Below are 72,089 nucleotides of genomic sequence, written 5' to 3'. Positions count from 1 at the left end.
GTGAAGACTAAGCAGTATTATTCTGTAGTATTTCTTAATAAAATATCTATAAAATAACTATACTGTGATATTGTTATTGTGAAATAAAATTTCTCATGTATGAAGAATAATATGGTCATAATGCCCATCCCTACAGTCAGCTAGTTTTAAGATCAAGCTTGTCATAAAAGTAAAGGAGTTTTGGAAAGAGTAATCGGAGAACACTGTCATGTACACTCATTCTGCAGAGAGGACAGGAAACCACCATCCTTGGACTCTGAAGAATTATAGGCAAACCAGGAGTTTGGATCTACTGTGAAGTTTTTGTATGGACCTGGTGAGTACATTTGGCAAGTCCATGTCTCTGTCAGTAAGTTGATAATTAATATTAATGTTTTATCAAATAAATTAATATTCATTTGTGTGTGTGTATGTTTCTTCCCCCCTCATAATCCTGAAGTTTTGGGAATGAAAATCTGCCACATGATCTTCAGAGGAAATGAGTATTCATGTCATATCCAACATTAATACAGTTACGATACCCTTATGTGTGTGGAAATGTGAACACAGGCAACTCAAGGCACAACTCAGGTTCAAACGTACCTTCTTGAGTTTAAAAGCATAGCTCACTCAAAATGAAAACTCCCTCATCGTTTTTTTCACCCTCATATCTTTTCAAACTTGTATGACTTTCTTCTGTGAAACTAAATATTTTGAATAATGTTGGTAACCAAGCTACATTGGACCAAATTTTATGCAAAATAATTACCAATAACCATCTCAAAGCTGAGCGGACTCTGTGTTCATATAGCCAGAATATCTCGATGTCAAATGTTGTTTAAAGGAAAGGTACAAAAACAAAATCCTCCCTTTTTAAGGACTTTTCAGTGAATCAATGTCTTTTTCTTTCTTTCTTTTACAGATCCAGCTGATTATTGGAGATTTGGAAAAGGATTGCTCATTATCTGCTGTGTCTGTCCCTTCTGGTGCAGAATCATGGACCTGTTGTATGTTTTGATTTATATTTCTTATTACACTATATAGCTTGGATTCTGAATTAAAAGGTAAATGTTTTTCCACATGTATTATCAGAGCTATATGGAGCCCTCGGGGGTCATTTGAATATAGAAGAAAAGAACATAACTTATTTGGAAAATACAAAGTAAATACAAAACAGTAAATGGCACAATTTGTTATTTTGTTATAAGGTGAAATCATGACCTCATCATGATATTAGTAACCCTAACTTACAAGATAAATGCAATTTTTAGTTTTTCAATTCCTCCTGGGGGCTCTGAAGAATTTGTTTACATAAATTTACATCTGAATAATACAAGTTTTAGAATCAATAGTGAATCCGTGACAATCTTGTAAATGTATCAGTTTTGTACTTTTTTTTTCAGTTTGAAATTTTATTCAACTTTAAAAATTTGATGAAACTGTTCCACTGTTATCTGTATTTGAAATGTGTTATGTATTGTATTGTTTACAGACTGTATTTTGTCTTCCAAAATAAAACTGTAAATTTAACACTTTATTGAATGTTTTTTTATTGTAATAATCTGTAAAACAACAGTGTTTTTCTGCAGAATTTTTAGTACTGTCACTTTATTGAAGGTGTTTGATCATAATAATCTAGGAAAAATCAGTAAAATAACAGTTTTACACTGTTGAAAAATGGTAAATGACTGGCAGCTACGGCTGCCAAACAAAAAACTTAAAATTAAAGTAAAATATCTCAATTTAAACAAGGAAAAATCAGTAAAATAACAATTTAAAACTGTATAAAAAATGGTAAATGACTGGCAGCTATGGCTGCCAAACAAAAACCGTAAAATTAAAGTAAAATATCTTAATTTAAACAAGGAAAAAATCTGTAAAATAACAGTGTTTTTCACTAAAACTTTTAATGTAAATTTCTGTAAAATTATTGTTTTTGCACTTTATTTGAATTAAGATATTTTACCTTAATTTTATGGTTTTTGTTTGGCAGCCGTAGCTGCCAGTCATTTACCTTTTCTTTTACAGTGTGGATTGATATCTGTTTTTATGTTCGTGTGACAAAAAAAGTCACACCCAGGCCGCTTAGAAAATTGACAAAATTCATCCTCAAAAACAACACAGAACATGCTACAGAAATGAAGTGGCACACTTCCAACAATGCATAAAACATCCACAATGCAAAATGATCATGCTCAAACACACACATACAGGAATATTTGTTCAATTTGTTATTGCTGTTCAGTTCATAGCATTTTGATGTTCATGTTGTGTATTTTTTACTCAATATGTGATATAACTGTTCATTTCTGTTAATTTTTGTTCTGTTACAGTTAGTAAATGAAGTGTACATTAAATTTGTAGAATTATAAGAAAATCAGATGTTTGAAATAAAATGATAAACTCTAAAGACTCTGGTTTGATTCTAATCATAATGTAACATTGAAAAAAATATTTTTTTCAGTACAAAATTACTAAACTTTCCTCTTCTGCTTTACAATAAAACGGGTTGAAATAATGACTCAAATGCGGTGGGTTCACATTCACAATCACTTAACCACACAGGGCACTTTGTGATTATAATTTATTTAAACAAAATAAATTAAATATAGGCTAAATCTTGTATTTCATAAAGGTTTTTTTTATGCGTCTTGACTAGACGTGTACGGGACGTCAGTGGACGTCTATTCACACAACCGTTACTAGACGTGTAAAGGACATCAGTGGACGTCTATTCAAAACCTCTTAAAAACTACTTGGGGCACTTAAATTAATTATTGCAGTATTAACCATGCAAAGTGTAAGCAGCTTCTGCATATTTCACAATGATTTCATAGAGGGTCATGATGGACTATAAATGCATGTGTAAAGGATGTCGTCTCACAACGGATTCACAACAGGGAATATATTGAACTACACGTAGCTAAAAGGCTAAACTATTATACATGCAACCGGAGAGAACTGTAGACATGTACAAACGTATCTGAGTGCATTTTTAAGAAATGTTTTGTGTTACATACTTTTACCGATTTATGCCGTCCTACCGCGACTATTTTTGGCCAGGGACACGACGTTGCCGTTGGACCAATGTTTGCTGGGTAAGAGCTGTGATTCTAGGGAGCTTTTGTGTGTGTGCGTTGCATGATCTGTGCAGGCCCAATATTGAAGATGGACATTTTCTACACACGACACCAGACTTGAAGACACCTTTCTGCGACCTCCGAGGTCAACAATGATCTAATTCTAGTGATGGGGCGACAACTAGTCTACCTAGTTGTGAAATGCTCGGCTATCTATCCTTGTGTGGAAATTTACAGTGACTGTGCATTTTCTCTGCCAATCAGAATCATTCCACATGGCAATAATTACGTGGTTAGACCTTGAAAACAGTATAACTGTTCAGAAATTGTATGTACGATAGGCGGAGGCGGGGAGACTAGTAGAGGGAGTGCAGCCTACGAACTCCTTGTGAGACTTGAAGCTGGCTTATGCTGATGAAACTGCAAAACTATTTTTCAGTAAATTTTTCTTTAATTAATTACACTCCTGACTCTTGGTCTTCATTTTTCACTACTGGTCCTGGGTCCTAAGCTGTTACCCCAACAATACCATCACAAACCCATCAATAAAAATATTGTTAATTATGGCTACTTTAGCAAAGTTTCACCAAAGTTTTAAGATTGCATACAATGAAAAAGTCTCCATCTTGATTTGAATCAGCAGTAACAGACTAGGCGAAAATGACCGCCTTTTGGAAATATCCTCCAATCAGTGCATTAGTTCTCTTGTTGCCAGGCAGAACTCCTTGCATGGCCAATCGCATCAAAGCAAGACCAGAGTTAGCTATTTTAATTCATTATGATTTTGAGTTCATAAAACTAGAAATCTTAAGTTTATGTATTTTGTATTTATATTTTAAGCTATACTAACTTATATTTTTGAGTATCTTGACTAAACTAGTAATATTTAGTCAAGATTACTTGGTTGTTTAAGTAAAGACAACATTAGGGTTTACAGATATATATGTGATATAAAACATCATCATTACATTACATTACCCCTGTTAAAGCCGGGTGAGGCTCCCTCTCCGCTTTCTCCTGATCATCATCAGAGGAAGCTCTCACCAGAATATTGACTGTTGCTATTCAGACTACAATTCCCATAAGCCCTCATACCTGGGACTGATTGCGCACGCACCTGCAGTTCATCACACACACACACACACACACACACACACACACACACACGCACACGCACACGTACACACACACACACACACACACACACACACACACACACACACACACACACACACACACACACACACACACACACACAGGGGCGCCGCTAGCAATTTTGGGCCCTATGAAAGAAAATGATGTTGGGCCCTCTACCACACCAACCTAGCTATCCAAAATCTTTGTCTGCAATTTAATAATACTGACCAATTAAGCTCCGCTCGCTCAACCCAGAATGCCCCAATTGGCTGATGAAACATTGATTAAAATTAAGATACTATTTATCCAAAACAAAACTTAATGAAGTGGTCAATGAATCATGTCTGATCAACTCCATTCATCTTATGATGTGTCCTATCTCATGCTGTTCACTTTTCATAATCGACATAGATAGACAGATCGACAACATAGACATAAAAAACCCACATTATAATATTTAAACATAAATATAAAAATAAATACCTTAATGGCTGCAACAATTATAGCACTTAATGTCGGAGTGGGATATGAGTGAACATAGTTTTACCGGTGAGTGTGAGTGGTTCATGAGTGGAGCGTTTTGCTGGATTTTGCCGGAAATGCGCCATCATTTTTTTTATATTTTTAAAGGCCTTTGCACACTGAGTCCGAAATTCGCATGCGAAATTTTCGCACGTCAAAAAATAAATTCGACCTCACGTTATGTCAATTACGCTTGCACACTGCCTCCGAAACTTTCGTTCGTCAAAAAAAAAAATCGTGTAAACCGTGTGTGTGTGTGTGTGTGCGCGCGCGCGGATCCCTTTAGACATAGGCTGTCAGTCTCTGTTCAGGCTATTATTATTATTATTTAAATCATGTATAATTTATATACATTTAATTATTTATCTAAAGAATACAGGGTTAATACAATTTTTTGAATATTTTCCCCTACCGATCGAATGCGCCACAATCCAATCTAGTAGGTGGCGGTAATGCACCTTCAGATCAAAGCGTGGCTTAATAGACTTCAAGCACGAAAAAGACAGAGACAGCACAGCAACCGTGTTTTTTTAGAGGTAAGTACAAAAAGATTAATACAATTAATCTCAATTTTCATTTTGTGTTTTCATTTATCTTTATTTCTTACAACTTGTGTGCTTCTCCTGGGCGAGTCAGAGTGAACTGCAATGTTAATAGAGTCACGTGAATGCCCTCCGTACACAACCAACGCCAAGGATATTCTTTAATACATTGAATTTCAGTTTGTTTTTCACCAAACCAAACTCTATCATATTTTTTTATTAATCTTTATTTCTTAAGCTGGGCATACACGGTGCAATTTTCCTCCGATTTCGAGCCGAATTCTGACTCATGCAACTCTTACCCACTGAGCAAAGTTATGTCCAAAAGACGTCTTTTCAATGTCTTTGCCCCTAGAGGCGTACGTTGAAAAGACGTCCACTGAGGAGCCAGAATTAAAGTTTTTATGATGTCTGTTTTTGATGTGTTCTGCACATCCGATATAGACGTTCATGGAACCTCAAGGTTAAAAACTAGTTCAAATTGTGGACATATTTTCCATTTGTAATTGCAAAGCAACTCACAGACAGTGTGTGTTTGTCCAGAAATCATGAAAATAAAAGAAACTTAGCTCACACCTTTAGACACTTTAGACAATTTAGCATCTGTAATTCACACATCTTTGGATCGTGAGAATCGTGGGATTCAGTCCAGGATCTTCTTGCTGTGAGGAGACAGTGTTTCCCACTGAGACACTGGTGCTGCCCTTAATCACAGACATAAGAAACACTTTGACTATTTCTGTCAGACGTCTACAGAAGCTCTTACTGAGAATTAACAGAGGTTTAGATGTTGATATTTATGGTTAATTTGAAGTCACCATTGTGGTGGGAAGCGTTTGCTTTAGTTGGGCTCTTGGTCCCCGTATTTGTGATCGATTTCTTTGGATGTTATAACTGTGTGTGTGAAACAATAGTTGTGGCTGAGAAAGCAAAGATAAAGTGACTTCAGGTGTTGTCAGCTCCTTGTTGATGACTAAATCATCAGAAGTCTAGAATCTGATGTTGTGCTTTTGAGTATTGGGATATTGTTTGGCAAATAATCATTTATTTATAGCCTCAATAACCTTGTGAATCCACTGTATCGGCACCAATAGCAATAAAATAATCACTTATCCTGAAAGATGATAAAACAGAATGTGCACATTGTTTTGAGAAAATATTTAACATAGTCACACAGACATCAAGATTTTGCATATGATTCACCACAACGGTGACAATCAAAACAAAAAAAGCTTCATGCTGCAATGCATGATGGGTAGCTTCATAGTACTAAACTCAAACTTGATTGTCACCGTTATTGTGAAGCATAGGCATAATCTTGATGTCTGTGTGTGACATCCTTCAGGATAAATGATAATTTTAATGCTATTGGTGTCAATACAGCTGATTCACAAGTTTCTAGTGGCTATAAACAAATGACTATTGTTCCAAACGAGCACACAAAACTTAAAACACAACATTAGCTGCTTGCTTTCTGATGATTTAGTCATCAACAAGGAGTTGACAACACCTGATGTCACTTTAGCTTTGCTTTCTCAGCCACAACTATTGTGTTTCACACACACACACACACACAGTTACATCAGCCAAAAAAAGACAAACACATCTACGGGAACCAAGAGCCCAACTAAAGCAAACACTTCCCACCACAACGGTGACTTCAAATTAACCATAAATATCAACATCTAAACCTCTGTTAATTCTCAGTAAGAGCTTCTGTAGACGTCTGACAGAAATAGTCAAAGTGTGTCTTATGTCCGTGATTAAGGGCAGCACCAGTGTCTCAGTGGGAAACACTGTTTCCTCACAGCAAGAAGATCCTGGATTGAATCCCACGATTCTCTCACAATCCAAAGATGTGTGAATTACAGATGCTAAATTGTCTAAAGTGTCTAAAGGTGTGAGCTAAGTTTCTTTTATTTTCATGATTTCTGGACAAACACACACTGTCTGTGAGTTGCTTTGCAATTACAAATGGAAAATATGTCCAAAATTTGAACTAGTTTTTAACCTTGAGGTTCCATGAACGTCTACATCGGACGTGCAGAACATGTCAAAAACAGACGTCATAAAAACTTTCATTCTGGCTCCTCAGTGGACGTCTTTTCAACGTATGCCTCTAGGGGCAAATACATTGAAAAGACGTCTTTTGGACATAACTTTGCTCAGTGGGACATTTCAAGTTTCACTTCATTTTGTAGTACATTTGTAATGTATAATTAATCACATTTCCAAATATTTACTAACTTCTTGTTGTTTTAGGTGCATTACAAGTGAATTCTGATAAAAAGGAAGCATCAGAGTTCATCTTTGCTGGGACGGTGCACAAATGGCTCCGTTACACCCCTGAAAGGCTTGGGGGCATTGCTCGTGGTGGAAAACCCTGAGTTTAGAGTATTCAGAGTATTTCATTCTTTCTTCTACCTTTTTTCTTTCAGTAGTACTGTCCCATTTCTGTCTTTATTGACGAGTTTCCATTTGTATTTACTTCCGTTTTGCCAGGTTGTCATGTTTTTCACTTGTGTTATAAATTCAGATGTAATTGTTTTAAGTCAATGTGAGATTTCCTGTTGAAATTGTGGGGGCATAAATAAATACATTTGCATGCAAACTGAAGGATGTTGTTTACTTTGAGTGACTTTTTGATACAAAATCATATCAATTGCTGCCATACATGAAAATTAACTGGCATAGAATCCTGCTGTACATAAAGCAAGATTGATTTTATAGTGTTTCTATGTTGATTCAGTGTTAAATAAGTGATTTAATTTAAGTTGAAAAAATATAGATTTTAAGCCCATCTTGATCTATTTTTCATCGTTGAAATAACATTATTTCAAGATGCAAACCTGAAGAAAAATCAATGTTAAATATCAACATCGTTTCAATGATAATTTGATTAATGCATTAACATTGATTCAATGTTGATTCAGTGTAAAATAAGTGATTTAATTGTAGTTGAAAAAATATAGATTTTAAGCCCATCTTGATCTATTTTTCATCATTGAAATAACATTATTTCAGGGTGCAAACCTGTTAAATTTCAACATTGATTCAATGATATTTTAGTTGATGTGTCACAGGTCGGGGCGGGCCAACCCAGACTGCACCCACCCCTGAAAAACCCGGGAACCACCTCGAGGAACGTGTCAAGGACCAGACAGACAAGAGAATAAAATAATACAGTTTATTTATTTTAAAAGGTCAATGAATTGGATAAGTCCTAATTAAAATCTTCTTCTTGCCACCAGGACAGTTCAAGAGTCTACAGACCTCCCGGGACGGGAGGGGAGGGACGCTCGGGACGGACCGGAGGCTCGCCGGAGGGGAATCAGGGGGGAATCCCCGCGCCGTCCAGGTAGGTCACCGGGTAAGTATTCCTCTACGGGACTCAAGAGGGGAGGCCGTGGTCATACGAACCCCATTCAGACTGGAACCAGGTAAGTATGCCGATGCGAGGGCGAAGCGAGTCACTGGGGTTACTCCGGAGGGAGGTACTCAGAGGTGGGGGCAAGCGAGCCACTCTCTTCTTCTTCTGAGCAGGGTAAAGGCTTCCAAATAGGGCGTGTGGGGACCACCAGGCGGGGGGACACTTTGAGCGGGGCGCTCACGTCAGCTGAACACTGGGACAGACACAGCACAGTTTCGACGGTTCAACAGTATGTGAAGCTTTGCAACTGATATACCTTCTCTCCTTTGAACAGGATCAAGGCTTCCAATAAGGGCGTGTGGAGACCACCAGGCGGGGAGGACACTTTGGGCAGAACGCTCCACTTCAGCTGAGCACTGGAACAGTACAGCAAGGTCTCAACGGTTCAACAGTGTGTGAAGCTTGCAACTGATATACCTTTTCTTCTTCTGAACAGGGTAAAGGCTTCCAATAGGGCGTGTGGAGACCACCAGGCGGGGAGGACACTTTGAGCGGGACGCTCACTTCGGCTGAGCACTAGAACAGACACAGCACAGTTTCAACAGTACAGGATATAAGAAGCACTCAGCACTAGCGGGGCCGGGTCTTTTCAAGCCGGAAGTTGGGCAGTTGCTTTATCAAGACCCTTCGTTAGAGACAGCGGGTGGAAGACTGTAGGAGAGGAGTGCACGGCAGACTTCTATTACTTCTCCACACACAAATTTCACTTCACAGCACAAACCGTGTAAATCTTCACTTCAGGCACTGCAATTCCACTCGCACACCGTGCATTCGGGCCAGCACTCACCCACCGGTCTTTTCTCCCACCAGATCGGATCTCGTCCTCGATCAGGGCTTGACTTTGCTCCGGGAAAGCAGAAGAATGATGCAGCGATTACCACATTCGGCAAGGAGAGGACAGAAGTTGGAGACAGATCATTAATTCACTCGGTGTAATAGTTCACTCGTGCCAAACGTTTTCCAAACTCTCCACACCACTTCAGTGTTAGTGCATATAAACAACGGATCAAATACTCATCACTTGCGTCTTTCTCACTACGGACGATATTCCTCCAGTCTTCGCTGCCAAATACTTCACTCCTTCCTTCCTCTTCCACAACTCCAATCTTCCCCACTCCACAGCCCAGCCTCAATAAAAAGAGCAACCCGCTGACAAACACAGCATCATACGGGAGGAGAACCACACAACAGTCTGTTTTCTCTCTGTTTTTAAAGCCTCATCTCAATAGGTGTCCCTCTCACAGCGTTCTCTATAATTGCCCCACACCTGCTGTCGCTCAGGCAATCAGCCCCGCTGCCATGGCAACAGATTCACAGGGCATAGACCGGAGGTTCACTGGAAAATCCTGCAACAGTATTCACCAGGATCTTAGTCCCGTTCGGTTTGTTTTGTCACCCCGTGACACATGCATTAACATTGATTCAACGATGATTCAGTGTTGGTCTGCTATCTGGGACACACACGCACCACCATTGTGTAGTCTTGATTTGCTAAGGTGGTCAATTCTGAGCGTGTTTTACACTGTCATGAGTAAAAATCCAATAGAACGCATGCACGTTCGTCGGGTTCAGCTAACATGACCTAGTTGCCCCTCAGCTTGGCCTAAGCTAACTAATAACTTCAACAGTTAGCAGTTAGCATCATTTATTTGAAGACTTTAACTACAGCTTGTGTGTATGCTGTGTAAAGTGATCTAAACCATTTTCCTTTAACCCCATTTTCGGTTTCTGATTTCTCACCTTCTCTTTCCTTACCTTACCTATTTTAGGTGTATCCCTTCCTGAACTCCGTTCAACTGAATTTGCAGTTACAGTAATTAAATCTAAATTTAATTACATGTAAACTGTTCAATTGTTTGTAAACTGGTCTTGAACATGCTGCAGCTGTGACCAACTATGGAGTGATGTTTAAAGAAAAGCTAATGGTAATCACAAGTGCTATTGACGTTTCCCAATTTCAGGGAACTTTGCTGTTTTAATAACTTAAGCTTTTTTTTTTATTTATTCTAATAATAGTATAGTCAGCAATTCACTTGTTTACAGTGGTGGAATGTAACAAAGTACAAATACTTTGTTACTTTACTTAAGTACATTTTTCACATATCTGTTCTTTACTTAAATAGAATCAATAGTGCATACTTTTTACTTCGTTACATTTTGCAGCAATAATTATACTTTCTACTCTAATACATTTCTACAACGTTTCATTAATTTTTTTTATCAGTTTCAGGGCTCGACATTAAAGGGATAGTTCACCCAAAAATACAAACACTGATGACTGACTAACGAGGGGCACAGGTAATACAGATGAGGATAACTAAACACAGCTGAACAGAACTAGACTAACGAGGGTAACCAAAGAAACCGAGAAAGTGACGGGAAACATAGACAAAGGAACATGTGACCAAAGCAAACAACACGACAGAAACAGATATGTAACATAACGCCCCCCTCCCGGTAGGCGCGTCCTCGCGCCGTAGAAGTCCAAATAGGGAGGGAGGGTGGGCACCCTGGAGTCCTGGGGGCGGGAGCACTGGGGTCTGACTGGCTGGGGGGCCTCCAGGGTGGAGCCGTGGGCGGCCATGGCGGGTCAGGAGCTGTGGGCGGCGCAGGAGACCTGGGCGGGTCTGGAGCCGTGGGCGGAGCAGGAGAACCGGGCGGGTCTGGAGCCGTGGGCGGAGCAGGAGTCTTTGGGCGCCTAGGCTGAACCAGAGCCCAACCCACATGTGTGCCACCCACAGGTACATGGCCCCCCCCAAAAAAATTTCTTTGGGGAATTCAGGGGTGGAGTGGCAGCCTCGTGGAAGGCTGGAGCGGCCTCGTGGAAGGCTGGAGCGGCCTCGTGGAAGGCTGGAGCGGCCTCGTGGAAGGCTGGAGCGGCCTCGTGGAAGGCTGGAGCGGCCTCGTGGAAGGCTGGAGCGGCCTCCAGGAGACACGGAGCGGTCACAGGTGAGTCTGGAGTGGAATACAGGAGAGTCTGGAGCGGTATCCAGGAGACACTGACCGGGCACAGGAAAGTCTGGAGCGAAATCCAGGAAACCCGGAGCGTGCACAGGAGAGTCTGGAGCGGAATCCAGGAAACACGGAGCGGGCACAGGAAAGTCTGGAGCGGAATCCAGGAAACCCGGAGCGGGCACAGGAGAGTCTGGAGCGGAATCCAGGAAACACGGAGCGGGCACAGGAAAGTCTGGAGCGGAATCCAGGAAACCCAGAGCGGGCACAGGAGAGTCTGGAGCGGAATCCAGGAGACACGGAGCGTTCACAGGTGAATCTGGAGCGGAATCCAGGAGACACAGAGCGGGCACAGGAAAGTCTGGAGCGGAATCCAGAAAACCCGGAGCGGGTACAGGAGAGTCTGGAGCGAAATCCAGGAGACACGGAGCGGTAGGATCGCTCCCAAAGTCTATCCACCACCGCTCCAGTGAATCTGCCGTGGTAGCGGCCGTCACGACCTGAGACGGGGGCTTTGCGGCAGCCCTCCTCTTCCGCCTGGGCTAAGGGGCAGCCCCACTGGAGGGATATGCGGAGGAAACTGGCTGAGGGTGAACTGACCAGACAGCGTGCTTTTCTGAGGGGACTGGACGAGGAAGACGCATTCTTAGGAACCTCTTCTACAATCTCGAACTCTGAACAATTTAGGGACAATATCAGATTGATTGTCTCGACTAGGGAAAAGGAACAGCAGGTTCCAGGAAACGAATGGTGTCCTCGTCCAGGCCCATCAGAAAAAACGCATTAAGCGGTGCATCTGGCCAGTTTACCAGATAAGCAAGCTCAGAGAATTCCTCCACATACCTCTCCAGTGGGCGACCGTTCTGCCTAATCCCCTAGAGGCGATCCTCCACCGAACTGCCTTCCTCTGGGGACAGTGGAGAGAGCAGGAACAGGAAAATGCCCATCTTTAAATAAGTCCTTTCACTGTATTGGTCTGGTCTTCTGTTACGGATGTCTGGTGCAGCAGAGAAGAGGCGATTCGGGATTTCCACAAAGATAGGCTTTATTTAATTACACATTAACCAGAACACCAAACAGCACTAACATAATGTAGACCAGACAAAGCAAGAGGGAACAAGAGGGAACTAAATACAAACACTGATGACTGACTAACGAGGGGCAGAGGTGATACAGATGAGGATAACTAAACACAGCTGAACAGAACTAGACTAACGAGGGTAACCAAGGAAACTTAGAAAGTGGCGGAGAAAATAGACAAAGGAACATGTGACCAAAGCAAACAACACGACAGAAACACAAATATGTAACAGTATGTTTGTCATAATTCTTAACAACAACATTTCAGTTTATTATACATACTAAAGCCATTTAGAAGTATCAAGAACATTTATTAACTATATACACATAATATATGTACACAAAACAGTATAACAGTTACATGAACAACAACTTACAATGCAACATAAGGCTCAATCAAGATGAAATCCTCCAAAATGGCAAAGAACTGACATAGATGTTGTTCAAATTATGTTTTTGTTACATGATCGACTATTTTAGTTAATACAGTAAGCATCTGCTCCATCTGCCTCTCTGCCCTCTGGAACCGCTCTTCCTCTTTTGCATCTGCCTCCATCTGATGCCGGTCTTGTTTCTCTGCCATTTCCTTTATGACTTCCAGAGAAGTCAACCCACTTTGCCTCTTTCTTTTTGGGGGGCTTTTCCCCTTCCCCCCACCAGCCCTGTTTGATGGCCTGGGAATTTCCTCTGCTGTTGAAGAACCTACACTGTGATCCGCCCCTGATGGTCCTGGTGTGACTACAGCCTGCACTTCTGCTGCCTCTGATACAGCAGGACTACAGGCAGGCTGCACACCATCAGCAACTACAGCACCTGAGGGACCTGACATATCTGGTAGGGAAATCTGTGCACTGGGACCAGATGAAAAGGTGGCCACAGGCCTCACACTTGGTCTTTGGCCAATAGCCTCATGCATGGCCTCAAAAAAAGGCCATGATGCTGCTGTCACCTCCCCTTCATCTGTTCCAGATCCTGTCTTGGGCAGGCATAATTCCTACAACAGTATTAATAAAATATTAACATATATACAGTTCTATGAATTACAGCCTGCACTGGTTTATTTGTTGCCAAATGTATAATATTTATTGAGTACTATTTATAGTGAGTGTATTTATATACCTTGAATTTTCTTTTAAGGTTTTCCCTTTTTTTTTTTTGCTTGCTGTGGAGCATGTGTACAGGCCTTGAAGTTCACTCCATGATGATATATTTCCGTTATAATACTTGATATGTAGATAAAATAATTTATCTTCCTGGAGTTTATCTAGCGGTTTCTGAACGATGTTGTGCTCGCTACCCTGTTGACAACACAAGGACTATTAATTAGCATCACACGCACAATAACCGGAATTTAAAACTGTGAAGAAACAAATAATCAGTGAACTTTTGGACCGATATACATAGTAGACAAGGTTTTGCGCACGTTACCGGAAAGGTCACGCCTCTCACCATAACGGGGATGCATGCGCTCAATGATCTCTAAGCACAGCGTCCCTGGGAAAGCCAAACAAAGGTGACTTGACTCCGGGATGAAAATAACAGCGTCTCGACAACAAACAAACTATACGAACGCAACCGAACGCAACACTTCCTATTCTCCACGCGGGAGCAACAAGACCACGCGCCCTTTTTCGCGTGTTCTTGTGGGCGGAGGTTAGTCGACATACTGCTCTACTGACGTAATTAAAGCAGGAAATACCAGGATGTAGTCCTAACCAGCCGTTTGCTGTAGGCTTTGAAAGGGAACTTCTGTTAAATAAAATATCTCGCTTGGCATTGAACTTTGAGCTTTATAATTTTACAGGTATTATAAATGCTCTAACAGCAACATTACACACTAACTAAAGTTTGAAAAATGGGATCACGAAGAACAGGACCTTTAAGCGCATCATTCTGCACCCGGGAAGCACATAAGCGCTTTGTTGCCGCTCTGTTTTGAAACGTTTCATATATTTTCATAGTTTTTTGCACTTAAAGATTATTAAAAAATATATCTTGTTCTCACGTATCTATCATATATTTGTTGTCCCTTTAGTAGAGCTGCACATTACGTTTACAATAAACTATACATCTTGTAATTTTATATTATTTGTGTAGGCCCATATAATTATTTACATTCATATATAAATATAAATAAAAAATTAAATATAAATTGTTTTTCATAAATGTATTTAATAAGAACACAAAGTAATTTGTACATTTTCATTAACATGTTAAGATTTTATAAAATTAGTCCAAAGATTTTTTTAAAGTGTTAATTTAAAAGGGATTAAATTCATAATTATTTAATGATTGAAGCACAAAAAAAATGTATAACAAAGCCCTAAAACTGACAATTAATTGGCAAAATCGCAAGCCGCGGGTCAGCTTAGCCAAGCAGGATTTGACCACCTCCGCCTCATTTTGAGCCAGGCAAAAAAACCTGCTCGGGGAGAGTATTTATGTTAAGTGAAGTCAAGAAAGACCGTCTTTATTACATTTTTTCTTAAAACATGTTTTTTTTTTCAGGAAGTATTTTTTAATTTCAATTTAAAATGTCAGGAGATACATTGTTGACTTTCTGTTAAAAATGCACTTCCAATAAAGTGAGTGTTGGCAAAAACGGTTGTCATTTCTAAATTTAGAGAGGGGAGATCAGTCCCTATGATTTTCTGGGCCAGCCTCTGTAGTGCCATCCTGTCATGTAATGTGCTGTTGCCAAATAACACAGCTATGCAGCAAGTTAGCACACTCTCTATGTAAATGTGGAGAAAATGTGGAGAAGCTGTGGTGACATGCCGAATTTCCTCAATCTCTGGAGGAAGTACATTCTCTGGTTAGCATTTTTTTCCAGCTGCTCTGTGTTCTCTGTCCACTTAAGGTCCTCACAGATGTGGACACCAATGAATCCACTCTCTCTACCTCAGAGTCTACAATCCGTAGTGGTTGAAAGAAACGCTCACCCCTCCTCGTGTCCACAACCATCTCCTTGGTCTTGCTAATGTTCGGTGTGAGATTGTTAGCCTCACACCATGTGACCAGTTCTGACTCCTCTTTCCAGTAAGCTGTCACATCCATCATGATGAGACTAATGACCGCGGTCAGCGAAGTTTATGATGACATTGTTTTGCTGCAGCGACACAGTCATGCATGAAAAGAGTGTAGCCAACAGCATAGGGTTGAGTACACAGCCTTGAGGAGTGCCTGGGTTCATTATGAGGGTGTGGAGGAGTGTTCTCCGAGGTGAACATGTTGGGATCTGCCAGAAAGAAAGCTCAGTGTCCAGTTACAGCACCAGAGGCAGCCCCAGGTTATCAGAATCAGAATCAGAAAGAATCAGAAAGAGCTTTATTGCCAAGTGTGCTTGCACACACAAGGAATTTTTCTTGGTGCTAAAGCTTCCAGTGCACATATACAATACAAACACAACAAGACATAGTAATACAAATTCTAAGAGTAAAAATATGAAAAATAGTATAAAAAATATAAGGTCACAGTTACGTTTAGTCAGAATAAACATTTGCAGATTATGAACATTTACAGATTAGGAACATATTTACAGTATTTGAGTAGTATGAATAAATAAATATAAATAATCTCCTGAGTTTATGCAGCTTGGTTATGAGTTTTGATGGAATAATGGAGAGATAAATAAAAGTGTTCAGTGTTTGGATGAACACTGAAACGTCTTGTCAATAATTTTTTATGTAGGCTAGTGCAGTGATTTTAATAAAGAGTTTGTTTGATTTTTTTTTTACCTGAATGTTTTACAAAGTTATCAATATAGACGTTAATAATATCATGGCAATTTCCCTTGTAAATATAAATGTACCTATAAAATATTTAATTTTTAATTAGTTACATATTGCTGTTATGTAAAAAAAAAAAAAAAAAAAAAAAAGTTGAATTATCTGGTAATCACAAATGAATGGGAAGATCATTCATTGGTCATTGGGAACCCTAATAAAGGCTATTTCTGAGATGATATTAGCTTTATAGTGCAATATATAATGTTAGGCTACCTTATGTTTTGCTTTTCGTCAGCTTCAAAGCAACAGTGAGCATTGTCTTTTGTTTAGCCATAATTGGCACAAGAACACAAAATATTTTCGCTCTGTCATGGCGACATCATGTGGTGAATTTGCGAGTGTGACGTGCGATTGATTGGAACGCATTGAGGTCGGAAGTGGGACATACCTAAATTTCACAGCTGAAATTCCCAGCTCCGACTTCGTCTGGAACGCGGCATAAATATGTTAGGAAACGAATGATACAGTCTGAGTGTCATAAGTGCTAACTGCTAAAACTAACTCGTCAAACTCTACCCCCCTGAATGGATCGGCGAGGTTCGATCGCTCTGGTTGTGATTAATACAACCTGGATCCAACATAGCTTCATCTGCACTCTCTCTCTCCATCCATAAGTACAACACACACGACTCGTTTCATATTTCTCTCTGGAAGCTCGCTGTGTAAATCATGGCTGATGAAGAATTGGAAGCCATTAGACGGCAACGTATGGCCGAACTGCAGGCGAAACATGGGGTAAGAGAAACAGAGAAAGAAACGGCCAAAATATCGCTTTTTATAGCTGTAAATTGAACAGCACATGTCAGGCCCTGAGTCAAATTTGGCTAAGTTACGTTATTCATATTTATTGTTGCCTGGCCCGCTCTAAAATGTATCTTTCTCTAATGTCTGTTATTGTTCTGAATGTGTTTAATATCTGCATATCGCAAATTGTAGCTATTGAGCTAATCAAATGTGAAATGTTAATTCATAAATACAGGCTAATAATAAAATGTATTTTATATATTCATGTATATATTAATGTGCTCCAGAGCTATATACTGATCATAAGTTCAGTAAAGAGTTTTTTAAAATTTATTTCAGTAACGTTTGTGGAGTAAACGTAAGCTAGTTAGCAGAGGCCATTTACGCTAGTTACACAAGCAGTCCTCTGAAATATTCATCCAAAAAATGCATTAGTTTAGAATTAAAGATGCAAAACAGATATTTTTGCAATGTTAAGGGATATACTTGAGGAAAATAATGACCAGAAGCATCAAAAACACCTTTGAAATGTCTTCAAAACATTACGTATACAAAACATAAACATGTCAGTCCTAGTATTCATAGACGATTAACAGTCAAATTCCTTAAATGGTTTCGTTTCGAAATTCATAGGTTGCATATAGATTAAAAGTTCTAATTAGAATAGAATTATGAAAAGTTGATCTGTGTGAACTTTACATATCTCCTTTTAGGACAATTCCAGTGACCAGCAGGGGCAGCAGGAGGCCAAACAGAGGTACAACAAACATTAATTACAAACAAAAGTTTCTGCTGTAAATAACATTTTTTATTAAAAGTTATTGATCTTTGAAAAAGTACTTTTTTTATTTTTTTTTATTTAAAGTAACATTCAGTACTTTTACATTACTGTCACTCAAGATCTGAAGGTGTCTTAAATATGTTTATATAGTTAAAGTTAGAGTTAAAGCACCTTTTTAATAAAATAAAATTTAACGCTCAATTTATATAAGGGATAAGCCACAGCTAGCTTTAAACAACGACATGAAGGCTAAGAACCACCCCACGCAAAGCGTAGTGCATTCAAATAGTTGTTAAAAGATTAGTTCACTTCAGAAATCAGAATTAAAATTTCCTTATAATTTACTCACCCCCATGTCATCCAAGATGTTTGTCTTTCTTTCTTCAGCCGAAAAGAAATTAAGTTTTTTGAGTAAAATATTCCAGGATTTTTCTCCATATAGTGGACTTCAATGGGGTCCAACGGGTTGAAGGTCCAAATTGCAGTATCAATGCTTCTTCAAAGGGCTCTACATCAGTGGTTCTCAAACTTTTTATACCAAGTACCACCTCAGAAAATATTTGGCTCTCCAAGTACCACCATAATGACCAACATTAAAGGGGTGGTAAAACACATTCTTTTGAAGGCTTGATTGTGTTTGTGGGGTGCACTGTAACGTGTTCATGCTTCGTTTTTAAAAAAAAATATTATTTTTCATATATTTGACCTTTTATTCTACACTGCTCTGTCCCTCCTTGTAAAACGGTCTGATGGTTTCCGGGTTCTATGAAGCCAGTCCCTCAAAAATACGCGATGGGCTCAGATTGGTTAGCTGGCCCAGTGTGTTGTGATTCGCTAACGGATTCGGAAACGCCACGCCCCTTACCGGTAGACTGTGCTTTGGTCAGTATTAGAAACAATGGCGTCAATAAAACCATACCAATCTGAGCCCGAATCAGACCCAGAACATTTTAGTGAAGATGATCGACCAGAACCTGTTCAACCTGTTCAGTCCTCAAGAGTAAAGACTGCGGATCTATAGTGATCGCTACTGAATGGCACTTTTGTATTTTTAGAACGATTATAGCCAAATATCTGTGGCAAGAACTATTAACCCAAAACGAACACTAAACACTGGCTTTACTAGTAGCCAAATCACACACAGAACCATGTTTGGCATGCCTGTAGATAAACAATACATAAAAGCTCTAATCAAAGAATCATTTACACTAATGCCAAGTTCGCTGTTGAGATCTTAACGTTAGGTGTTTGTAAAGTTAGGTGTTCGTCGGATAACGTTAAGTATGAATGAGCATTTAACAGACTGGTTTGCAGAGCGTTGTCATCTGTTTACTTCCTTGCTACAACGTACAATTAACCTATTACAGGAAAACACATCGATGAAAAATAAATCAGACTTACAGGTTGTGGCCCGTAAACAGCTTCTGTTTGTAAATCCATCTTTCAGGACAAGCCGTGGTGCAAATCCTGCATTGAACTCGCGAAGATTGTGGAAGTTTTCCTCCGTGAAATGTGCAGCGGGAGCCGCGTGCGCGTCGTGCATCCACGCACTGGCAGTGTTTGTCTCGCGCAGCTGACGTTGTGCGAATCCGGCATTGAACTCGCGAAGATTGTGGATGTTTTCCTCTGTGAAATGTGCAGCGGGAGCCACGAGCCCGTCGTGCATGATTCACACGGGCAGTGTTTGTCTCGCTGAACCGCTCATGAATTGCTACGGGCGAATATTGTCCATTATGTCACATTTTCCAGTCTTCTCCTCCGACCCTGTCTGTCTCGTGCTTTATGATGGGCAGCATATATCTGAGATCTGTCTCAAACACACATGCATATAACATGCTGTATGTTAAACGCCCATCCCCAGACCTGCAATCCGGATGAAAATAACAGTTTTTCGTCGGCATTGCAGCAACACCACTCCTGCCTATACCACAACAACAGCGATACAAAATGGCCTCACCCCCCCTTATTTAATATTCACGGAGGAGGGGTTTATGTAAATATTGAGGCTGGTGATGTCATCAACCCTGGAGGAATGTCTGTAGTCGCCTACTGGCCGTTTGCTGTAGTCCTTAGAAATGGATTTCTTTAAAATCAAATATCTCCCTTTGCTTTAAACTTTGAACGTTGTAACTTTGCAGATGTTGTTTATGCTCAAGCAGCAACATTACACGCTAGCTAAAGTTAGAACAGTGAAATCGTGATTTACCACCCCTTTAAAATACAGTAGCGCAGTAGGCCTAACTATTCAGCTACAGCTCTGCACAGTTCAAAAACATGGCAGTTTATTCCTAAAATAAATATTTATTGTTGTCAGCCACTTTAACATTGTAAATACACAGTTTGTACATTAACACTGCACTAATAATTAATTAATACAATTAATAAAATAATTAAATAATGATTAAATTAAAATGTGTTGTATCTAAATTTGATATATATATAAAAAAAAAAAATAAATAAAACTAGCAGGATAGCAGCAGTAAGCACACAAGACAACTGGGCAGTGGCACGTACTGCAACGATAGCAGCAGATGTTGGTGGGACGAGCGGATGAAGTCCTTTCTCGGTCCGGCAGTCGATTATCAGTGAATCCCAGTTATCTCCGTTGACCGTTTGTTAAACTATCCGGTGAAAACCGATCATTGCAGAGGCAGGTGTTGGTGGTGTTCAAGGTAGCTGTTCACAAAATTAATCCACCTCTTCTTGATATCAGCGATTTTGTTTTATAAGCTTTTTATACGTTTTACAATTAGGTAATATGCATTTATGGGATGAAGACATAACTAGCTAGCTAACTGTAGGCTATAGTAACTTACGGTAGTGACAGCGATGCACGATTGAACGGGCGAACTGATGCGAAATGCACTAACGTTAGTTGTTATAGTGTTAGGAGAGGGGCCAGGCTCAGTGGCTCCAGTGCGTTATCGAGCCACCGTTTAAGTACAACACAGTTAAGTCTTTGTAACGTGTTTCAGCAATGCATTTCTAATGTTTAGAAAATAAACTAATTTTAGAATCGCCTTTACAGCGACTTTAATTTGGTGAGTCCTCTGCGTACCACTAGAGGGAGCCTGAGTACCACTAGTGGTACGCGTACCACACTTAGAGAACCACTGCTCTACATGATCCCAGTCGAGGAATAATATGGAAGGATATCGCGGACAATTTTCAAAAGCAATTGCAAATTGTCTTTGCAATTGCGTTTTCAATTTGTGGACGCATAAAATGTGACCTAATCCAAACGCAATTGCAAATCGTGCATTGCCATTTGCATTTTCGTTTACGTGAACGCACAACGACTGCCAAAATTCAAATGGAAAAGCAAAGTCTGTTTGCAATTGCATTTCCAATGTCTTACAAGTTATGACCCTGCCATTTTGGAATAGCAATAGAAAATCACCTATTTGCTCTTTCATTTCCTCCGTGTCCTGCCACAACCTGCACTAAACTCAAATGGAATCGCAATTCCCTTTGCGTTTGCATTTCCGATGTCTAATACAGTCAACTGTCAATCAGGCTTTAGGGCGGGGTTTATGTAGTCGGAACTTTTTCATCATTATTCATTCCTAAGAACATGGGGAGAAATATCCCATGTGTCGATTTAGCAACAACAACAAAAAAGTCATAAAACTACTGTGTAGTTTTTTACACTTCAAACAAAGCCAAAAACCTGGAAATAGACTATTTATCACCTGCCAACCAAACAAAAAGAAACCAAAAGAAGACTGCTCTGGTTGCAAGCAAATTGTCAAGAAGAAATTAAGATTAGGGATGCTTTAACCGTTTACCAAAAGTAAGAATTTTGACAGATTAATATACAGTTAAACGGTTTAAAATGTGTAGGCCTATATATATTTATTTTAAGGTTTTTATTTTTTGGCTGCACGGTAAAAGCAAAATATGCTATATTCGGTTTAAAGATCAGCTCAATATATAATATATAATCTTTAAAATATGCCTATCCTTTTATTGAAACTGGGGCAAAAAGATATTTTGAAACATTTCACCCGCTGGTAGGCTACTTTCGGTTTTGCCGCAGAGACCCTTGTGATAAATAAATGTGTTGTATTTATGATAATCTGCGTAGATTTCAGTTGACGAAAATAAATAATAAAAGCATGATAAGTCACGAAAGACAACTGAAATACTGACAGGATGCTGTGCGCGCGTTCCGAGCGCAACACGGACAAGCATAGCTTGCCCAAACGGCCAAATAAACACAGAAATATATCAAAATGCCAAGTCGAGTATTCACATGTATAAACACAGTAGATGTAAGCACTGTGTGCATGCACACACACAAATTTATAACTGGACCTCAAAGTGAAAGCCCTGCACAATTAATTCCATATTGCAACTTATTTACTGTTTGCTGCATATTTGTTTGTTTTTAGTTATACTACTGTTGAAATGTTATTGGGGGGAAAAAAAGTTAAAATAATAATTGTATATATTTTTACTGTGGCTGTTGATGCTTAAATGCTTTAACCAAAAATGACAAATGGCTCTTTGGTCCAAAAAGGTTCTAGATTCAAGATTCAAGAGTTTTATTTGTCACATACACAGTTATATACACAATATACAACTGGCAGTGAAATGTAAACAGGTCCGCTCCATGGACAGTGCAAAGTCGGTTCCCGACTCCTGGCTTAAATGAAAAAGTTGAGTAGAGAGAAAAAAAAACATATTTTCGAGCCAGCATGTCACAAAGGGCATTCTGGGTTGAGCCAGCAGCGCTGAGCGAGCGAATAGACTGCTATTTTTATTTTTAACGAAAAAAATTAGTCTGACGAGAAAAAAAAATGCCAATCAGATTTAGTAGTTTTTCGTTTTGTCATCTTAATGTATTAATTATTTAGGCTGGCTAAGTGAGAAATATTTAGTGTTTATTTATTTTATGCTTTTTATTTATATTATTTTATTCAGTTTTTCTCTGTTGTCAGAAACGCTGCAGGTGCGTGGAAATCTGATAATGTGTGAATCCAGGTTCTGTTGTTGAGCTGTTCTGTCAAATCTGGTAAATGTCAAAATAAAGATACAGTATAGTTAAATGAATAGGAATAGGCTACATATGATGAAAATAATAATGTTGAATAAAATGCTGAAATGAAGAAGAAAATCAGATCATCAGAGGAGGTATAGCCTACGAAACGAACATGAACTGCAATTAAATGTCACCAATGTAGTTTTCTTTTCTTTTTTGATTGCTTGGCTCTTGAGCACATAATCATATGGACAACACACCACTCACATCATGTCAAGTTTCTATAGATTTTCTGATTTTAACTCCTCATGATAATTTACTGTGTCCGCTGGAATATTATGATATTCGTCTGATATAGCCTACCGAATGCAGTCATGTCACTTTTCTTATTTGCTGTTTTTTATGGTTGCAGGTGAACATACAATCAGTTCTGCATTTTGACTTTGTTTGAACCAAAGAGTTGGTTTTTATTACAAAAATAGCCATATTCCCCGTTTCCACCACTTGAGGGCATGGCCTACTTTCCGACTACATCAATAAACCCCGCCCTCAAGCCTGATTGACAGTTGACTGTGTTAGGCATCGGAAATGCAAACGCAAAGGGGATTGCGATTGCATTTGAGTTTAGTGCAGGTTGTGGCAGGACACGGAGGAAATGAAAGGGCAAATAGGTGATTTTCTATTGCTATTCCAAAATGGCAGGGTCATAACTTGTAAGACATTGGAAATGCAATTGCACGTAATTCACGTAAACGAAAATGCAAATGGCAATGCGCGATTTGCAATTGCTCTTGGATTATGTCACATTTTATGCGTCCACAAATTGAAAGGGAGGGAGGGAGAGGGAGAGAGAATTGCGTGTGTTAATTACCTGCATCTTGTTCAGCGTCTCTCTATTAACAATGAAGCTGCAAGTTTAATTGCTTCGAAACCAGTGATGTTGCCCCCTAGTTGCTGAGAAATATAATGTAGTGATTTAGTAGCAAAGCTATTTTGTTAAAGGTCCCATGGCATGGCATTTTTCTATTATTTTATAATGTTTCCTGAGGTGTACTTATATTGTTAGTATGATTTTTACATCATAAAATGTCATAATTTAGAAATAAAAGGCATTTTTTTCTATACTGCTGTTTGCCCTGTGGCTGACTGCCCTGTTTCAAGAGGCGTGTCTGCTGAGACTTCAGTAAAAACGCCCACGGTTGTGATTGGCTGACATATTTGCATTTGAAATGAGCGGAGGGGGCGTAGTTTAACGAGGTCTACGAGGCACAAGCAGGCACGAGCTGCTGCCAGAGAGACGGATGGTCCGGAGTTCACTTCACATCAGTTCTGTCAGTCTCAGTTCAGTGCTGTTGTAGTTACAGCATATACTTCAGGTTATTAGTCTTTTTCTAGTCGGAGGGACTGTCACTCATGTCAGAAAGTTAGTAACTTTAGTAAATTATGGATCCAGCGCTGACTGGAGACGCGAACCGTAGAACGATTCAGACCGATTTGGTGAACTGATTCGGTTCACTAAAAAGAACCGGTTCAAAAGAAACATCGTTCGCGAACCGGACATCACTAATGTACCAGAGACTGAGCTCAGCGATCGCTAACAAAGTTATTTATAGTAACTACTGAGTTATGAGTGCGCTGTCAGTCAGCGCGAGTTTATTGTGTTTGTATCTGAGAGTTCTGAATAAACACGAGTCCCAGTCACACCGAGTCCGTCTTCATCATCATTACCAACTTTGTAACACATGCAAAGTACCATTACAGCTGTCGAGATGAACGAGTTACAAGTAAGTGTTGATAATAGCATTATTTTTTAGATATGTTCCTATCATATGAAAAGCGTCAGTGACGCCCATTGAGTACACAGCGCAAACAAAGACACAACAGCATTAATCGAATGTAATCCAGTTTATTGTGGGAATAGCTGGCAAGCCCGGATATGCTCACGCTTACCCCCCGTCTGCTTAATCTCGCGCACTGTGGGCCAGATGCAGTACTGGGGGTCGGGGATGTTGAAGGCCGTCCCGCCAGCCCGAGCTTCGGCGTGCGTGAGGTTTATCTCTAAAGAGATGTGAGTCTGCTGATGTTTAGAAGAAACTCATGACTGTATGCACATTTTAGAACAGATAGACGCGACGAGGACGTACAAAAACACTGACTCACAAGATAGAAAACACGAAAACACCGTTCTGTCGGGAGAGAGAGAAGCCGCAGCGTGTGCACGAATAATAAATAATTAGCTACACATAAGAAATCACTGATCACAGATCAGAAGGAACTAAAAAAAGACTTATGTTTTCATTTGTACATCCAAACACTGAGAAACTGCCAGCGTTCACTCGTTCACAAGCAATGAATGATCTCTCGAGCGCTTGCATGGGCGTGCCAGATTCTCTGGGCGGAGGAAAGGGAGGTAACCGTTCCTGCTTGGACGTCAAACCAGGAGACTTCAGGATTGGCTAGTCTGGCCTGTCATTTTCTCAAAGGCAGAGAAAGACAGCCAGAACTCGGGTTTACACCGATCAACATTTCTATCCACTTGGGGACAATATTCAGGCTAGGGGAACTCATATTAATGTTGAAAAACCTCATAAAATGAAAATTTCATGCCATGGGACCTTTAACCTCTTAACAAGCGCCCCATTTTTGAGAATTCTTTGAAAACGATATACCCAAATGAAAATGTCTGCAGCTCTTAAACCCTATGGTCTATATTCATAAACCTGGTCTTATTTTAAACTAGACACTTGAAATATTGCTACCCAAGAGTCATAATAACTCAAAGTAATATGGGAACAGAGTAATATACATGTAAATATACATGTAAGTGACTCACGTTTTTTGTTTTTTGTTTTCACTTAGGGAAAAAAATATTATAATTTAATGTTAAGAGCCTGAAAATAACTTAAATATAAAACTGAATGTCTAATCATGTCATGATTCAAATATGAGGATGATTCTCTCAGTAATGTAGCTTCTGTGAGCTTTTATGTCAAGAAAAGTCTAGGCGTCATTTCAAAAAGGCCATTTATTTCAGAACATTTGCTATTGTAAAGAGTAGTTTTTCATTCAAATAAATCTGCAATAAACTGCAATATACTACTAATTATAATGGATAAACAGTTACTGAAAAACTAAAGCAACTATTTACAGAGATTACAAAGTGTAAAAAACTCATTTAGCTGATGGGAAGCGTCAGTGAGAGACAGCGCGCTCCACTGCAGTTGCGCCATGGAGAACGCGCAGCCAGCGCACAAACAGTATTCACCAAAGCCTACTTACGCAAACTGCGCAAGATAATGCCTTTTGATTGGTTACTAAGTCCATCAATCAAACCTTTGTTGGAAAGGCATTGGCTGGGCACCGAGTGCCTTTATCCAACGAAAACCATGGGCGCAATGATTGACAGCTCACCAAGCCTGTAAGGCACTTCCTCTATATGATGCATCCCAGAAGAGACTCTGATTGAAGGAGAGAGACGAGGGTTGAACCATTGCACGTGGGAGAAACTATTCTAGCAGGGGGAGTTTGCCAGACACGGAATAGAATCGATATTTCATTGAAAATGGACATGATTGATCACGCTAACTCAAAACTCTCTTGCAAACAACGGAGGATTTTTAGTTTTTTCCCTATTTTTTCGTTGTTTTGGATTAAAAAGTGGGATGCATTTTGAAGAATGGACTCTTACACAGAGATGGATGTGGGTGTTTATTGGATTCGTCCGATCTGATCTGAACGACAGGAGATGAAAGATGAGTAACGCTGATATTATGCTAATGTTTACATGGACGGTCCTTTAGCGTTTCATTTAACCCTTTCCTCTCTGGTGTATTTATTGCAAAAATAAGTTCAGAACATGAATCTTGAGTGTTTTAGCTTTCAAATGATGCATAGTTTGTGATAGTTGATTGAATATTTTGTATAAAACAAAAGTAAATAAAAGTACACACCCCCCCACTTCCGTCAACCCCCCCGCCCACGAACCGGTGCGGGTTAAGAAGTTAATAAAAGTCGCGGGGTAGTGTTGATACGTTTCTGTGCTCTTGAATGTCTCTGTGTGCTAGTGATGTTTGTGTGTGTGTGTGTGTGCGCGCTTAAATGACAACAGCGCATTAATATAGAATGGTGATTAAACTGAATTGTTTTTTTTTTTCACAGAGAAACTGAAATGAGGAACTCTATATTGGCTCAACTCTTAGATCAGTCTGCCCGTGCCAGGTGTAAGTCCATTTACAAACCTTTGACAAGCTATCACCATGTACGCATGTTTATATTTGACTGGGCTAGCTTTGCCTTAAAATTTCTGCTAAGAATTGAGAAAGAATATTCAATTTTCTGCTGTTTTTCCAAAACGATAAGACTTTCGTTCATCTTTGGAAAACAAATAAGTTTTTAATATTCTTTCATCATTTTTGTCCATCCATTGTTTAGAGGTGTAAGAAAATATTGATACACATGAATATCGTGATATGTATGACGATACTGTATCTATCTATTTATTTGTTTGTTTAGATCCAACATTCGTGTCAGTGGCTTTGTGTTCGATTTAAACCTAACCGCTAGAGGGCAGTGTTATCTCAGAACGTAAACTGTGATGCGGAGAAGCACAAGGGTGCATCATAGGGGTTCAATCCCTAACCCCCTCGAGTCGGCGATCGACTTGCTTTTTTCTTATCAGTGCCAAAGAGACTCTTATAACTGTCATTTTTTATCATTCAGGCAAGTGTTATACATCATTATAATCTGTTAAGTTTTTAAAAAAAAATTGTGCACAGTCACAATAAAAACAATGTTTTGCTTTTTGCAAAATAAAGAAAACAAACATGATGCGCGATCTGCAGCCTCTCTGTCAAAGACGTTAATTTAAGACGTTCTGTCAAGACCTCTAGCTTAGTGAATACTTGTCTCACAAACATGAGACATATGTCTAAAGAAACGTTGAAATGACAGGTTTTAAACAATGTAAACCAAATCGAAAACAAATATGCTGTGTTTATGTAATCTGTTTGAAAAGAGAGTGATGTCAGTCGCTCACGACCCTCTTCATTATCCGCTAATGCGACCACGCCCATGGAGCGCACACTCTTTCAGATACAAATACTGACAATCCATGCGTTGACGCCCACACATCAACTCATACAAACACATCTGGTCAGTGAAGCGCTATAATGTTACTTCAGCTACATCATTTTGAGACGCGTTGAAGAATAATTCACCTCATGAAATGCTGTTCATGTTCTGTTCAGAGCAAAGGATTCAGGGCTGATTGAAAGGTAGACTAAGTTAATTCTGTTAGCATCTGTGAATATTAAACGCAAAAAAAAAAGTTTAAATATGAATCCTGCTGCAACATAAAATTTCATACACACAAGACTGTTTAGACAAGATTTATTTGGCCTGTTTTGGAAAGATAACGTGTTTATTGTAAAAGTGCCTTAGGGTTGGGCGATGTCCCCTAAATTGGCAGTTGACGATGTTTACAGTAAAACATCGCAATGGTCGATGATATGGAATGCTTTGAATCACCATCTTATTTTCACCCGATTTACTTCAAACTTCATCAGTATAATGGGAAAACATGACAGAAAATGAAATGGATTCCTGAAATTTTAAATACTGTTGCCATGGCAACGTGTCAAAGTTTAATCATCTTTTGGCTGTTTTGAGGCTCTTAGCATGCTTGAAATTGCTTGAAACTGCTTGAAATTCAACACACACATCAGAGATGTCAGTCAGTACACATGTGGCAAAGCCTCAGAAACGGGCGGGGATGAGGGGCTCTATAGAGCCACCTTTTGACAAAAGTGGGGGGGTTAGTTTTATCTTCAGTCACCAAACTCGGTACATATATTGTTCTCTTCGAGCCGGACAACTTTCTAATTTACAGTCATTAGCTCCGACCAACAGGAAGTCAGATATTTTGGTTTGAACTAGGGATGGGCGATATGGACTTAAAAATGTATCCCGATATTTTCTAGTATTTATTGCGATAACGATATCAATGACGATAAATGTAGTATCATTCCCAATGTTTTTGGATACAAGTGAAAGCTGCATGCATTCTTGCGAGTTTCAGAAAAACAAACAATGATCTAAAGTAAAACGTGCATGTCATCAAATAGGCTCCTATAATACATTAAAAAAAAAAATATATATATATATATATATATATATATATATATATATATATATATATATATATATATTAGGGGTGTAACGGTTCGTGTATGAGGAAATTACGAACGGTTCACGGGGTGAGTTCCAAATGGAATCAGTATTCCCTATTTGATCATCCCTATGTGAGCAGGACACACGTGTACCGTATGTAGCAGTTTGGAATGCACTTGGCAAAGGGAGCGGCGTAAATTCCTCATTATCTTCAGCTGGGATGTTCCGGTGACAACGCAGCACAGTGTCCGTCAGCAGATCAGGGTTGCCAGATATTCACAACAAAACCCGCCCAATCGCTACTCAAAACTAGCCCAAAACAAGCCCAGTCTCATTTCAGTGGGGTTTTTTTGGTAAAAATCTCTTATGGAGGGTAAAATATATGTCTTTTTGGCAGGGTTTCCTGCTGAAATACGCATTCCCGGTGCTAAATATCACACAATTGGGGTCGCTTCAACCTGCGGACATGTATGAACTTGGCAACACTGCAGCAGATGTCGCAGTTTTATCTGCATCATTTTCTTTTTTTTAGCCTAACTGTTGCAAATAAAAATAAACATTTTTTATTTTAAAATGTTTATAAAAATATGCTTTGTAATACTGTATATAAAAAGTAATATAACTCTTAAAAATATGAATTGTATATTTATTTATGCCGGCGCTGCGTTGTCACGGGAACATCCCAGCTGAAGATAATGAGGAAATTACGCCGCTCCCTTTGCCAAGTGCGTTCCAAACTGCTACATACGGCACACGCGTGTCCTGCTCACATAGGGATGATCAAATAGGGAATACTGATTCCCGTGTCCTGCTCACATAGGGATGATCAAATAGGGAATACTGATTCCATTTGGAACTCATCCCGTGAACCGTTCGGTACGAATACGCGAACCGTTACACCCCTAATATATATATATATATATATATATTTTTTTTATTATTATTTTTTTTTATTATTATTATTATTATGTAAAATTCCACACCAGCCTTTTCAGAAATGGAAAAGTTGCAGATATAATTGTCTTCTGTAAAGGTGCAGGTAATGTTTAAATAGTGCAACTGTCCTAAAAAACATCACACAATACAGGGAGTGCAGAATTATTAGGCACGTTGATTTTCTGATCATATTTTTTTTCCAGGCACATTTGACCAATTCCAAACCACAGTAATCCTGATAACTACTATTGATTTAGTATTTAATAATGTATAAGTGATATATAATTGTTCATGAAGGCTGGAAATGAAAATCACCTTATATTCAGGTGTGCAGAATTATTAGGCATGTTTTCTTTTATAGATAAATTGAGCCAAAAAAGAGATTTAACTCAGACTGAAAAGTCAAAAAGTATTAAATGCCCATGAGAAGGATGCAATACTAATGCAATACTAGACATTGCAGTTAAGGCATGACCATTGGACAGTGAAATGCTCGTTGGGTCAGCAGGGTCAGACAAAAACATGTGGCGGAGAAGACACCTATTAACTGCAAAAGAATTAAGGTGAAGAATTAAGGGTGAAACCATCAGGAACCCTTTAGTCTCCAGCGCCACCATTTTCCAAAGCTGCAACCTACTTGGAGTCTCCAGAAGTGCAAGGTGTCAGGATCTCAGAGACTTCCGTTAGTTAAAGAATCCTAAAAAATGACCCCCACTAGATAAGAATCACAAGCTGAAGTGTTGTAAAATACATGAAGAAGGTTTTTTTATAGGCTTTATGGACAGATAGGTTGAGAGTGACTCTTGAAGGACCAGCACCACATCCTCTAGTACCACTGTTTGAAGAATTCATCTTCCAGAATCTGGCAGTACGTTTTGAGAGTTCATTTTTAGTCCATCTCTGCAAAACGGACTTCAGGATGGACTAAAATGAACTCCCAAAAAGTACTGCCAGATTCTGGAAGATGAATTCTTCAAACAGTGGTACTAGAGGATGTGGTGCTGGTCCTTCAAGAGTCATTCTCAACCTATCTGTCCATAAAGCCTATAAAAAAACCTTCTTCATGTATTTTACAACACTTCAGCTTATGATTCTTATTTAGTGGGGGTCATTTTTTAGGATTCTTTACCTAACTGAAGTCTCTGAGATCCTGACACCTTGCACTTCTGGAGACTCCAGGTAGGTTGCAGCTCTGGAAAATGGTGGCGCTGGAGACTAAAGGGTTCCTGATGGTTTCACCCTTAATTCTTCACCTTAATTCTTAATTCTTTTGCAGTTAACAGGTGTCTTTTCTCCGCCACATGTTTTTGTCTGACCCTGCTGACCCAACGAGCATTTCACTGTCCAATGGTCACGCCTAAACTGCAATGTCTAGTATTGCATTAGTATTGCATCCTTCTCATGGATATTTAATACTTTTTGACTTTTCAGTCTGAGTTAAATCTCTTTTTTGGCTCAATTTATCTGTAAAAGAAAACATGCCTAATAATTCTGCACACCTGAATATAAGGTGATTTTCATTTCCAGCCTTCATGAACAATTATATATCACTTATACATTATTAAATACTAAATCAATAGTAGTTATTAGGATTACTGTGGTTTGGAATTGGTCAAATGTGCCTGGAAAAAAAATATGATAAGAAAATCAACGTGCCTAATAATTCTGCACTCCCTGTACAAACAATAATCATTTTGAAATCAATGACAAGTTTTACATGTAAACCGATTCTGTATTTATTCATACATGGTGCAAACAGTGGTAAAAATAGCAGAAACAGCAAAAGTAATTATCCCAAAAATGTCTTCAGATTACAAAAAAGTTGAAAATAATGATTTAATGATAGAACTTCAGTAATTTGAGTTGATAAGATAATAATACCACGAATTCTTCTACTAATAAAAATAAACTGCACTAAGGAATAATGAGCTTCTGGGTTCATGAATATTAATCACGTTGTCAGCGCTCATTCGAACTGATTTGCTGAAATCAAAACAGGCACCGTAATAGGTACACGCCAGCCTGTGAGATTCCCGTTTGTGCATTCGTTTCTTCCTGTTCACGAAAGGCTGAATAATTCCAAATAAACGCCATTATTTTACAGGAAAATACAACAAAGGATATTGTTTACATGTAGCACATCAATTCTGTGTGGTATAAGACTCTCTCGCTCTCTCTTTGGGTGTGTGTGAAACACAGAGCGCTCTCAGTCGCGTGCCTCACACTAGTGTTTAATGTGCGTCAAATACACTGCGCATTCATTGAGATGAACTGAAGTGTGCTTTACCGATCGATTGAGACAGAGCGAATCTCTTAAGCGCTCAGTCCAAATGCTCAGCGAGTGAAAATACATCTGTATGTAAAGGTTCAGATTACCCTCAGGTAGCCCCTCGTTTAGCTACGAACTCTTCCGCAGCTTCCGCCATAGTTGTTTTCGCTCTGCACGTGAGATGCGGATTCAGTGCCGTCGCTCCCATTGCGCGGCGCTTAGGGCACCGAGTGCTTTGGGGGGCACCACAAGAAAATTCTCTCTCCAACCCCCGTTCAGCTATACAAATTGACGAACGCAGCCACCGCGGCCATCATAAAGTAAACGCTTTAAGCATCAAGAGACGGCCAGCGGTGGCACGGTGCGGATGGGTCGCGCTATCAACTAGGCTTTATCGTTATTATCGCGGGAAGTCAAATTCTTATCGTGGGGAGAATTTTTACCGGTATATCGCAAACGATAAGATATCGCCCATCCCTAGTTTGAACATGAATATTTGTATAATTCAGGCTCTGAGTTTTTACATTCTTCTCGTAGGCGATTTATTCAATCTCCACCAAACTCGGTCAACATGAAACAAAGATACGGAAGATGCTAAAATGCAAACGGATAGTGGATATCTCAAACGGTGTTGCCATGGCGAGGGATTAAATAAGGACAAAAAAGGGGAACAGAAATTGTCTCATATCTTGTAAAATAATATTTTGATTTCAATTAAATTAAGATTGTATGTTTGGTAATTGAACTTAGATTAATTTAAAATGACTATACTATTTTTCAGATGAATATATAAATATTTCTTTGAATAATCTATTGTGCCTGTGTGTGCTGCCCTTCCCTCAATGAACACAAGATGGCAGCATTGTGTTAGTTTTGAAACAGGATAAAAAAAATTCCATCTCTCTTTCTCTCAGAGAGTGTGTGAGAGAGTGTGTGTGTGAGAGTGTGTGTGTGAGAGTGTGTGTGTGTGAGAGTGTGTGTGTGAGAGAGTGTGTGTGTGAGAGAGTGTGTGTGTGAGAGAGTGTGTGTGTGTGTGTGTGTGTGAGAGAGTGTGTGTGTGTGAGAGAGTGTGTGTGTGTGAGAGAGTGTGTGTGTGAGAGAGTGTGTGTGTGAGAGAGTGTGTGTGTGAGAGAGTGTGTGTGTGAGAGAGTGTGTGTGTGTGAGAGAGTGTGTGTGAGAGAGTGTGTGTGAGAGAGTGTGTGTGTGTGTGAGAGAGTGTGTGTGTGTGTGAGAGAGTGTGTGTGAGAGAGTGTGTGTGACTTTCTCTCTTGATGATGTTAATTTACCTCTTGAACCTGGATGAATTTAAAATGAATATACTATTTTTCAGATCAATATATTTATTTATTTAAAATAATTCATCTAAATACCACTCTCTGGATGCCCTCCCCTCAATGAACAGAAAATGGCAGCATTGTGTTAGGTTTGAAGCAGGATAAAAAAAACCTCCACGACGCATGCGCGAGAATATGACGTAGCGCCAGCGTTCGGGAATCCATGAAATGCACACTGAAGCCCCATTTTGAGAACTACGCCGAGACCTAAAGCACGATCAATGTAGAATCCAACAGCTTAGACACGCGCGTCTTCCTCTGCTTGTAAACAAATCGCTTCTGGGTCATGTGTCCGAACGCCGGATCTGCGTCATATTCTCGCGCATGCGTCCTGGAGGCACACACGGAAGACAAGAACAAGTTGGTTAAAGGTGTTATTTTGATTTTTTTTTTGCGCACAAAAACTATTGTCGTCGCATCGTAAAATTATTGTAGAGTCACTGTGGTGAGATGGACTTTGTAACAACGTTTTAAGTGCCTTTTATGCGTCTTTTTGAGTGTAAATGTACTGAATGCCAATGGAGGCCTATCTGAAGCCTTTCTCAGCCATCAGCTTTCAACAAAAATATCTTCATTTGTGTTCCGAATATGAACGGAGGTCTTATGGGTGTCGAACGACATGAGGGTGAGTAATTAATGACAGAATTTTCATTTTTGGGTGAACTAACCCTTTAAGCGTTTTCCTTTTTAACAGGCTTTAAGGGAGGAAATGCGTGAAACTTTGAAATGCGCGCATCTTGTTCATATTCTAGGCTGTCTGTACACATGTAGGCTAAGCGTTTTCTCCCATAGCCATTATAAAAGAAAACGCTTAATGTGGCTTCATGCATTAAGACGGTGATATTGAGTAGACTATACACTTTATTTAACATGCGCTATATTGCATATTAAGCATTTTATAATGGTTTTCTATGGGAGAAAAATGTTATGATGAACAATCTTGTGTTCATAACCTGATTTAATCTGCTTGCCTATACAAAGGCAAGCAGATTAAATGACGAGGAAACATTACGTCTTTATAACGAGGAAACATTAAGCTTCTTACAGGCAGAAGAATGGTTACGTTGCCGTTGTCTGTTTTGGCAGAATACTGCCATCTAGTGGTATCAGGTTTTCTTAAACAGCTGTTTGTGTGGATCGTGCAAGGCTAAACCGGCGAAATGAAAGTCTCAAAACCCAAATTAATCAAATAGGATTGACTCACAAATGAGTCAATGAATACATGCGCGTCACCGGATCCACAAATGCACATCTTACTCGTTGAACTAGGGATGGGCGATATGGACTTAAAAATGTATCCCGATATTTTCTAGTATTTATTGCGATAACGATATCAATGACGATAAATGTAGTATCATTCCCCATGTTTTTGGATACAAGTGAGAGCTGCATGCATTCTTGAGAGACTCAGAAAAAAAAAACAATTATCTTAAGTAAAACGTACCGGTCATCAAATAGGCTCTATATATAATTTTGTTTTATTTATTTTTTTTATGTAAAATTCCACACCAGCCTTTTCAGAAATGGAAAAGTTGCAGATATAATTGTCTTCTGTAAAAGTGCAGGTAATGTTTAAATAGTGCAACTGTGCTGAAAAACATCACACAATACAAACAATAATAATTCAAAACAATGACAAGTTTTACATGTAAACCGATTCTGTATTTATTCATACACTCATGGTGCAAACAGTGGTAAAAATAGCAGAAACAGCTAAAGTAATTATCCCAACCATGTCTTCAGATAACAAAAAAGTTGAAAATAATGATTTAATGATAGAACTTCAGTCATTTGAGTTGATAAGATAATACCACGAATTCTTCAACTAATAAAAATAAACTGCACTAAGGATTAATGAGCTTCTGGGTTCATGAATATTAATCACGTTGTCAGCGCTCATTCGAACTGATTTGCTGAAATCAAAACAGGCACCGTAATAGGTGCACGCCAGCCAATGAGATTCCCGTTTGTGCATGTTTCTTCCTGTTCATGAAAGGCTGAATAATTCCAAATAAACACCATTATTTTACAGGAAAATACAACAAAGGATATTGTTTACATGTAGCACGTCAATTCTGTGTTGTGTAAGACTCTCGCTCTCTCTTTGAGGGTGTGTGAAACACTGAGCGTTCTCAGTCGCACGCCTCACACCAGTGTTTACTGTGCGTCAAATACACTGCGCATTCATTGAGGTGAACTAAAATAGTATGCTTTACCGGTCGATTGAGAGAGCGAATATCTTAAGCGCTCAGTCCAAGTGCTCAGCGAATGAAAATACATCTGTATGTACAGGTTCAGATTGCCCTCAGGTAGCCCCTCGTTTAGCTATGAACTCTTCCGCAGCTTCTGCCTGTTTTCGCTCTGCACGTGAGATGCGGATTCAGTGACCAGTCACAAGAAAATTCTCTCTCCAACCCCCGTTCAGCTATACAAAGTGACAGACGCAGCCACCACGGCCATCATAAAGTAATAACTCTTAGGGCATCAAGAGACGGCCAGCGGTGGCACGGTGCGGATGGGTCGCGCCATCAACTAGGCTTTATCGTTATTATCGCGGAAGACAAATTCTTATCGTGGGGAGAATTTTTACCGGTATATCGCAAACGATAAGATATAGCCCATCCCTACGTTGAACGCACAAATTCTGACTAGTGATGCACCGATCATGATTTTACTTGGCCGATACCGATTTTTTTTTCAAGAAAACTGGCCGATACCGATTTCCGTGTTTTTTTTGTTTTGTTTTTTTTACACAATAAAAGAAAGAAAGTATACATGAAGAAGATGTTTATTTGGTATTTAACAGGCTAAATTGGCTTTTGGCTAATGAAAACAAGTCCGCAATCTGAAATAACAGGAAATTGAATTGGAAATTAAAAGGCTGAAAGGTGAAATTAAAGGCAACAACTGCATATTCTGCAATCCAAACAAAGACGTTACTTAAATCAGCATTTGTTTTTAAATTCAGTGTAAAGAAAAAAAGTCTTTACCAGTGAAATTAAATAAAACCAAAGTATATAATTGTTCCAAAATGTTAAATCAAATAATGTTTAGTGCAACGAAAAAAACTAAGATGCTAGAGCAGGTGCTTTTTAAATCAAATTAAGTCAATGTAATTTTAAGGTAAAAAAAAAGGTAACACTTTAGAATAATGGTCATTAGTTAACATTAGTTAATGTATTAACTAACATGAACTAACCATGAGCAGTACATTTGTTACTGTATTTGTTCATCTTTGTTAACGTTAGTTAATATAAATACAGCTGTTCATGGTTTGTTCATGTTAGTTCACAGTGCATTAACTAATGTTAACAAGATTTTAATAATGCATTTGTAAATGTTGAAATTAACATAGATTAATAAACGCTTTATAAGTGCAGTTCATTATTAGTTAATGTTAACTAATGTAGTTAACTAATGTTAACTAATGACCATTATTCTAAACTGTTACCAAATAAAAATTATCATCCTATAGGCTACAGAACGGATAGTATTTCATTTCAAAAGTGCATGCATGTTCTTCTTTAGGCTACAAAAAGAAGTATTTCGGCTTTGTCACAAGTTAGTCTTGTTTCGTTCTCATCCGATCCAACACGTGAGAAGCTGAGCTGGACAAACGCTCAATATATGCTTGTGCAGGGCGGAGAGGTAAGCTCGTGCAACTTCAGGTCGCGCAGGAAAACTTCTCTTCATTCCCTTCAGCATCTCGTCTCTTCCCTCACTTCTCCAGTTTCCGTTTGTAACAAGTGACATGTTCGCGAATGATTGCAATATAGGCGTATGTGCACGTGGGCGCACTTCCGGAAAAATCAGCAGAAAAATACAAAGGTTCCGGTTTTTGGCCAGTCAACCGGTGCATCCCTAATTCTGACCAACATTAATACAAAATCGAATTTTTGTATTCACAATTATGTCTCTATTTGCACAAAATGCTGCACATTCGTGTTAATCTGTATTTTGCACACAAGTTGTAAAGTATTAGTTTAATTGTAGAAATCACATTTGGTAGTTGGGCATACATGAATAATTAGCACCAGGCGTATTCACTGGTAGTTGTTTGTGTGTGGGTTGTTGAATGCTTGAAAATGCGCAAAGAAAGTTTCAAAATCCAAATGAATCAAATGAGATCGACTCAGAAAAGATGCCAATTAATGCACGCATGTCACTTGATCCACAAATGCACATCTTTGTTACATGTACAAATTATGATACACTAATGCAAAATAAAACATTTCTATTCACAAAAATGTCTCTTTGTACAAATAGCTGCACATTCATGTAATTCTGTATTTTTGCACACAAGTTTAAAGGCATTTGTTTGTCGATAGTAAAACATCTGCAACATTTATCAAGTTCAAAGATAATTGTGCATGCATTTATTAATAATTTTGACATTAAAATTATGCCATATTAAACACTCATTGTTGATCACATCATATACATGAACACAAGATTAACGAACATTGTAAACATGAATAAAATAAACCATAACAAACACCCTTTTTTTTAAACCTCTTTTTCGGTTTGTTTGTTTGTTTGTTTGTTTTTGAATGGCTAAGTAAGTTTGTCAAGTCAGTTTGATGGTAGCCTAAGCTTTGTAATGTTGTCACAGTTCACACCTTAATATTCCACCACTTGTGCAGTCCGTCCGTGGATGAAGAAATAGCGGCGTCCCCGTACGCTGCTCCTTAGCGACAATCCACAAACCGCTTTGTAAATCCAGACGCTGCTTTCAAAATCATCAACCAATTTTCTCCCGCAAATCAGTCGACTTGTCCTATAGTCTCCAATTTGATCCAGTTCAGTTTGTTGATGTAGTAGATTTAGCTCAAATCAACCAGCTTCCATTGCGGTCAAACTTTTTGACTTTAAATTTTAGGCGGGTGTTTGTTCTATTTTTTTTTTTTTTTTTTTTAGATCATTGGTATGCGTATGCATATCTTAAACAGATTAAAAAAAATGCAATGTCCATACCTTTGAAAATAAAGTTGGATATTTCAATCCATTTATTGTCCATTTCTTTCCAAATTAAACAAAACTAAAGAAAGAAAATAATTGTCCATTTTATGCACCTTATCAAAACAATCCATTCAAGTACATCAATCAAAGTTTATTTGACCTTCTTTGTGCACACCCCATGTCAACTTGAGAACATAAATATGTTATGCACCCTCTAGTGGTGTGAAAGAAAATTACATGAATGAGAATATCCTACATATTATATACAGTGATAAAGGCTATGTGGATTAGCATTGCATTTAGGGATGGGCAACAGTGGTCGAGTAATCGAGTACTCGAACGCGTCAGCGATCATCGATCATGAGAACGATGATCGCCCTTAAAAGAAAATATTTGTCTCTTTTTTTATAGTTGATTGCGTCGTTTTGCGCGGTACCGGAGGTCTGATTGGTTAGCGTTATACAGCACGCCTCCAGACCGCGGCGAAATAAAGTGAAACTGAGGCGTGCACTGCAGTGATGTCTGGAATCACTGTGATCATTGAATGGTTAGTGCAAGATGTGCAGCGCCAATCTGTCATAGCCTACATAGCATTATAATGAGAACACGATGGAAATAGAATGCTGTAAATGATCTGTGCTTAGTTCCCCGTGTATCAGCTGATCCACAGAGAAAGCGCATGAAGTTCATGTGCGCATTCGCGTCCTTTTCTGCAGATGCACGTTGTAAGATTACTTTTATGTTGTCTATTTGATTAATCTAATATAAGAAGCGTTTGGTTGAGCTTAATAAGCTAGCAAAGCGCTGCCGTTATACCGTTTGTTGTTCATTCTCTTCAGTTTCAGCTCAAACGCATATTTCATGCTCGACATGATGGGTTAGAGACAGTCATATTATTTTCAGATAGGCTATTTCTTTCTTAGAATCATTGATATTAGTAATGCAGCAGTGCTATACTGTTCTCGTATTTTTTAACAGTAGACCTGAGTTCGAAAACGCGCAGTGATGTCTGTAAACACTTCGATCATGAATAATAAAATTAAGTGCATGATGTGCAGAGTCAATCTGTCAAAGCATTATAATGAGAACAGGATTTTAATAAAATGTTGTTTCTGTGTGCTTTCGTTGTCCGTGTATCAGCGTGGTTAAGGGAAGAGCGCTTTCAAAATGTTCTGTTTCAAACCCTTCGCCTGTAAAATCTAGCACGCTGAAGTTCACATGCGCATTCACGTCCTTTTGTGTTGATTTATGTCGTAATAGGTTCATAATAATCTTCATATTAATATTGATATAGGGTGCGTTTGGTTGAGTTTATTAACCAGCTAGCAAGCTCTGCAGGGTGGTGTTATTTTACAGTTTCAGCTCAAAGGCAATGCTCGATATTACTGACTTGGTTATTTGAGACGGTCATTTTATAAAGATGTTTCTTTTTCAAAGACATTTATGCATCATAATCTAGCAGTTATTTTTTGTTTTATATGTTCATATTTTCATATACCTGTTTTCATGTCACGTTTGTATTTGTCAACAACCATTTTCATAACAGTTTTCATTATCTCAATGACGGGCATGCCCCGCCCCCTGTACATGCCCCGCCCCCGAGTACTCGTTTTTGAGACCTATCGATGATCGAAATGAAAAATTGACAAAAATGCCCATCCCTAATTGCATTATATAAATACATTATCCTTAATGAAAATAACCAAGATGGCTTGAAGAACACAGATAAACGATATACTGTCACAATGGTGTGCTAATTCTCTTGAAATGAAATGTACCATTTATTTAGCACTTTAATATGTACAATTGTGCACCCAAAGTGCTTTACAGTGTGCAGCATCCACTTGGATGATGCGATGGCATCCACAGAACAATGGTGCTAGTGCGCTCCCCACAACCCAGCTATACACCTATAGAGGAGAGTGAGTGATTGAGCCAATTCAGTGGATAGGGTTTATTAGGAGGCCATGATTGATAAGGGCCAGTGGAGAGAATTTGGCCAAGACACCGGGGTTTCACCCCTACTCTTTACAAGTGCAATGGGATTTTGAATGACCACAGAGAGTCAAGACCTTGGTTTAACGTCTCTTCCAAAAGATGGTGCTTTTTACAGTATAGTGTCCCCGTCACTACACTGGGGCATTAGGACTCACACAAGCCACAGGGTGAAAACCCCCTGCTGGCCTTACTAACACCTCTTCCAGCAGCTACCCAGGTCTCCCATCCAGGTAACACCAGGCTCAACCCTGCTAAGATTCAGTCGGCAACCAGACCAGAGATCTTCGTTTAATCAGTCAAAACTTCTCTGCATTTTATTCAGCTAAAGCGATAGCTGGATGTCTTTGGTCAGTTTGCCCATATTGGGGATTTCCTGGCACATCAAAAGTTTAATACTTCTATGGGTCTCACTTGTGGACTTTCTGCATGAGGGCGCCCTTCGGTGTAGAGTTTAAATGAAAAAAATTACTTGTGAGGGTTTAGCGTTCCATAATGCTCACATCACCCTATATTGTGTAAAAATACAATAGAAATATTCCTCTCTAAAGATGTTTGAAGTAAACATACAGCAATTCATACGTTTTTATCCAAATGTGCACACTTTTGGACTGAAAGCCTCAAGGGATGTAAATATTATAAAACACAGAAAGGTGTCAGCAGTTAACAGGTTAATGTAACATTTCCCATTTCAGGACTAGCAAAATAACAGCAACTTAGCCTACTCTCTGTTATAGATAGTTCATGAAGATATTGTGAAAGTAACCAAGTGGTTTAAAGATTTCTAAAGAGATAGTTCATATGATGAACAGATTTTAGGGAGGGCTTTTATTCACATTGATGAACATGTACGTAGAGCACACATTAGAAATGATAAACAGAAGCTTAACTGTGTGTTTAACTTATTTCCATAACATCTCTGGTCTCCTCTTACACATTAAGCAACCATTTTTTTCTGCTTCCATTTACTATTGTAGCGTTTTAAGGTTACATATATTATTAAATTAAATTTAGCTCAATAGGGAATTAATATTTGGGGATTTATGATTAATCATAACAGGTTATAATCGAATCATAAATCTCCAAAATCACCCAAAAAGGGTTGAACACCCTGCTATTTTGCAAGTTCTTCCACTTAGAAATCATGGAGGGGTCTGAAATTGTCATCGTAGGTGCATGTCCACTGTGAGAGACATAATCTAAAAAAAAAAAAATCAAGAAATCACAATGCATGATTTTTTTTTTACTATTTATTTGTATGATATACAGCTGCAAATAAGTATTTGAACACCTGAGAAAATCAATGTTAATATTTGGTACAGTAGCCTTTGTTTGCAATTACAGAGGTCAAACGTTTCCTGTAGTTTTTCACCAGGTTTGCACACACTGCAGGAGGGATTTTGGCCCACTCCTCCACACAGATCTTCTCTAGATCAGTCAGGTTTCTGGCCTGTCGCTGAGAAACACGGAGTTTGAGCTCCCTCCAAAGATTCTCTATTGGGTTTAGGTCTGGAGACTGGCTAGGTCACGCCAGAACTTTGATATGCTTCTTACAGAGCCACTCCTTGGTTATCCTGGCTGTGTGCTTCGGGTCATTGTCATGTTGGAAGACCCAGCCTCGACCCATCTTCAATGCTCTAACTGAGGGAAGGAAGTTGTTCCCCAAAATCTCGCAATACATGGCCCCGGTCATCCTCTCCTTAATACAGTGCAGTCGCCCTGTCCCATGTGCAGAAAAACACCCCCAAAGCATGATGCTACCACCCCCATGCTTCACAGTAGGGATGGTGTTCTTGGGATGTACTCATCATTCTTCTTCCTCCAAACACGTTTAGTGGAATTATGACCAAAAATTTCTATTTTGGTCTCATCTGACCACATGACTTTCTCCCATGACTCCTCTGGATCATCCAAATGGTCATTGGCAAACTTAAGACGGACCTGGACATGTGCTGGTTTAAGCAGGGGAACCTTCCGTGCCATGCATGATTTCAAACCATGACATCTTAATGTAGTACCAACAGTAACCTTGGAAACGGTGGTCCCAGCTCTTTTCAGGTCATTGACCAGCTCCTCCCGTGTAGTTCTGGGCTGATTTCTCACCTTTCTTAGGATCATTGAGACCCCACGAGGTAAGATCTTGCATGGAGCCCCAGTCCAAGGGAGATTGACAGTCATGTTTAGCTTCTTCCATTTTCTAATGATTGCTCCAACAGTGGACCTTTTTTCACCAAGCTGCTTGGCAATTTCCCCGTAGCCCTTTCCTGCCTTGTGGAGGTGTACAGTTTTGTCTCTAGTGTCTTTGGACAGCTCTTTGGTCTTGGCCATGTTAGTAGTTGGATTCTTACTGATTGTATGGGGTGGACAGGTGTCTTTATGCAGCTAACGACCTCAAACAGGTGCGTCTAATTTAGTAAATGGAGTGTATAATGGAGTGTAATAAATGGAGTGGAGGTGGACATTTTGAAGGCAGACTAACAGGTCTTTGAGGGTCAGAATTCTAGCTGATAGCCAGGTGTTCAAATACTTATTTGCAGCTGTATCATACAAATAAATAGTTAAAAAATCATACATTGTGATTTATGGATTTTTCTTTTTTTAGATTATGTCTCTCACAGTGGACATGCACCTACGATGACAATTTCAGACCCCTCCATGATTTCTAAGTCAAGTCAAGTCAAGTCAACTTTATTTATATAGCGCTTTTAACAATACAGATTGTTTCAAAGCAGCTTTACAGTGTTAAACAGGAAAATAATGCAGCATAATTTTATTCAGCCGTCTAGCCATTCTGGAGAAAAAATGTCATCAGTTCGTTTAAATTATCATACAGTGACAGTGTGGGCTTTAAATCAGTAATTAGAGCAGTAATTTAGTTTATATGGTTAATTTAGTTTAATAATTAGATTTATTTCTATATTTAGTTGAAAAATTTTGAAAAATGTAGTGTCCCCAACTGAGCACGCCAAGCCAGAGGCAACAGTGGCAAGGAAACCAAAACCCCATCAGGTGACCTAATGGAGAAAAATAAACCTTGGGAGAAACCAGGCTCAGTCGAGGTGCCAGTTCTCCTCTGGCCAATTAGCAAACAGCGTATGATTATTATTCTGGAAACTTTACAGGTCAGAGGTCATAATAGATTGGAATATTCGAAGGATCGGAGGCAACACGCCGGAGATGGGTTTATTGAGGATGACATATCGATTTAAGTATTATTAAATTGTAATATTCGAACAATCGGAGTCATCACGCTGGAGGTTTATTGAGGATGCCGTGTCGACGATGCAATTTCAGGGGAGTCTAATTGACACAGTCTCTGCAGACACTTCAGGGTCCTGCGTTGGTCATGTCTGGGCGCAGGTCCACCATCTGATCTGGATACGGCCCGGATCCGGCTGACTGCAGTAAACCTCGGGATAAAACAGAGACTATCATTAGCGTAGATGCCATTCTTCCGATGATTTAACGAGTACATCAGGTGTTATGGGAAGTGTTCCCGGTTTCCGGCTGACCTAGTGAATGCAGCCTAACAATCATTTAGTTGATAAAGTGTTTTATGTGTATGCCAGAGTAAAGAGATGTGTTATTAGTCTAGATTTAAACTGACAGAGTGTGTCTGCTTCCCGTACAATGTTAGGAAGACTGTTCCGGAGTTTAGGTGCTAAATAGGAAAAGGATCGACCGCCTGCAGTTGATTTGGATATTCTCGGTATTATCAACTGGCCAGAATTTTGAGACCGCAGTCGACGTGATGGAGTATAATGTGTTAAGAGCTCGCTCAAGTATTGGGGAGCTAAACCATTAAGTGCTTTGTAAGTAATAAGCAAGATTTTAAAATGTATGCGATGTTTAATAGGCAGCCAGTGCAATGTTGACAGAACCGGGCTAATATGGTCGTACTTCCTGGTTCTAGTAATAACTCGAGCTGCTGCGTTTTGGACCAGCTGGAGTTTATTTATTAAGCGAGCAGGGCAACCACCCAGTAAAGCATTACAATAATCTAACCTTGAGGTCAACTGTTCAGCATTTTGCATTGAGAGCATGTGTCGTAATTTAGATATATTTTTAAGATGGTAGAATGCAGTTTTACAGATGCTAGTAATGTGGCTTTCAAACGAAAGATTGGTATCAAAGAGCACACCCAGGTTCCTCACTGACAACGAGGACTTGACAGAGCAGCCATCAAGTGTTAGACAGTATTCTAGGTTGCTACTTGTGGAGCTTTTTTGTCCAATAATTAAAAATGCATTTTTTTCTGAATTGAGATGCAGGAAATTACTGGTCATCCAATGTTTTATATCAGCTATGCATTCCGTTAATCTTGTGAATTGGTAAGTTTCTTCAGGGCGTGAAGAAATCTAGAGCTGAGTGCCGTCAGCATAATGAAAACTAACGCCATGCTTCCTAATGATATCTCCCAATGGTAGCATGTACAGGGTGAAGAGCAGCGGTCCTAGCACTGAGCCCTGCGGTACTCCATACTGAACTTGTGATCAGTGTGACATCTCTTCAAACTGATAACGGTCACATAGGTATGATTTAAACCATGGCAAAGCAATTCCACTAATACCTACATCATTTTCGAGTCTATTCAAAAGAATTTTGTGGTCGATAGTATCAAATGCAGCGCTAAGATCGAGTAACACTAATAGAGAGATACAGCCACGATCGGATGATAAGAGTAAATCCTTTGTTACTCTGATGAGAGCAGTCTCAGTACTATGATACGGTCTAAATCCTGACTGGAAATCCTCACAGATACCATTTCTTTCTAAAAAGGAACATAATTGTGAAGACACTGCCTTTTCAAGTATTTTTGACAGAAAGGGTAGATTTGAGATTGGTCTATAATTGACTAATTCTGTAGGATCAAGTTGCGTTTTTTTAATAAGTGGTTTAATAATAGCCAACTTAAAAGTTTTCGGTACATATCCTAATGACAAAGATGAATTAATGATATTAAGAAGAGGTTTTATGACCTCTGGTAGCATCTCTTTTAATAGCCTAGTCGGTATAGGGTCGAGCATACATGTTGTTGATTTTGATGATTTAACGAGTTTAGCCAATTCTTCTTCTCCTATAGCAGTGAATGAGTGTAATTTTTCCTCAGTGACACTACAATGCTCTGATGTGATACTGTAGTAGACGGCTGCATGGTTAATTTTCTTCCTAATATTATCAATCTTATATGTAAAGAAGTTCATAAAGTCATTACCGCTGTGCTGTTTACAAACATCAGAAGTTGAAGCTTTATTTTTGGTTAATTTGATTAATGTGTTTGTTTTCTTCCAAGAGAGTCGAGAAATAAGCAGGTCTAGCAGTTTTTACGGCCTTTCTGTATGCGATCATGTGCTCTTTCCACGAATTACGAAAGACCTCTAGTTTTGTTTTCTTCCAGCTGCGCTCCATTTTTCTGGCTGCTGTTTTAAGGGCCCGAGTGTGCTCGTTGTACCATGGCGTTAGACTATTTTCTTTAATCTTCTTTAAGCGCAGGGGAGCAACTGTGTCTAAAGTACTGTAAAAGAGAGAGTCAATAGTTTCAACATTGAGTTCTTCTAAGCTATCTGGGATGCTGAGGAGATGATACTGATGAGGAAGATTATTTAAAAAGCAATCTTTAGTGGCGGCAGTGATTGTCCTGCCATTTTTGAAGCGAGGGGACGGCTTTGCAGCCTTCGCTAAATTAAGTATACATGATACTAGGTAATGATCTGAGATGTCATCGCTCTGCTGCAGAATATCAACGGTATCAACATTTATTCCATGTGACAATATTAGGTCTGAAGTATGATTATGACGATGAGTGGGTCCTGACACGTGTTGCCTAACTCCAATAGAGTTTAGAATGTCTTTAAATGCTAATCCCAATGCATCTTTTTCGTTGTCTACATGGATATTAAAATCACCAACAATAAGTACTTTATCTACGGCCAGTACTAACTCAGATAGAAAATCAGCAAATTCTTTGATAAAGTCTGTATAATGCCCTGGTGGCCTGTATACAGTAGCTAACACAAATGTTAAACGGGGTTTATCATGTACACTACATAACGTTACATAAACCACCAAAACTTCGAAGGAATTATATTTGAAACTAGACTTCTGAGTAATACTGAAGATATTATTATAAATTACAGCAACCCCTCCCCCTTTACCTTTCAGACGCAGCTCATGTTTATAACAATAATCTTGGGTGGTGGACTCATTTAAAGTAATGTAGTCATCAGGTTTTAGCCAGGTTTCTGTCAAACACAGCACATCTAAATGATTATCTGTAATGATATCATTAACAATAAGCGCTTTTGGGGAAAGGGATCGAATATTCAGCAACCCAAGATTTATCAATTGTTCATCTGTATTATATCTGTTGTTTATTTGTTGGACATCAATTACATTTTTCCAGTTGAATAGTTTTGCTGTTTTTTTGTATTTACTAATTCGGGGAACAGACACAGTCTCTATATGATAATATCTAGGTGAAAGAGTCTCTATGTGCTGGGATTTATCTGACTCCGGTGATGTGAGACAGCTAGCAGACGGTCGGTTTAGCCAGTTTGTCTGCTTCCTGACCTGGGCCCTAGTGAGTCAAGGTTTAGTTCTAAGACTATGTGCCAAATTACTAGAGAGAAGAGCGGAACCACCCCAGGAGGGATGGATGCCATCCTTTTTCAACAGGTCAGGTCTGCCCCAAAAACATTTCCAGTTGTCTATGAACCCTATGTTATTTTGTGGACACCATGGCACAACCAGCCATTGAGTGATGATAGTCTGCTAACTATCTCATCACTCCTTTTTACAGGGAGCGGTCCAGAACAATAAACAGCCTCTGACATCCTACTAGCGAGTTCACACACCTCTTTAATGTTAATTTTGGTGATCTCCGACTGGCGAAGTCGAACATCATTAGTGCCGACATGAATAATTATCTTAGAGAATTTACGATTAGCTTTAGCCAGCACTTTTAAATTTGCTTTGATGTCAGGCGCTCTGGCTCCCGGTAAACATGTGACTATGGTGGCTGGTGTCTCTATTTTCACGTTCCAAGTAATAGAATCACAATGACTAGGGCACTTTCAACAGGATACTCAGTGGGTGCTTCGCTGAGAGGGGAGAACCTGTTTGATGTTCTAACCGGAACGGAAAAGTGATTTTTTTTTTTATCTGTGACTATGCCGTCTCATTGTCACCCACTTTCCCTGCCGCGGGGGCCCTGCAGCCGGAACCGAAGAATGTACAGAGTTCACTAAGCTATTCGCATCCAAATCAGTATCTAAAGCTGTTACATCCTCACTACTCTCAGATAAAGTATGGATGCGTGTTTCTAATTCTGAAATCTTCTCCGTCAGCCTAACTATCTCCTTACATTTATCACATGTGAAGCCCTGTTCGCCAACGGAGAAGCCTATACTAAACATACAGCATGTGGTGCAAGTAACAATGACAGGAGATGACATGACTTACCGTGTTTGTTGATTAATCAAACTTACCACAGTTGTTTACCGGACACTATTTACTTAGTGTCCGGCAAGGTTTAGAAACCTTTAGACATCAAACATGCCTTGGTTTAAACGCATAAAAGCAGTGTATCTTCTTTACAGAGCCATTTTGAGCATTTAAGATGGCTTTTACATCACACAAACATAAGCAATATAGGAAGCATGCATATACTTAAGAAATCATCATATATGTAATTTCTGGGATAGTTTAATTAAAGGCTAAATAAAGAGGAATGCTTGTGTATGTGCGTGTTGAGAGGATTCTCCGGCCATTCTCAACTTAGGGGTGAGTTAGAGGTTCTGGCTGATTAGGATCTGATTGAAGCTCTCACAGGACTAGTGTTGTTTTTGGCGGCCTGTTTTAATTTTAGTTTTAGTCTAGTCTTTGTGTCAAGCTGTCATTTTAGTTTTTATTAGTTTTAGTCATAGTCATACTCTTTTTAGTCTAGTTAAGTTTTAGTCAACTAAAAGTCTGAGCATTTTAGTCTTATTTTAGTCAGAATTATCTATGACTATTTTCATCTAGTTTTAGTCGACGAAAATTGTATTTTAGTCTCTTTTTAGTAATGCAATTCTATTTAACCCAGTCAATATAGTACAAGTACGTATTATAGAAAAAACTAAAATCTTCTTTTAGCTAAGACCATTTCAAACAATGTTATCTTATTATATTATTGTTACCTTTTATAGACTCAAGAAAACATCCATTCCAGACACGGAAGACGCTCTGATTTGAAGTTACAACATATTTATTTTACCAACTAAACATGTTACATTTAAATAAAATATTAAAAAACATTGAGATGTCTCTTAAGGTTTGTGGTGTTTTTTCCTGTGATTTTTGTGGCCACATTTCTCCCCATCTTTTTCCACAACACCCGTTTTATTTCCCACTTCAATGTAATAAAAGTTTTTCCAAATGTCTTAATTAATGCATATTTAATTTAATAATAGGAAAATAATATCCACATTATTATTTAATTATTTAAATCTGTTTAAAATTAGACCCACATTATAGCTAAAATGTTTTTCTGTCTTGTATTTTATCTCAAAATAAAGGATATAATTTTATTCCACATGGAAATGAGCAGAAATAAGTGAATACAGCCTTTTGAGGTAATCATAATGCTGCGGTTATTTTAATATATATAATTGCTGCCGTTATAACGGCCCATTTCAAATGTTTACGTGCTTTTTTTTCTTTCTTTTTTTTTTGAGCGGTGATTAAATCTCTTGATCTTGTAAATACTTGCCAATATTTCAGTAATACAAGTCTAGATCTTTAAAATGCATCCAAATAACAGCCGCACGGTGCTCTGCAGTGGCCAAAAAGGATATAAACCGTGAATTCTGAAGTGATATATTATTGAAAACTCAGAGATGTGGATTCAGACGGCACCACGCGACCTTGGTGTTTGTCAAACAGTAAGTTAGGTCATTCGGCCGGAGATTTTTACACGGGTGGTGGGAGAAAAACACTGATATTCTGGATGACGACAATAAAATCACTGACTAGCCCCTGTAAATGATGAAAACACCTTACGACCACGGGACAAACAATTACCGTCCGGAGTAGGGCTTACAAACCCCGACTGACCGCCCATCGGTCCCGTTCACTCACCGGAGCTGCATCTTCTATAATGCCGCTCGAGTGGGGTTTGAAGAGAGTGATGTGGCCTGCGTCTGCGCAGTGCGCCCTGATGCAGCCCCTGAATGAGACGCACATAAGTACTGCAAAATAATAATAAAAACACGACTTTTCGTCTCGTCTCATTTTCGTCAATGAAAATGAAGAGACATTTTAGCATAGTTTTTATTTTGTGAACCACATTTAGTCTCGTTTTTATTCGTCAACGTCACATGACCAGCATTTATGTTGCCTCTCGTCTCGTTTTCGTCACGTGATAAAGGTTCGTTGACGACGATATTTAGTCATACTTTTCTTTTACGAAAGCAACACTACACAGGACCATCATCGTAACTTCTGTTCACACTCTGGCTGGTCATTAACCAGTCAGTTGGAGCCATTGGAGCAGGGATTTAATTTATATGCAGAGCTGTGGAAGAGAAGAGCATCTCTTCTGTTCCTCAAAACGACTCATCCCTTTGATCCTATGAGAGCGAGACTCCAGATGCTACACTATAGCCGCGTTTCCACTGCAGGAACTATCCCCAGGAACTAGGAACTTTGGGGTGGTACTCGGTGTGTTTCGACCGCAGGAACCAGGGTCTAAATGAAGTTCCGGGTAAATATTTCCCCCTCCAAAAGGCCCTACTCCCGAGGTAGTACTTTTTCAAAGTTTGGGAACTTTCGGGGGTGGGACTGGGCGCTGAACATGCTGATTGGTTGAGTTCACGCAGCATTTTATTTCAACTGGCATTTTCAAATGTCTTTTGCGAGGTTCATTCTGCATTCAGTAAATATCAGTCTTGCTCTTTCTGTCCGATGGCACGCGTTGTCTCAGCCATCTCAAGGTCAATATCTGTTATAGCTGATAATAACATACGTTGTCTTATTTTAAATCTAGCTTTACGAGCTTTCAGAATATGCTTTAGTATCAGTGCTCGTCTCTTTCCCGCCGTTTTGTTAATTACATATTTAGTAAACCAATACATAAGCAAAAGCAGCGCTGCTTGCATCTCCTCCACTTGTTATTGTTGCAGACAGTATCGCACAAAAATTATTATTGTCCGTTGCTGACTGGGAGGAGCAGCCGCGCACAGTCCCACGTCTCTGGACTAATTTAAAAAAAAAAAAAAATTATTATGCAAACAGACAAGTACAATATTTACAAATGAGAAATTAGATGAACATTACATAGACCAACAAAACATACATTATGGTCAGTACGATTTGGGTATATATGCGTGTGTTTGTGTGTGTGTGTGTTCGTGTGTGTGCAACTGTAAGTGTACTTGGGTGTGAGGATGGAAAAATATATGAACAAAGGAGCATGTAGGAAAGTACAACAGACATAACCAGAAAAAGAAAAGAAAATTAACAAAATACAATAAATAATACTAATTTTAAATGACAAAAATAATGATGATGAAGATAGTAATGGTATCCCAAAAAAAATAAAAAAATAAAAATAAATAAAAATAAAAATAAATAAATAAATAAAAAATAAAAGGAAATGGAAAATGGGGTATGAGGAAGGTGACAACACTAAAAGTAATAGCAATATTAATAATAATAGTAATAATAATAATAATAATAATAATGAATCAAATTAATAAGAAATGATAAATAATAGTATTAGCAGTAGTAGTAGTAATGATAAACATATGAACAAATATACTTATTTCATCCGGAATGAGGGGGGGGTCTTCACGGTACTTTAGACCGCAGTGGAAACGCAGACAGTAGCAGGTCTGGGGGAAATAAAGTTCCTGTAAAAAAAGTTCCTGGTACAAATTGTTCCGGGTAATTACGGTGGAAACAGGGCTTATGTTTGTTTGATGTGCATTGTATTTGCACGTGCATAAAGTATGTGCATTGATTTGCCTTCTGAAGATGAACAAATGTCTTATTGGTTTGGAAAAAACATGAGGATGATATAAAATTATAGAATTTTTATTTTTGTGTGAAACCTTTAAATATTAATAATGTTGCTGCTGCTTTTTCTTTAGTGAGTAATTTGGCTCTTGTAAAGCCAGATAAAGCAAAAGCAGTGGAGAATTACCTGATTCAGATGGCTCGCTTTGGACAGCTTGGAGGAAAAGTAAGATGGCAGATGAAGCATCATTAATAATGTGTTTTAGAATGTACATTTTATAGCATTAAGTGGTTGTGTCTTTAGATTACAGAGGCTGGATTAATAGAGATCCTCGAGAAAGTCAGTCAACAAACAGAAAAGAAAACGACTGTAAAGGTAAGTACTTTTATGCTATCATTAAAAATCTGTTCTCGAGATTGTAAAAATTAAAGCAAGCTTGCAATTAAATTAAAGCAAGCGTTTAATTTTTTGTTTTGTTCCCAGTTTAACCGACGTCGTGTAATGGACTCCGATGAAGAGGATGATGACTAATATGCAGGTGTCATAAGTCAGCTGGGCTTTCTGTACTCATGGTACTTTTGGTATTCTGGTTTGACTGCTGACCAGGGATGACTATGACTGACAGATCTATTGTCCTGCCCAAAACACAATCATGGGCGAAGAACTTTGATCTGTGGTGATACAGGAACTCTTCATTTATGGTTAAATACGGTTTAGTCTTTTACTTTCTATTTAGTCTCTTAGATTCTCTTCATTTTTCTTTGCCTCAAAACAACACATTGCAGCAATGCTGCTATACTTTTAGAGACTTTTTTTTTTGAAAATGCAGTGGACATATTATTGCAATAATTGGAACTGGCCTCATATCTTAGATTTTGTGGACTTTTTTGAAGAAAACGTATATGTGCAACTGTTTACATAATAAAATCCTGAAACAACATTTTGAGAAATTCTTATTACATCAGCATTTGTGAGACGCATTGCTTGTCTCACACTGTGTACTAACCAGACAAGGCCCAACAAAGCAACACATGATAAAAGGTATCTCTTAATGTTAATATTTTTTTGTGTGTGTATTAACAGGCCATGATTGTGCTGAGCGTCTCAACATTTTGTAGATCACCTGGTTTCTAATTTTAGCAATGTCCAGGAAGCTGCTGCGTATTCCAAGTGACTGTTACAATTGTTTGGTTATTGATTGTATTGTGTAAGAGTTGAATCAGATCAAATAATAACTCAACGGGGAATTGAATTCCAATGAAAGAGACTCGAATTACATATAAATAATTCAGCATTAATGTTTAACACCTTAACTTATTCGTCCACCGATATGTAAGAACTTAAAGAGGACTCTGTTAAAGGGAAACAGATCTATTTAGCTCGAATGAATGAATTAATTCATAGGGAATTTTGAGAGAGTCTATTTTACGGCCGAGCAAATGACTTGTCCAACGTTCATTTGAATGGTCCGTATAATATCCGAACAATAGTGAAACACTATTTAACAGCCAGGTAACATAGATCGGCAGTTCAAGACATTAAATTCGTAAGCACATAATAAAGAACACTTATCTTTGAATACAAACAGAACTTTATTGATTACTCTAACACATAAAACTAATATCTAACATAAACACACACACTCGCACATTCACACGCGTTGCAGAAAGGAAGAAAGAGAGGAAAGAATGAGTTTTAAGAGAGAGAAATTATGAAATCCTGAGCAATATATGCATTTATGACACATGACCTGAAAAATCATCGATCATTAATTTACCCTCCTATCGTTTCTTAGGCGAGGTTATTCATTTTGATCTCAATGCACCAGTTCCGTTAGAATCTGGAGGTATTACTTGCGTTTGTGTCTCGTGTAGTCTTTGAGTGGGGATTCCCTGGAGAGTGGTTTTCCCAGTGATTTGCTGAAGGTCGTGTCTTTTGAGCAACGTCTTGGGAAGCCAATCACGTGGTGTGTTGGCGGCTGAATGGAAGTCTTGTGGGCGTTGTTTGAAGTTGAAGCGCGCTGCTGTTGTAGATTCGTTGAGAAACTTTGCGGCGAAACTTAACAGAACTCGAGACTTAACAGAAAGAAAATAAACTTAAGTAAAAGAAAGGAAAGTGAGAGGAGGGTATTCAGATGGCCCGAATTAAATCGATGTTTAACCCATTTTCTCTGATTTTGGTCTGCCACGATCGTCTGATCGTCTTCTTGGGCGTACTCTGGAACTGCGCTGCGAACAGCTCTCGACTGGGCTGAGACTCAACTGGGCAGAACTCTACTCGTGTTCTGAGATTAAAACTCAAATATTTGCCCATCCCCTGGATGGGTTCTAGCCAATTAGGGATAATCTTGGCTCGGGGATGACTGTGTCTCCACCCCTCCCATAAAATTAGGTTATCTGTGGTCATTTAGTTTCCTGCTCTTAAGCAGAGGGTAAATTTAAACCTAATTTCTTACTATAATATGAACATGATCCATTCTACAAAGATTTCATTCAACTCATCTGTTGGATTATACACAAACAAAAGAAAAGATACCAAGCACGATGCCTTTTCGTTCACACATTCAATAGTTACATAATTACATGAATTGGGAGTGATATACATGCATAATGGTCATGTGTATCGGTTGTAGACACACTAACAAACTATGCCGTCGAAGGCTATTTGAATGCAAATCCAATAATCGATGACTTGAATGCAAATCCAATAATCGATGATTTGATCTTGTGATCACACTGAGTCTTTTGTCTTTAGCCCTATTCGCACGGGATTAGTATTATCTGGGGACCTCTGGTGATTTTTAATAATTACAGAGAATGCCTGTGATCTTAATCCCATGCTAATCAGCCATGTCTGTAATTTGTAAAGTAAAAAATCCCCCGCAAATTACCTACCATATTTCGCCGAACACCGAGGTCCTGTGATAACATTAGTCCCGTACGAATCAGCATCTCTGTGATTTGCCGGGATTAGGCGGATCGTATATAATTTTTGCAAGGTTTTTGTGTCCTGTGCGCATTTTTATCTATATCTTTCACGAAGAATGGCGCTAGGCTGCATATAATGCACACCGTTATGAATTCCCGTGCGGCCGCGTGGATTATACTTTCACTTTAGAATGAGCAATTTGGGAGTAAATTGCTTGAATGGTGTGTTTAATATTATTCTTAATGAAAAACACAAAAACAGAACAGTACAATGACAAACTCGCTTAAATGGCGCTTTCACATTTTGCTTTGAAACTGAATCTTCCGCCGTATATTGCTCAGTTAAGTGTTTAATTTGATACGATACGACTGTTTATAATTTCATACAGCTATATCTATAATGAAAAAACATTTACAAGTCTTGACATCATATCCAGGAGATAGTCAGTAAATTCGAGTAAAATCACAGGCTTGCTTATCCCGTGCAAATGCGCAACGCAAAATTCAGATGTGGGGGAGTCATTTCTAAATCACACGAGGTCCCCAGATAATACTAATCCCGTGCAAATAGGGCTATATAGGGTTTTTGTCAGAGTTCATAGGCAAAAAGTAATTAAGGTAATTAAGTAGTATCTCCAGGCAGAATGGAGTCTACGTCTCTCTGGTGATAGATGGTTGATTTCCTGGGGTCTGGAGTTGAATTGGGCTTTGTAAGGGGATGTTTGCGACCACAATTCCTACAATTGTCACGGGCCATTTTCGGGCTCACTGTGGGAAGGCAAATTGCTTGTCGCTGGAATATTGTCGTACGTGTTTCGGGCACAGTGCTAATGTGCATATCTCAATGTGTCACTAGGCCCTTTTTAAACTCCCCCCCCTAAACTTCTACCCAGCGCCCCTAAAAATGTGTGATTATACATATGTAACCTTTATAACATGAAATTGGCGGGAGGCTTCGGCTTCGTCCCGTCTTTTAATCAGTGTGTTCTTCAATCCGCAGCAGCTTCAAGCAGAAGAGCGCACATCAGAAGCAGAGCGTTAATCTGAGCCTCATTGGTCTGTCACAGCACGTCAATGTCAAAATATTTGAGAAAACCAATCAAATCAGAGTAGGCAGACTTTATGTACGCACAGATTCTGCTTAGGCTGAGCGTGAATTTTAGCAGCATGAATTTTACAGGGTTCCTACGGGGTTTGGAAAAGTATGGAATTTGATTTGAGTAATTTCCAGGTCTGGAAAAGTATGGAAAAAATAAATCAGAGTATGGATAAATATTTATGTTTCCAGACTATTGTCCCTATTTAGTTTTCTAAAAATAAAATTAAGAATTTCTAAATGTATATAATAAATATATAATATATACAATTGTTTTTTTTTTCATGCCGTTTGGATCAGTCTGCCAGGGCTGCCGATCATTTTTACACTTGATCTGCTGGAGTTTAGTTGTTAGGCGGCAGTTGCCATCACAACGCCCCTACCTCAAACTTCTTGACTAAAAACACCTGGAACGTTGTGCTTGATTTTTTCATTTGAGTGTGGACTTCACGGCAAACAAAATGGGAAAATGCAAGTTTTCCGAGGGCTGGCTTGCCGATCCTAAATATAAAGCCTGGTTAGCCAAAGAATTCAAATTTACAAAGAAAGCTATTTGCAAACTTTATGTCAAATCATTTGACATCTCCAACATGGGGGAGGCGGCAATTGTAAGCCATATGCTAGGCCAAAATAGTAGTGGGAAGTTCGGATCAATTTACTGACTCGGCTCTTTGAATCTCGTTCAGCAAAATGAACAAATCTTTTTTCAAGTCATTTAGTTCGTTCATGACATCAACGTCGCAGCCACGCTCGTGCATTGTGGGCATTGTGCTTCGGGAGACCCGAGTTCGAGTCCTGCCTCATGGACTTTTCCCAATCCCGCCCCCCTCTCTCTCCCTCCTTACTTCCTGTCTAGCTACTTTCTATCCTATCCTAATAAAAGGCAAAACCGCCAATACTAAATCTTTAGAATGTAACATACTTGTTAGCAGTTGAATTTTAAAACAATTTATCAGAACAAGTTGAATATGGTTGGAAAAATCTGTAGGGAAGTCTGGAAATTTGAGTCTGGAAAAGTATGGAATTTTGAAATGAAAATTGTGTAGGAACCCTGATTTTAGCAGCACGACTCGACGTCAAGTGCGAGATATGTAAGTTGCTAAACTAAACATTTCACATTTGACAGCTGCTTCTTTAAGTCAGAAATGTTAAACAAATAAAAATATAAACTTTTGTCTAATTTCGCCATTTTGAATTGAAATAGGCCTATGTAATGTCATTTATAATATAATTAACAAACAAGAAATATTAACAAAGCCGTTTTCTTCAGATTAGGCATGGTAATGTATGTGTAGTAATGCATAATAGTAGTGAAAGTGTGCATATTGTAAATTTAATATTATTCCATTTGTAGCATTCAGTAAATAAAAAAGCTCAGTTTTTTCAGCCTGCATTGGGCATAAGATTAGTAATGAATGTGTGCATATTGTGAATTAATTAAATACATTTAGTTACCTAGCTTTCCTGGTAGCCTTCAGTAAATGAACATGTCTATGAAAATGTTTAATAAAACATATAAATATTAGTTAAACATATGTTTACTGTCTTCACTGACGAAAATGGAAAAACTTTATAAGTCATATCTGCCCACTGACATGGTTTTCAAGCTATTGTTATCTCATTTTTTGGCGTTCAGAACATCTTAAAATGCACATATGTAGTAATTGCTTTATAAGTAATAATATCCAATATCCTAATATGCATACTAATAAGCTACTAGTTAATAGTGAGAATTGGACCCTAAACTTAAGTGTTACCATTTTTGTTTCATACCCTCACTGGGGGCTGAGCCCCCCTAAAATGAAAATCCTAGAATCGCCCCTGCTAAGGGGGCTTTCACACTGAGCACGTTTCTTGCTAAGTCCGAGCGAGATCGAACTCTGGTGTGTTTGCATTCATCTTGCATCATCACAAAAGTGCACGGCGCATGATAGATAACAAAACGTGGCACAATATTGTCTGAACCAATCAGAGTCACAATAATTTATTATATTGAATAATCAAACCCACTCCAATCCAATCCAACAAACTGTGTGACCATCCATTACGTACTTCCCAAGAACAGAGAAAAAGGTTCTCGCTCCCAGGGCTGCGAGAACAAAATGATGTAATTTTGTTCTCACAGCCCTGGTTTGGGAGTTCTCACAGCTTGTTCTCAACACATCATCTAAGCAGAATTTTTTCTTGTGGGTGTCCAAGAACTATTGTGTGATTGGTCAGAAATTTAAAGTGGGCGTGGATAACGCGGAGAAGCAGAAATGTTCAGCACCTGCTTTTCTCGTGAAGTATGGAATGTCCTGCTCAGAACGAACTTTGTTCTTGCCACCTTGAGAAAACGAACAAATGTCTTTGTTCTTGCGGAGTATGTACTTTAGAGTTCTGTGATCTGTTGCTGCAATTTTCCAATCAACTTTGAATAAGAGACAAATCTTAATAATTTAATAAAATGGTTTATTCTTTTGCAAAAGAAGAGTCAACAGTCGTACAGCCATCCTAAATGTCTGCAGAGCATTGCCTGCATGTCATAACAAAAGTGCAGCTCTTATAGTTGGTTCCAAACAAGGTCACCCTAAGCCCTCCTGTAAATTTCCACACATTGCTAGAATCAGAAGCACTTACCCAAGTTTGCTGTTCATTTTAAGTCTGATCCCTAAGATTGGGCCTTCTATGTCTTCATATCTCCTCACAAACATGTTTTTCATGCACTACGTGTGGAACATGTCCCTTTACCTAGTACAATTCTGTATGAATATATGCAAATCAACATTTCATGCACAATGTTTAATCTTATGGCTATGATTACATTTTTCCCATAACAGAACCATCCGCCGAAACTGCAACTAACAGGCAGAGCCAGGCCTCTGGTTACCATCTGATAAGACTGGTTTACGACCAGAAAGAATGCAGAGCTTTCATCTGGACTTGAATCAGTCCATTGTAAGACTTAGGGACACGCATACTTTCTATAAAAAAAAAGACTTCTTTCATTAACTCATAGGAAACCTTTATGAATGAACATGCGAACACCTGGACATTGTGTGTATGATTATTACTGTCTTATATATTGTTTTTGGTATGGCATACTGTTTTATTCAAGCCTTAAGATATAATTATTAGATAATGTACACTTTTCCTACTCCAGTTGCATAATTAGAACACATACATTATTTTATCCACTTGTTAAGTCATGACATAAGGAACGCCGTTTCTGGGTCTAAGTCTCAACAACTATCTCCAATATTTAGAATTTGGACTGCAGTACCTATTTTTACCACTAGATGTCAATCCTACAAACAAGATCTCAATGACGGTTGATTTATGTTCCGTTATGAGATTTCAGTGACAGTTGGTTCCCTTTCGAGAGGTCTCTCGTATTTCATTATGGGAAAACGTACTCGGTTACTTAACGTAACCTCGGTTCCCTGAGATAAGGGAAGGAGTACTGCGTCGAAGACGCTATATGGGTAGGTTCTCCTACTCTCGAATATACTGAAGTAATTGTAAAATCACGCAGTGCTATTGCCCAGTCAAAACAGTGTTGAGACATCTCGCACGCTATTGGCTGGCCAGTGGGAACTGCATGAACCAATGGCAAAACAGCGTAATCTGAGCGAACCAATGGGCACAAAGCCCGTGAAAGGGGCATATAAAACACGCTGTAACTGTCAAAAACGTCAGGTTAAATCGACTGAAGCGACGATCTATGGTCCTCGCTGATAAACAAACAAGATCTCAATGATGGTTGATTATGTTCCGTTATGAGATTTCAGTGACAGTTGGTTCCCTTTCGAGAGGTCTCTCGTATTGCGTTATGGGAACTAAATTTCTCGAGAATATGAAGCAAAAACCTTATTCTATAAAGTGTCTATGTAAAATGCAGTACGGCTGCACAGCAGATAGAACAGCGCGAGCTGCGCGCTGATTGGCTGTGCTGCGGCAACTGCAGGAACCTATGGTGAGGCGGCTGAGAGAGCGAACCAATAGGGGTCGCTAGAAAATCCCGCCGAACAAGGTCGTTAGAATTAGCATATTGAGGCTATAAAAGACCATGTTCTGCCATAGGAATTCAGATTTAATTCCCGCCTGGTCTCAGAGCATACAAGGCTTTACTCGTTCCTTTCAGGACCAGCTTCACTCTTCCTCTTCTCTCGTTCCGCCGTGCGGAAGAAGCGCCGCGGACAGAGAATGCTAGAGTATACGAGCGAACTCGAGCCGAAGCTGTCCTCTTCTCTCAGTGTCCCGCCGCGCTGAGAAGCGCCGCGGGCAGACGGAGCTCTCCTCACTCTTCCTCTTCCCTCATTCCGCCGCGCGGAATAGCGCCGCGGACAGAGAATGCTAGAGTATACGAGCGAACTCGAGCCGAAGCTCTCCTCTTCTCTCACTGTCTCCCGCCGCGCTGAGAAGCGCCGCGGGCAGACGGAGCTCTCCTCACTCTTCGCCACTGCACAATACAATGAATCACAAAAAGAGCTTTGTCTATGTAGGAAATGTGCCCACTTTACAGTCTGCACCCCTGCAACCAAGCACTTTTCACACGGCGCACTCGCACTGAATGTGAGGCGCGCGTCCACTGCAAAATCTGAGCCTCCAAACAATCTCCACTGTGTTACAAACTCACAGTGTTACAGCACAAAGCAACCGGGTTACCGGGTCCCTATTACTAAGCGGCCCGCCCCCGAATCTAATTCAACCCTTGGCTTCACGAGCCCAGGCCTGGCAGGCCATTCCTGGTATATCAAATTGGGTGTTGAACATAATAAAACGAGGTTACTCACTACAGTTTGCTCGCAGACCCCCGCGCTTTCGCGCCGTGGTCAAAACCTCAGTGAAAAGCAGCGTGAGTAACGTGCTCTGCGCCGAGGTGTCGAAACTGTTGAAAAAGGGAGCGGTGGAAACCGTGCACCCGGCACAAAGTGAGTCAGGCTTTTACAGTCGCTACTTCCTCGTCCCGAAAAATTGGATGGTGGCCTCAGGCCCATCCTAGATCTCAGGGCACTTATGACGCGCTCGTTCAAGATGCTGACAGTGAAACAAATCCTCGCGCACATTCGCCCGGGGGATTGGTTTTTCACAGACCTGAAAGATGCCTACTTTCACATTCAGATAGCACTCCGTCACGGGCCATTCTTGAGATTCGCCTTTGAGGGTCAGGCTTACCAATACACAGTCCTGCCATTCGGGTTATCCCTGGCGCCTCGCACTTTTACGAAGTGCATGGATGTAGCCTTAGCCCCACTGAGGCTGAAAGGCATGCGGATACTCAACTACCTCGACGATTGGCTTGTCATAGCCCAATCAGAGGCACAGTTGACGATACACAAGTCCTGGTTCCTCAACCATCTAGAATGTTTGGGTCTCAGGATCAATATCGCCAAGAGTTCAATGTCTCCCACCCGGAATATATATTTTCTGGGTATGGCCATAGACTCAATATAGATGAGGGCGCGGCTTATGTCACAGCACGCCCTCTCTATTCAGAACACGGCGGCGTCATTCAAAGCTGGTGCGTACATTCCTCTCAAACGTTTTCAGAGGATGCTAGGTCTTATGGCCTCGGCAGTACTCAAACTGGTTCTATTACACATGCGCCCCCCCTTTAACGCTGGTTGAATTCCTGCGTTCCGGCTCGCGCATGGCGATCAGGCCAGTTTCGCATCAAAGTGAACCACAGCTGTGTCAAGCTCTGGCTCCTTGGAAGGCGATCACCTGGTATCAGACAGGTGTGATTATGGGTACAGTTACGAAATAGAAAGTGGTCTCGACAGATGCGTCCAACCTAGGTTGGGGCACCCTACACGAGGGCAAGCCAGTCTCTGGCCAATGGGCAAATTCAGAGAAAAGGCTGCACATAATCTGTCTAGAGATGATAGTGGTCATCCTATCGCTGAGAGCTTTCCTTCGGTACATAAAGGGTCACCACGTCCTGGTCCGAATGGACATGTCAGTGGTATCCTATATAAATCGCCAGGACGGTCTGAAATCAGGCTCTCTACATTCCATGGCGAAACACCTCCTTTTATGGGCAGGGCACTACCTGAGTTCCCTGAGAGCGGCTCACGTGCCAGGTATCCTGAATCAGGGTCTGGATATGTTATCCAGAAGCGGCATTCCCTTGGGGGAATGGTCCCTTCACCCGCAGACAATTCAGCTGATTTAGAGCACCTTCGGCAAGCGAAAATGGATCTTTTCGCCTCATAAGACAATGCTCACTGCCCGATAATTTCTCCTGACACAGGGATGCGCTGGCCCATGTCTGGCCCAGACACCCTCTGCATGCTTTTCCTCCGATCGCGATGTTCCCACAGGCCATAAAAAAGATCAGGAAAACCGAATCCTATTAATAGCCCTGTTGTGGAAAAACCAAATATGGGTCTCCGAACTGACTCACATGTCAGACACAGCCCCATGGCCAATTCCGCTGAGGAAAGACCTTCTCACGCAGGCTAGAGGGAAAATCTGGCATCCTTGTCCCAAACTGTGGGCCCTCCACTTATGGCCCATCAACGGATACCCGGGAACCTCTCTGAAAGAGTCCTGAATACTAGTTCTGAAGCTAGAGCCCCCGCAACCAGGCGGCTCTATGCACTGAAATGGTCTGCATTCTCGAACTGGTGTACAGCACGAAACCTCGATGCACACTTGTGCGAGGTGGCAGAAGTGCTCGCCTTCCTTCAAGAGCTAATGGACGCGGGTCGTTCCCCCTCCACGCTTAAAGTATACGTTACAGCCATAGCAGCTTATCATGCTCAGGTCGCGGGACAATCCCTGGGGAAAAGCGAGCTTATTGTACGCTTTCTTAAATGGGCCAGGAGGCTGAACCCGCCTCGCAAACCGCTCTACAAGCTGGGATTCTCTCTATTTAATAGGTATTGCCTGTTCTTATTAACTAAGACCCGATTTCTTCCGGTCTTCCTGTTACACATATAAACTGTGTTCACTAGCATGTGTTATACTACATAATTATAAAACCCGACTATGTCCGGTCATAGTTTCTATAATCATATGGCCCGATTCTATCCGGCCTATATATTCATTATGCCCTTATAGGAGGCCCACTTTGTTGGCCTCCCTGGGACTCACTGTTACCCACCTTATGTGCCTCAGGGTCTCCTCAGGCCACAATTTGGGTAGGTTAAGCACGCACAGCGTTTTAAATTGGGTTCCCATAACGCAATACGAGAGACCTCTCGAAAGGGAACATACTCAGTTACTCACGTAACCTCGGTTCCCTGAGAGAGGGAACGAGTATTGCGTAACGCGCCGTGCTTGTGCTTCTCAGGGTATCGCTTCAGTCGATTTTAAACCTGAATTCCTATGGCAGAACATGGTCTTTTATAGCCTCAATATGCTAATTCTAGCGACCTTGTTCGGCGGGATTTTCTAGCGACCCCTATTGGTTCGCTCTCTCAGCCGCCTCGCCATAGGTTCCTGCAGTTGCCGCAGCACAGCCAATCAGCGCGCAGCTCGCGCTGTTCTATCTGCTGTGCAGCCGCACTGCGTTTTACATAGACACTTTATAGAATAAAGTTTTTGCTTCATATTCTCGAGAAAAGGAGTTTTCCCATAACGCATTACTCGTTCCCTCTCTCAGGGAACCGAGGTTACGTGAGTAACCGAGTATGTTTTGTTTCGTTACTAGAATTTAATGACGGTCAGTTTTGTTCGGTTATGAGATTTCAATGATGGTTGGTTTTGTTCTGTTATGAGATGTCAACCCTTACGAAAAAGAACCAGGGTTTTACTACAAATAAAACCAAAAAACCATGGTTATTAGTTGAAATGGTAACCACAAATTAACCATGGTTTTGCAACTCTAACCATAGTTTAACCATGGTATTTGTGGCAAAACTGTGGTTATATAAATAGCAATCAATTGAATCAATCAAAGCCAAAAAAACATGGTTACTACATTTTTACTACAATAAAACCATGGTTAATTTTCGTAAGGGAATGAATTTAACTATTATTACTCTTTTTAACAGTGGCATGCACACTCAAAACACGCCCCTGCTCCAGCGGAGGTCTGTGCATGCCACTGCTTTTTAATTACATAAATGTCTCATTATAACACCTAAAAACTTTTAAAACTCTGAACCAATGATTTACAACAAAAGTTCAACCAACACATTGAGTGGTTTAGTAAACTGAGGGGGGAATGTTTTGTAAAAAAAAAAAAAAAAAAAAAATTTTAATATATCAATAATAATAAAAAGTCCTTCCATCACCAGAAGTATGTGTGTATTTGATTGTCAAAATATTTGGTATCTGGAACAAAAAAAATCATAGATAGATAGATAGATAGATAGATAGATAGATAGATAGATAGATAGATAGATAGATAGATAGATAGATAGATAGATAGATAGATAGATAGATAGATAGATAGATAGATAATTCATAGTCTAATATATGATGAAGTGGATGATATATTAGTTTGGTTCAATATATTATAACTGATTCTACAGCACGAGATCCAGCATTGCAACAATTGGATATTATATATTTTACAAATACTTTGTGCACAAAGTTTATAAATACGATGTACTTCAGACTCACACAGACATCAAGAATCAGCATATGAATCTCAACAATGGTGACAATCAAAAAATGCTTCATGCCACAATGCATGCTGGGAGCCATGGATGAGTTTTTGCTATGCTGGCCCAGCATGCACTGCAGCATGTTCTCTTTGAAGAAATTTGGAAGAAGTCGAATTCAATCTCTCAGAGTCGAAGTTCCAGGTCTCAGAGATAAAAAACTTTATTGCATGAACAACAAAGTGAGATGCCAGCTGAACATCTAATTTTTCCATAGTAAAACTCCATCATTTATCCATTATTCTCCATATATTTATCTCCCTTCATCCAATGGGCACCCTTCCAGCCCTCCTTTCTCTTCTAACTCCACCTTGCGATTACACAATACCATCTTATGATTTCGCAACACTTAAATGCAAAGCTCTGCATCTTTCAAGATTTATTGTGGAAAAACCCCAGAGCTCTTTACATGTGAGGTACCATTCTCTTAATGCTCCACTGGTCATCTAGGCCTCACTTCCGTGCCCATACACCAAATTATGTAATATCCCAGTAGTTTGCCATGTTCTTCCAACACCCTTTCATTACAGAAGGCAGAAGGCCTAGTCATAATCTTATTGATACATAATCTTGTTTATATCATATAATCAGTGTAATCATATAATCAGTGTAATTCTCCAACACATCCACTCTTTGGGACTTATTATAGTCCCACACCTATGCCCTCTCACCAAAGTATGTCCACTCAAGTCCAGTCTTCTCTGTTCCTTATCCTACCTATGGCCAATATCCAGCCATCCATCCTATCGTTTCAACATACCTTCCTCATGCGGACACACTTTGATTGGAGTATGAGGCCAAACCTTTCCCCCTTTCTTTGCTAGGGTGGAGTAAAAGACCTCACCTCCCTGTCTAAAACATCTGCCAGGGGATATCCTCTCATTACATCAGTGTTGCCTACTCACTACAGTAGATACAAATTTTCAGTGAATCATTATTTCAATAGACAGTATATCAGTGACTTGTATCATAAGTAGTTGATTATATAATCGTCCCATGATGCCAGATTCCGGTGCTTCCGGTGGTCTGGAGCGCTATCTGGGCTGCTCCATCGTTGCCAGGTGTGCTCTGGTCCTGCCTAGAGTGCCTACCTGGTGTTGGGGCTGACAGTGGGTTTTTAAACCACCAGTAGAGTCAACCCAGCTGCTAAGCACTGATGTGCTCGTTGATCCTCTTATTCTTTGGCTTTCACAGAACTTCATATCATATTTAAAAAATTGCAATATAAACTTTCATATGTGCTCTTTTTCCTCATGTGATATAGAAAATATTAAACCTTTCAAATCATTCCCTTTAAATCTTGTTGCATAATCTCGTAAGACGGATAATGACCTGCTTCAGACCCTCAAATGTCCCCTCTTAGTTACATTTGAAAATATTATGAGTATAAAAATAATAAAACATTGTGTGGGAAGGGGCTCTTTTTATGAAAACAAACAAAAGAACGTTGCGTTCCTATTCTTTCTCTGTTAAGAGATCAATGAAATCTCGTAACAGAACTAAACTGTCATTGAAATCTCATAATCGAATAAAACGACCGTCAACTAAAACACTTTAGATGGGTGCAACATCAGGCTCGATCGACGAGAGTTGCTGACAATTGAAACATGAAGACACAAGCGCGAGCGTCACTACGGGAAGCAGACAGTAGGCGTTTCTCAATGTCAAGGAAGGATCCTTGGAAGCCAGAATTCCGAGGATGCTACGTCATCGACGTCCGTCGAAGGGCTGTTCCAATGTCGAGGATCCTCGGAATTTCAACCAAGGTCTGAGTCCTTCGTTCGAAAAATATGCCATATACAGGAAAGGATGCATACGAGTAGACTTTGCGCACTTGGCGTTCTCAAATCACCCGCAATCCTATGCGCGCAGCTTGCTATCTTGTTCAAAAAATACAAAATATCGGACGTTGGCGGAGTCAGAGTGTTAACGGGGCAATATGCTTTCAAGTGTAAGTATTTACGTTACCAAACATTTGTTATAACCGTAGTAAATATAAGTAAAGTTTAACTTTTAAATGCCAGTACAAATCACAACCGTATTGATTATACAAATGACGTTATTGATGGCTAACGGACCTTTTCACTGACGTAATGAGGCTGACGTGCACTTGCAAGCCTGTTCCATTTACTTGTTCTCCGAATGCTAAAGAGGAGCCTCACCTAGCCTCTGAAGGAAGTGACTTGGAAGGACTAGTCCTACAGAGGAAGGATCCTTGACATTGAGAAACACCTAGTGTCCGACACTGTCTGCTTCCCGTAGTGACGCTCGCGCTTGTGTTTGCACACTTTACCACAGATTAAGTGAAATAAATGTTGTTTCAGAGACATTTTCATTCAATACTTTATGTAGGCCTTCTGCTTAATACAGAGTCTGTTTGTAAAAGAATAAAGTTCAACATAGGCCTATACTATGAATTAAGTGCAAGTCGGCCAAAATTTCTAACCGGCATGCACTGCTTCAAGTCAACTGCCGATCGGTCTGCACAGCACTGCATGAAGTCAAACGAGCCTAATGAAACATAAGATAACCCTGAAACTTTGCAGATTATTGTAAGTAAAAAGTTATTGACCTTTATGTTTATGAAAATGTAAAAGTATTATTTTTTTTATTATATTATTAAATATTTCTATTTTAAAATATATTATACAAAACATGTCAGACTTTAAAACTGCAAATCTAAGCCACAAACCTGAACAAGTTCCCCATTCTATTTGATTTACTCAAAATTAGCTTTCAGTAAGATTTTGTTTGTGCACAGTACCAAACTTTTCCACTAGATAACATCCAAGTTCCATTGGTATAAGAATGCACCCATTTCCTTGTGGTTTGAGTGATCTGAACCATATATTTCAATAATTTGTTATAATATTTATAAAGCAGACATCATATTCAGAAGTAGTTTGCGCAGTATGGTAATATTTTATTTGAATTCAACCTCTAACAAACATATAAAAGACATGCAAAAAGAATCCGGGTGTGCATCACAAATGTAGAATCTATCGCTGTCTTTCTATTGCTCTTTCATTTCTATCGAAAAATAGGCGGCAAATATAGACTTTAGACTAAGATATTATTGTTATAAAAATATAATTGGCAGACGGATGACAGTTTTAAATAATAGTGGCTAAAAATCCATGCATGTTCGTTTTAATATATATCCTCCTGGGACCCAGGAATAGACTTTTGTCCACTGTAGTGGACATTATATTTTAGTGAATTTCTCTGACATCATACATGTCACATGTCACAGTCTGGATGTGCTGTAAAGAGCACATTCAGGGCTTTGCAGAGATACCAAATGTTTGGAGGTTTCACTTGGTCTTTAAAAACGGTTGACATTAATGTTTAGCACTCTTATGGAAATATGATATTTTGTGTTTAGGTTTATTTAAGGTTTGACAAGGCAGGATATTGCAGTACAAAACCCTGAAATGTGTCAAACATAACAAATACTCCGAAACAACCATTATATACCTGGTTTAAAACAAGCTAAAAAGCATAAAATCAAATAATTCTGACATAATATTATCATTAACTTCTGTGAGGTAATACAACACAAATACGCAGAAAAAGACTTCATACAATCAAACACATAAAAGTTATTTGTAAAGCAGTTTAAGAGCACGTGGGATAAAAGAAAGTTCATGTCTTTTTGTTTTACTCCTGGGCATGACAAAATTCCTGCGCTGCCGCAATAAATAAGTAGGTGTTGGAGCCACAGACAGGAAGCAATGCAGTGGTGATGAGCTGTCCTTAATTGATTTAGTAAAAGTACGTAATGTGGCTTCATCACGTCTCTCACTCAGTGATGGGAGTGTTAAAGTCGGGATACCTATTATCCGGCAGCAACGATTTTGCACCCTCTCTAACTCATCAGAGAGACCTTTAGGTAGACCACCGTGCTAGCGTACTCCAGAACTGGCTGTATAAAAGTTAAATATATTTGTGTTAGAACATCACAAGGGAGACCCGCTTTTTTAGCAACACAAAGATAATAGATTCTAGGACGTACTTTCATTATCATGTACTTAATGTGAGCGTCCCATGACAGATCAGAAGAGATATGAACTCCAAGCAGTTTAAAGGTGGAAACTCTTCTAAGTACATGTCCTGAAATAACAGGAGAAGAAGGACAGGGAATGTTTTCCTCCCTCCTACCACTGATGATCATGTCCACTGTCTTTAGTGCCATTCATTGCCAATGTAAATTCCTGTCCCCATTCCGACACTGAATCCAAGGCCTTCTGGGTAAGCCAAGGAAGAGATCCCATTAGAAGCTCAGTGATTGTTAGATCATCGGCATATTTCACAGGAATTACTGAAGGAGGCAGACAAGAATCCAAGCTGTTTACGCAGATGACAAAAAGCAGGGGGGATAGAAGTCCCCCCTGAGGAACACCAGCTGGAATTAAGCAAGAGTTAGACACACAGGTGCCCCACTTCACCTTTTGCTCTCTGTTACTCAGATAGCTTCTTACAGTGAGCCAGAGGGGTCGTCTGATATTCAAGTCAGCTAAAACAGGAAGCAATTTACAGTGATCAATAGTGTCAAAAGCTTGAGTAAAATCAATAAAGACAGCATGAATATCCAATTTAGGGTTGCTATTGAGTGCTTCATGCCAGTGTTGCAATTTGAATCAGAGCAGTGTCAGTAGATCTGTTTGCCATAAAGCCGTGTTGCGATGGTTCAATATTGGCAAGTGTATCATCCAGAATGGCATCTCTGAGTATTCCTTCATACACTTTTCCAACACAGCTGAGTAATGAAATCTGGCGGTAATCTGCTGGAAAACTGGGCTTTGCTTTTTTGGGAACAGCCTTGACTATGGCCTCCTTCCATTGTTTTGGAAAAATATTATATTGCATGCAGGAGTTAAAAATATTGCATAACACCGGCGACAGCTCCTCATGAAATTATAATTTAAATCTGATTAATTTTCAAATTGTTTGTTATAAATCAACATCTCAGTAAAATGTTATGGGGTTTCTAATCAAAATATGACTTTCTGTTACAATAATTTCATACATGTTCACTGTAGTGGACGCCAGGACTTAAATCATGTTTATCAGGCATTTTGGAGACATATCAGGTGAATAGGGAAAGAAATTACATATCAATATTCCTATGAAATATTAGATATTATTATGAAAATGTTGCCAATTATTCCTCCCATTATTACACTTCTATTTTCATTACATGTTGTGCCAAGAACACATTAATATGCAAATTAGATGCAGTGTATAGATATATTGTATTGGATGAGAAAATCCCAGGATGGCCATTTTACCCACATATTGCATAAAGTAAAATGGTATATCAATGCATTCCGTTATATTTTTCATAACATAGTTCAGAATCATCTTTAAACAAAGTTTGTATTAAAAAAAATCCTGAAACCTAAAAATTGATTGGTGAATTAAAAATAAATCCCATTGTTTTTGCCTATACATGCAATTTCATGTCATTTTATAGTATATATAATAGTCTAATTGACTTGAATTTGTGATGTTAGACTTGAATAGTCAATATATTTCCCATATTTGTTTATGTCTGATATTAACTGAGAATTATATATAAAAAAAATAAAGATAAAAAATAACTACGTGCTTGTTAGTAAAAAGGTTGTGAACTAGTGTTCAATACAGTGACAAGTCACGTGGCAAAAGAACGAATGACTCAAACGTCAAACCCGAAAGACTCGTAAGAACTAATCTTTTCTGTTTCCGCTACTGACAGCATAGACTCTATGGGACTGACAGGAAGAACGAAAGACTCAAACCCGAACTCGAAAGAATGAATCTTTTCTGTTTCCGCTACTGACAGCATAGACTCTATGGGACTGACAGGAAGAACGAAAGACTCAAACCCGAACTCGAGACTCGAGACTCGAAAGATGAACTAATCATTCTGTTCCCGGACCTGTGTCACATGGCCCGGCCCAGCCCCAGATCAGAGTCAGACACAGACGAGTCGACAAGCGACAACTAACGTCTCGAGGAGTTCGAAGACACAAGAGGCGAAGAACAAACGTGATAAATATGAAGTTGCAAAAGAAAGAATGTCTCAAATCAGGAGGTGAGGTGAACTAACAGAGTTAGACTGCAATTGCCTGACCCAACAACTAATCAATTAATTAAACGTTTCAGTTTCTTATCATTTGGCTTTGGTTGCAGTACCCTATAGTTTATTTTTTTTTAGTTTTACAAATGTAATCAACATTTTCATAAGTACTAGATGGGTTGGGCTATTTAACATGTCATTTTAATTATATTTTTCTGAAATGAACGAAATGACTCGAAAAAAGATTAGTTCATTTTGCTGAACGAGACTCAAAGATCCGAGTCAGTAAAATGATCCGAACTTCCCACTACTACTTTGTTGTTATTGTGAGTGTACACTAATAAAAGTAGACAGTTTATAGTTTATAATTACATCTTGCACTTATTTGTATGGATAAAAATGACAGAGTATTGTGATTTGGCTTGGCTTGCTCAGTTGGGGACACAAAATTTTCAACTAAATATTCAAATAAATCTAATAAGTAAACTAAATTAACCATATAAACTAAATTACTGATCTAATTTCTGATCTAATGCCCACATTGTCACTGTATGATAATTGAAATGAGCTGATGACATCACCTTTTTCTCGGTAGCGGCTGTATGGCCAAATAAAATTCTGTTGTATTATTTTCCTGTTAAACTTTGTGAAGCTGCTTTGAAACAATCTGCATTGTAAAAAGCGTTGGAGCGTGTCTCACAGACATGAGAAATATGTCGCTTGAAATGTCTACTTTTAAACTAAACAATTCAAATGAAAAGAAATAGGCTACTCTCTGATTATGTAATAAAATGTGAATTTCTCTCTTGGCGTCCACTACTGTGGAGATGGCGAGTCAGCACCGTCAGCCGACATTGACACAGAAAACTTGAGTTTATTATAAACAATTAAAATGTCTCCTTGCTATTTTTGACACATTCATAATCAATACTTTTGCCGGTTCTTTGTGGCAAGCTTAATGTGTGTGCTTGAGTGGGGATAATAATAGTCTATTATATAGGTAGCCTACTCATTAAGGTAGTATATTAATATATTACGTAAACGCTCAGGTTTAGAATTCTCTCATATTTGTGTAATTAAATTAAGTTGTAAAAGTACTTACTAGTCAACTAATGGCTTAAATGAACAACTACTATTATATAAAAAACTTTAGTCGGGGACACCCCTACTTATTTCACATATTTTTTAACCAACATGTCACAATGTGCATTCTGGGATGAGTGAGCAGCGCTGAGCATAATGAGCAAGCTCGAGTAATAGGTCAGCATTAGATTTTGGATAGCTAGCTTGGCTTGTATGTTTGGTGCAGAATGGGTGTGTTGGGGGGGCCCAACCTCATATTCTTTCATAGGGCCCAAAATTGCTGGCGGCGCCCCTGCGAGTCAGTCAGTAGCGATACCTCAAAAATGGCACCACGGTGATGTCACATACAACAAACCCAGGTGACTGACAGGTTGGTATTCAGTATGAGTCTGTATTTTCTGTAGTTTTTCTATTTCAATTTATCATTGTCATGGTCAATTATTGTGTCCAGCCTGTCAGGACATAGAGGTCCAAAGGTTTCCTAAAAAAAAAAAATTAGAAAAACCTGCATGGTGGCGTTTTGTGCAGGTGAAGAGACGGGACTTGACTTCTGCATTTGCTTTGAAACAACGTTCCCTATTCAGTCCATTTCATCACAAAATTCAAACGATAAATGCCATTTAACGCTCTTTAATGTGACAATTGA

General features: G+C 39.2%; 1 protein-coding gene across 1 annotated transcript; it reads left to right on the top strand.

Annotated features, from left to right (window-relative positions):
- Positions 1-16,820: 16,820 nt before the first annotated feature.
- pdcd5 (programmed cell death 5) lies at positions 16,821-54,193 on the top strand. Its single transcript, XM_079826203.1, has 6 exons — positions 16,821-17,245; positions 17,968-18,011; positions 27,178-27,239; positions 51,810-51,901; positions 51,980-52,051; positions 52,160-54,193. The coding sequence occupies exons 1-6, from the start codon at positions 17,180-17,182 to the stop codon at positions 52,205-52,207; spliced, it is 384 nt and encodes a 127-aa protein (XP_079682329.1). The 5' UTR covers positions 16,821-17,179; the 3' UTR covers positions 52,208-54,193.
- Positions 54,194-72,089: the final 17,896 nt, after the last annotated feature.

The sequence above is a fragment of the Gobio gobio genome (assembly GCF_949357685.1).
Source record: "Gobio gobio genome assembly, chromosome: 9".
Lineage (NCBI taxonomy): Eukaryota > Metazoa > Chordata > Actinopteri > Cypriniformes > Gobionidae > Gobio > Gobio gobio.
Note: the sequence above shows the minus strand (reverse complement) of the source record. Positions and strands in the feature narration are given on the sequence as shown.

Excerpts from the sequence above, each read along its gene's own strand:
- pdcd5 (XM_079826203.1), top strand. The coding sequence starts at position 17,180 with ATGGCTGATGAAGAATTGGAAGCCATTAGACGGCAACGTATGGCCGAA. Across the intron at positions 27,240-51,809 it reads TCAGTCTGCCCGTGCCAGGT|TGAGTAATTTGGCTCTTGTA; the intron begins GTAAGTCCATTT and ends CTTTTTCTTTAG. Across the intron at positions 51,902-51,979 it reads TTGGACAGCTTGGAGGAAAA|ATTACAGAGGCTGGATTAAT; the intron begins GTAAGATGGCAG and ends TTGTGTCTTTAG.